The sequence below is a fragment of the Rhinichthys klamathensis genome, unplaced genomic scaffold (genome assembly GCF_029890125.1).
Source record: "Rhinichthys klamathensis goyatoka isolate OS25496 unplaced genomic scaffold, OSU_Roscu_1.1 h1tg000192l_1, whole genome shotgun sequence".
In the NCBI taxonomy this organism is placed as follows: domain Eukaryota; kingdom Metazoa; phylum Chordata; class Actinopteri; order Cypriniformes; family Leuciscidae; genus Rhinichthys; species Rhinichthys klamathensis.
The window spans coordinates 3,442,684-3,512,227 of NW_026606718.1; the positions used below are offsets into that span (position 1 = coordinate 3,442,684).

Below are 69,544 nucleotides of genomic sequence, written 5' to 3' on the forward strand. Positions count from 1 at the left end.
CAAAGATCTAAATACCATATTTAACATAGTTTTGTTCATGGTTTTGGAGGTCACAACCTGTCTGTGTAGAAATCTTGACTAAACCTTCTACCAAGTGGAATGTAAAACGTGTCAAAACACCACAGAATTATTTTTCTTTTCTTCCTAACTGTATTCTAACGTGATTATGTGGCTATTTTGTAGCTGTTTTGCATTTGATTTGGTTGGCAGACAGTTGAGAACCACTGGTATAGTGCGTAGCTGTGTAGATAGACACAGATATGCAGTCTCTTGGTCTGTTTGCTTATGTCTGCTGAAATGGTTGGCTCAGCTCAGCCAAATCTGTGTTCGGTTAGTAATGTCTGAGCAGGCTGCATAGCTGCAGTGTTGCAATGCAGCACTCCATCCATGAGCCATGAATCTGCGCACGTCATGCATTCTCTCTTGATCTGAAGGGCCATGGCAGGGAAAACTAAAGGGAAATGTCTGATTTATATCTTAAAAAGAGCATAATCATCCAAACAGGCCAAAATATTATGTGCTATCAAAAGTGTATACATTTTACTTACTCAAAATGCATGTCACATACTTACAGCTACTACTTTAAGGTAAATATCTACAGCTGCACTTTCAGGCAGGCTGCTTGATCTGGGTTGAAAGAAAATATGGGATTTGGAATATAAAATGTGCTTTATGTGCAAGTTGTTTCTCTGTATTTTGCAGGGAGAATTTGTTCTACATACGTGGGTTGTCCAAAACCACTTGCACTCTTTTAAAATTCTTGTACTTATATTCATTTGAGAGTTTGGCTCTCTTCGATTTGATCCTATACGGGAGCAGATTGCCATTTTGTAAAGTTGACATACAAAATAATGGATTTCCAAGAGAAACAAAAACTGGATTTCACTGCCTGGGTGACTCTCTCTCACTGCCAAGCCAAGAGAGTGTGAGGACTGCTATGTGCTCCAACACATTCCAAGACACTCTGTCTCCCTCTAGTGGATTTTAAGACTTCCAACATTTTTAAATGATTCAATGATTCCAGTCACACTGGCTATGTTTGGAATGGCAAATAAGCAGTGTTGGGGGTAAAGCATTACAAGTAACGCGAGTTAGGTAATCAGATTACTTTTTCAAGTAACTAGTAAAGTAACGCATTACTTTTAAATTTTAAACCAAAATATTGTGTTACTTTTTCAAATAACTAACACAGGCTTATTCATTTCACTTTTGGTGTGAAAGGGCCTTTACAGTTGCCCAAAAAAAGTTTTTAAAAAAGTTTTTAAAAAACAAACAAGCAAGCCTATAGCCCAGCTGAGAAAAAGTGCTGTAAAAGTAACGTAACGTAACATTTCTATGAAAAGTAACTAAGAAATGCAATTAGTTACTTTTCAAGAGAGTAACGCAATATTGTAATGCATTACCTTTTAAAAAACTTACCCCAACACTGCTAATAAGTTTACTGCTTACTGCATACTGCACAGTATACATTGGATACTGTACACTTTTTTTTAAAATAGTATGCAAAACAGTATGCATTATGCTTCACTGTTTTCACATGACGTAAGTCTTAAATTTAATCCAGTTGGAAATAAAACATATTTTCAATTTTTAAATAACATTGTGTAAAAATTAATAGAGATAAATCCAGAAAAGATATTAAAATCAATCCCACTAGTCATGTTGGGTGCATTGCATTGTGGGATACCAATTCTAGTATTATTTATATACTATTACTACATTTATTAATATGTTAAGTTACATTTTATTTTAATATTTTAAATTTCCATTCTGATTTTACTTGTTACTTCATTTTGCCAAGTCAACATTACTGTTTTTAAAGCTATAGTTCTTCATGTAATATTTATATTTACCAAAAAATGATTTTGAATAGTTTTAACAATGACACAAGCATACTGAACACGTAAGCAAATGTGGCAGGAATCACATGCATTTTGAAAACTGCATATTGCATACTGTAAAAAAATAGTACTAGTAGAATGCTAGCATGCTAATCCAAACCTAGCCATTGTATAAGAACATAATTATGTAGAGTTTTAAAGTTTATATTTTACAGATGTGCATAAGTATTCTTTGTGCACTAAATAGACTAGACAAATTTAAGAGATTTTATTCATATATGTAAACCAAGAAAACAGCCTAAAGGATACAACTTTCAAAGCTACTTTAACAAGCCCTGCTGTACCACCCATCAGCACACCCAGGAGAACGTTCCTTTCATTTTACTTCTCTTCTGTATGTTGTAAAAGGAACTGGCTAAACAAAAAGGTAAAAAGATCCGAATGAATAGCATTGAATAACAGTTTGGTGAAAACCGGCTCTGGCTGAGCACTTTAAACGCTTATAGACACATGTCATGTACTCAGAAAAAAAGATAACATTTTAAAGAAGTATATGTATGTACAGCTTTTGTCTTTAAATTTCCCTTTGTACAAACATGTCATATTCCCTTATCATAACTATGCACCGCAGTAGATTTCTCTGGATTGTAAAGAATAAACTAATAAATATATCACTATGAGAAATAAAGGTTTGCAAAAAAAAAATATTACTTGTGTGTTGTGTTTGATTGGATAATCACATTTGTTTTGTTGGGTGAGTCATTGACGAAACCAAAGTTCCTTTAAGGCAAGTCATTTCACTCGGCGGCCATCTTTGAAACGCCTCTCGGGCAAATATTTCAGTCATGCAAGTACAGCTCCTATCTCTTTGAATGAGGAAACAAAATTCTTCAAAGCTGTTGACCACACTTCACTTTATTATTCTAAATTCAACATTTTACAAACATAAAACTGTACAATATTTACAAAGAAATATCCTTTACTTTCACAAGTAGGGTGAATTGAGGTAAAACACGCTACATTTGACACTGAGATGACTCTCAACAAAGTCCTAATTACATGAGTCCACCCTAAATAAAAAAAATACCAACATTCATAAGTTAACAGTACATGAAATCATGTTTGAATTACATAATTTTAGCTTTGCGTGCAGTTTAAACAAACACATTTTTCTGAACACATATCAAAAATCAAATGAGTCTTACAACTCAAGAATCGAATACTACCCCACAAAGGGAAATATGTGACGACCACATAATCCTGGTCTGTACAAAAATAGTTGGCCTCTATAACTGATGCCATAACTTGTCCATTAAGATTTGTTAAACATTGTAAAAGCACCCATAGTATTTTGGCTGAGTAAATGAGCACTGGCATTAATTCAAGATTATAACATGGCACCTAGTATAAAAGTCCTCAGACCTCACAAAAGTAAAAGTACAGACATCTTGAGATGAGAAGAAAAAAAAAGAAAGAACCCTCTTGTGGCTGCTGTCTCAAAGTGCATTTTAGGTCACTTTGAATTAAAGGGACAGCTCATCTAAAAATAAAATGTCACCCTCATGATGAGAGGCTGTTCACTGCAAAGCCAATGGGTGGAGCATGATTTCAATCTCCCACTCCCCTGGATGTAATCTGGGAGTAATGGGTGGAGCTAGAAGATCTAACCATATCCCTCCACCTGTTAGATCCACAGAGGTCAAGATCCACCCATGACGTCCAGAGAGGGGGAGCTGGACCTCATTTGGCACTTGCTCATGACTTTATGATGTTCCTTCTTCAGCAGAACACAAATGGGAAGAAATATAGCAGAATGTCCAAGTTGCTCTTCTCCATACAATGAAAGTGAACGAAAAGAGTTTTAATTTAAATTCTTTTTTGCATCTTGATTGACCCTGCAATCTTAAAAGGTTCTTTATTGGCATCTATATTTCCATGAAAAACCTTTAACAGCCATATAAACTTTCCAGTGCACAGAAAAAGTTCTTTAATAATTTAAAGAACCATGTTCCTTTCTAAAGTGTTCACACAAAGAAAAAGAAAAAAAGGTTCATCTAAGAACTGTTCAGTGAAAGGTTCTTTCGGGAACCCAAAATAATAATTATATGGAATTGCTGTGAAAACCCCCTTTTGTAACCTATATTTCTAAGAGTTTGTGCATAGTATGTAGGAGAGAAGCGTGAACATTCTTCAAAATGTCTCCTTTTGCACTCCACAAAAGATAAAGTACTACAGGTTTGGAATGACATGAGGGTGAGTAAATGATGACTGAATTGTAATTTTGGACTGAACTGTTTAAGATTTAAGAAACCTTTAAGATTGCATTGGTGCGTCCCAAAAGTGGTAGTTCCACAAAAGACGACATTCACTTGTCTCCTCATTATTCATACAATATATAAGTGTGCAAAATCTTTCTCGTGGCACCTTTAAGTCCCTGAGTATGCTGACCAACAACTCCCACAGCGATTCCTCCGCACATTTGTGTAAATCAATATATCTTTAGTACCATATCTCCTTTTTGTGCATTGAGGACTTTGTGAATTCGTACTATGGGTTTTGCTGGTGTCTTCTCCATCCCAGACTCACGGAAACTCCTGAGGATGACAAACAACCATGAGTATTCCAATATTACTAGGTGTACACAAACACAGCAATTCCTGAACAATATGCTCATACCTGCATAACTGAATGGACCCAGTCAAGCATCTGGTCCATATTGGTGTAGACACCAGGACGACCTACTCTGGCACAACCCACACCCCAGCTCACTACACCCACCAACATCCAGCGGTCAGATACATACACCAAAGGACCACCGCTATCACCCTTAGAGAGAGAAAAAACAAACGGTTATTCTAATAACATTATCACACTCTATGAACTAATGGTACACAGAAAAGCAGAAAACGTACCTGGCACGCATCTACTCCTCCCTTCAGATAACCTGCGCAGATCATCCTAGGAGTGATGGAAGAGCCGTACACCGTGGGACTTTGGCACGCGGCTCTGTCTATCAAAGGGATCTGAGCCTTTTGTAACTTTGGAGACAAATTCCCTGCAGGAAAAACAGCCAGGTAATGTTAAATACTGAGAGAGGGCTTCGATGGCAAGTCAATTTGAATCTGTCAGGGAGGAAAAAAATAAATGGAGGATTAAAATAAAAAGACAGGAACCTTTTTCCGTCATATGGCCCCAGCCGGTCACAACCAGATTGTCGTCTCCTTTAAGGCCAAGATCTTGAGGTGGCAGACACACCGGCCTACGGGATTCTGAACGGGATGAAAATAATGATATTAGTACCAATGTTCATGGTCGAAAGATAACACAAAACAATGACCTTGAAGGATTGACAGAGCATGGTGGAGAAGGGATGCACTGATATTAGAATTATGGGCAATGCTGATAAGCTGATTATAAAATTCTGTTGTATCTAAACTAAATTATTCCATTTTATCTGAATTAAAATCAAAAGTGGAGTTTTTCAAAAACATTGTAATATACAGTATAAAGTGACAAATTTATATTAACCCCTCTGGTGTCGGTCAAAAATTACAGATTTTTTTTATTTCAATGAAAAGAATGTACTATATTTTAGTTAGGTGTTTTTTATGTAATATTTTTAGGGGATTTTGTGGTACTAAATGATATTGATGCAATAGTCATCCATTTATTCACTTTTTGAGCATAGACCTGAAAATGAAATTTCCAACTTAAACTGTCATACATCATGAATGCTTGGAGCACAGACTTAAGTTTGGTCTCTTTTTAAAGAAGACAATTGGCAGATTATTGCTGAAGTGAAAACAGAGTAAGTTGTGTTCCAAATTTGAGGTTGATATCTCAAAAAAAAAAAGTGCTTTCAGTAAGATTTTGTTTTGGCGCAGTATCACTAGATGAAATTTGTTTCCCCATTTATTTCCAATGTGGTCATTTTTGAAAAAAGGTTTGACTATTTTTGTTTTTCAGGAACATTTAACCTTTTCTAATCATCTCCAGAATTTTTTTTTTCACATATCAAGTGACAAAACCTAAGTTTTGTACCATTTCGAATCTCCAGGCTTAACTCTTCATATTTAGGCATCCTGAATTTTTTGGTGAGTTTGTGTGTGCGCTTGTCTGATTTACCTCCCACAGTGATGGGAGACTGGAGTTTTATCATGGCAATGTCATAGTCGTTCCGTCCTGAGCTGTAATCTCTGTTGACGATGATCTTGTCCACAGAATAAGCTCCAGAAGATCCCATATATGTGATTCCAGAGACTACATTCCATCTGGCCAGTGCCTTCTTACCATCCCTGATAAAACAGAAGAACAATGTGACCATCAATCATTGTCCTTTTAGCGTACACCCTGTATTAGTTCTATTTACAAAGCTTCCATTTATGCTTCAGGTAAGATGTGTGAACAATTCACAGTTGTGTTTCTTTTTTGCATGTTGAATGAAAAATGACGTACAGCATAGTTTCTGAACCAGATGGACTTGAATGATTTTCAGAAATGAATGGTGTTTATAAAGAAATCTTTGAAGTAAGTGATAAAAACATGTCCACTTCCGTGACTCATGTTTTCCCCATGTAACAGACAGACGTAATTAGTAGACGTTACTACACGCACTTACTATAATAACATTAAGATATGCATAGATACAAGTATCTAACCCTAACTCTATAGGAAGTACATGTAGTTAATTAATATTACTTATTACTTTTAACTATGTCACCTTCAAATAAAGTGTAACCCAAAGCACTTATTGTGTACACATACATGCATGCAATTACAGCTGTATTACATCTATAATTAATTACACCATCTTCACACCCTTAAACCTACCCATACCACCAAACCTGTTCTTAACCTTACCTAGATCCTCCTTCATGTTGTATTGCAAAACACTTTTTCTGCTCTTGAACACAATAAGTCTACCGTACCGGTAACACTTTATAATAAGTATATAGTAATAAAGTACTTACAAATCATTTGCAAACTATTAGTTTATAGTTAATTCATAGTTGCATTGTTAATATATTAATAGCTTATATACAAATAATGATTTATTCATTCATTCTCACTGTAAGTTACAAATTATTGTTGTTGCTCATGTGAAGAGTTAATGTTTTTTCATGCTTTGTATCCTAAACCTAACCCTACCTGATGCATTTTAAAACCGTGATTTACATGCATAACATTTACATAACATTTGCGTAGACACAAAAAACATTGACAGCATTATTTAATGTGAAGAGAAGACTAGAGTATATAAACTAACTATAGTTTGCAAATGATTTGTATGTACTACATTATACTTCTTAAAGTGTACAGTATACACTTATTTTAATGTAAGTACATATAAGTTAAAGACTCCTAAAATAAAGTGTGACTGGTTGTGCTAACTAACTGAATGTATACGACCGATTCATAGTTTTCTATGACGAAACAAGGCTTTCCTCCATTTCCCGCCAGTCATTTTTACCAGGTTTGTACTATGTACCAATGTATTCAGACTGATATTAAGACCAAATTCAATATACACCTTATTGATGATGAAACCAGAATATAAATGTCTTAAGTGTTTTTCCATAGGAAACCATTATAAAGAAAACGCTTAACCATTTAGATTCTGGGTTCATTTGCTCGACTATAGTATGCATCATCAATAAAGTGTATACTGAATTTGATCCTTTTTCAGCCCACTAAGTGTTTTTCATGTTTTTAGTGACTAAAATAATGCAGAAGGTGAGTATGTGGATCACAGGTTCTCAAAACTTGCATTTTGTTCACTAATTTTTGTTTTTCATCTTTTGAGAGGAGATCAAAAATTGACAGGTCTGTGCTGCAGTTTCATGGATGTTTTGATGATGTATTTGTGCCAGTCAAATGACTTAGAACTATGAATAGAGACTCTGTTGATGAACCAGGCTTTGATAGAATTGAGCTACAAATACAATCCAAAAGTGGGAACCTGCAATTGTTACTTTAAAGAGCTATTTCTACCTGATTTAAAGGGATAGTTCACCCTGCCGGAAGCTAGTTATTTTAGTCGATAAAGACTTAAATATGGATATTTTTCATACACAAACACATCGCTTCACTTCAGAAGACCTTTATTAACCTCGCAGATCCATGTCGAGTGCTGACTTTAATCATGAATAGATGCACTTTAATGGACTTCCAAAGTTATACAGCCATTCACTCCCATTTTCAAGCTTGGAAGAGCCAGGACATTTTTTAATATAACTCCGATTGTATTCGTCTGAAAGAAGAATGTCACATACACTTAGGATGGCTTCAGGGTGAGTAAATAATGGGCGAATTTTCATTTTTGGGTGAACTATCCCTTAACTCATATAATGTATTGTTGGATGGTATAAATTAATGTATTTAGGTTGATTCAGTGATAGTACTTAATGTTTTTGACTTGAATAAAATCTTAATTCAGTTTACCAAAATAGATTGATTAAAATATGCACAATTAACAATTGATTATTGATCTTAAATGCAAAAGTCATACATCACAACTGATTATTTATTGTAATTTATATTTAAAAAAAAGTTACATCTCAGGGGCTACTTAGAGTAGAAATATTATTACAAAGTAAACTTAAAAAAATTAACTGTTTTGTATTTGAATATATTTTAAAATGTAATTTAGTCCTGTGATGCAAAGGTGAATTTAACACAATTACACAGTGTCACTTGATCCTTTAGAAATCATTCTAATACTTAACAACACTTTAGAAATCACAGGAGAATAAACTAACGCAAACACATAATACTGACAACATGGAACAATGAACAGAGGAAACTAAGGGTTTAAATACACGGAGTAATAAGGAAACAAATAACTGACAAGAAAATTAAATTAGTAACCAAGGGAACGAGCTGGCTCATGCTAGGAAATTAGGTCAACTTACAATGACGGGGAACACAGGCAAACAGGAACAGGCTTAGAACCAAAACACAATCATCTCATTTATAAAATGCGAGTACGCCGTACGCACAGATTTGAATCCACGCCAACGTTTACATTTATAAAAAGTGCTTAGTTCCACAGCAGGGTCTAAGCAGACGTACGCACTTTTCCTTGTGGTAGAGAGTCGGAGATTTGGAAATCTAAGCAATTCTTGCCGCTCACCATTCTCAAGTAGAGGATTTGGACATTGACTGGTGCTCTTTTATATGTTAATGACATTAATTAGGCAGCATATACAAGTCGGAGATCTGAAACCATTCAGCTGTGCACAATTTCACAATCATTTGTGATTTATACATTTCAATTTTGGAAGAGAGGCGTACGAATGTGTTTTCGTTCTCTGAATCACATGTACACGCATATGAGAAATGACACGCATGTGAGAAATGAATAGGACGTGGGACGGTTTCTAAATGAGGCCCAAACCAAACCAAACCGAAACGGAGAATACACATTACAATTAGTTTACATAGTTCCTAATTTACGCACCTGTTATGTTTTCCATTGATTACTCAGTCTGTGCATTTAAGCCTTCGGTTCATTTAGTTCTTTGTTTCGTCTAGTTTACATTGTTACCTGTCTATTCTGTTTATTTGTTATTAAAGATTGTTTATGGTGCGCTTCGTTGCAAGCCACTCACCAGTTACAGTATCACTGTTTCCACAAAACTGTTAAGCAGCAAAACCTTTTCAACATTGACAATAATAATAGTTTCTTGAGCAGCAAATCAGAATATGAGAATGATTTCTGATGGATCATGTGACACTGAAGACTGGAGTAATGATGCTTAAAAGTTAGCTTTGACATCACACGAATAAATTACATTTTTAAATGTATTGAAATAGAAAACGATTATCTTAAATTGTAGTAATATTTCCCCAAATTACTCTTTTACTGTATTTGATTAAATAAATCAGCCTTGAGCAAAAACATAAAAATAAAATGCATTTTGTATTATAATGTTTATACACCTACCCATTGAAGCAGTGGGCCGCAGTGACCACCCAGTTTGGAGACACCAGTGACCCTCCACAGGTGTGCTGGCCGCTGTTCTGCAAGCTGACTTGCCAGGGCCAGTTCTCAATGATAGCGTCCTGTCCACCAACAATCCGGTCCTGGCTTCTGGACTTACCACAGTCTGCTACAAAATAAAACAGCCAATAATAAAAATTCAAAACATAAATCAAAATAAAAAGACAAAACAATGTGTTTCTTATCATAACAAAAAATATATTATGCAAGTATGTTTTATGTATGTTTTATGTTCTATAAATATAAGTTGTCTGTATTTTAAACATTGAAGGGATATATAAAGCTGCATGTCTGCAGTTCTCTTCCTGTTTTCTCTCTTTAAAACATGCTTTAGCATGTTGAATTGCCCAGTCCAGATGACTGACTCTGTCAGTGAACACACCTCTGAATTATCTGATGTTGTATCATTAGAGCTGTTCTTGTTTAAAGTCTACTAAAGTTGTGGAAGAACACTGCAGCCAGAGCGACTTCTCTAGGTTTAAGTAGGCTATATGATGCGTCACATAGGTACCATAATGTGTAGTTCTATGTCTGTTTAGTTGCACTGTGTTTTGGTTCTGTTTTTTCCTGTTCCTTTTTTGCCTGTGTTCCTGATCATTATTAGTGCCCCTGGTGGTTAATTAGTTGCTGCACCTGTTCTGTTTTACCATGATTACTCCCCTGTGCATTTAAGCTCTCAGTTTCCTTTGTCCCTTATATCATCTTTGTTTTATGTGGTTGTGCTAGATTACTTCTGCAGTCTCCTCTATGTTCCTTTGTGGATATAACAAAAAAGTGTGTTTGAATTTTCCTGTGTTGTGCGATTACTACAGCCACTACTCGTGACAGGTACTGGGCTACTCTGCAGCGGTTATCGTCCCACTCGGTTTAAAATAGTCTGAATATAAACATAGGCGTACCGTAGCGATTCAGGATAAGACAAAAATGTGGTTTGGAAGATGGATTCATGATGTACCCGCTCATATACATTTTGTAAATTTAAAAAAAAAAAAAAAAAAAAAAAAAAAGGTTACATGGTGTACCTATAAATTAACAGTTTGGTTATTGACTAAAGCCCTAATTGGTTGTTGGATTAGGACTTCATAGTTACCTGAGCATGTTAACGTGACGACTGCTCCCGTATTGCATACCTTACTGAGAAAGAGGAAGAAAACATGAGAGAGTGAGAAAATGTTTACAACCAAAAATTTAATATGAATTACGTTTGAGGTTGCTGTATATATAAAATCGTTTAAAAGCAGACATTTCAAACTTTCTATAGATATATTTCTAATGTATGTGAGGCAAGTAGCCTATGCTCCGAAACTCATCGTTTCGGTTCATTTATGTGACGCACTGTTGTTCAGGGAGACCGAGACGTTTTCTTTATTTTACAAAAGCACAACGTTTTGTTGTTTTTGTGAGTGTTAATAAATAAAATGTGAAAATTAGGAATGATGTATTACTCTTATCTGTATGACAAAAAAAACGACAGCGTATTTTAAACTGAAAAAAAGCAAGTGATTGCGCCGGCGGCTCCAGTAAAGCGCGCTATCCTTTTGCTGCCTTCCCTCCACACTCAGCACGAACACTTGGATATGCGCCTTATAATAGTGCACATTTTATCTAGGTTAATGTTAGTTGCTACTTACATGTATCAAATGATAAGCCATATTTGAGGTCGATGAATAATAGGCGAACGTTTGGACTTCCTGACTTTTTTTCTGCAACTAACCGACTAATAAAATCTTTTTTCTAGCTTCTAGTTTAACATTTCGTCGACTATTAGGGGGCACCCTTACTTAAAACCACTTTTTTTCTGAAATGCTTCGTTTACAAATTATGTGTGTGCATATTTCTTTCAAATAGGTGACACTTGGTTTGATCATCTAATGCAATGACAAGTGTAGAAGTGTATATACCCGAGTATATATACTAACCGATTCGTTACGGTGGACTGGAAAGTCTGGGGTTTCGATGAGCCCACCACACAGAAATCCATCTTCAGATCAGAGGACAAAAGACCCACTTGAACTGTGCTGAAAGACGGATTACTGCGAACACAAAATACAAGACAAAGAAATTGAAACAATGCAGAATAAATGATGAGCTATATTCTATTATACATTTATTTAGCACTGAAGTCATTAATCCAAGACTTGTTATTCTGATAATAATTGTAGTTTTGCAAACTTTCAGTATTGATGTATTTCCAGTTCCTGATTTTTTACAGTTTTCTCTTGTTGTAAAAGAGTTAGTTTACTCAAATTTAAACAATTGTTATTAATTACTCATCCTCAAGACTTTCGTTCATCTTCCAAACACAAATGAAGATATTTTAAATTAAATCTGACCTCCATTGACAGCCACGCAACTACCACTTTGATACTTCATAAAGAGATAAAACTAATCCATATGAATAGAGCGGATTAGCCCACATTTTCTGTAGAGACTAGATCGCTATATATGATGAACAAATTGAATTTAGGCTTTTAATTCACATAGAACCATTGATCAGCGAACATAAACAGAAGTTTGACGTTCGAGAACAAACGTTACTGGTTCTTGAGGAACAAACGTTATTGGTTCTTGAGAAAGCTCAAATGTGCGGCGTAACATGAACCTCATTGATTCTCACACGTTAACCATGCTTGAGCTTCCATTTACCATATCTGATGTGTGAGTTGATGAATGTTTATACGTGAATAAAAGCCTAAATTAAATCTGCTCAGCATAAAGCGTATCAGTTTACGGTCTCTTTATGAACTTTTTGAAACGTCAAAAAGGTAGTGGCTGTCAACGGAGGGACAGAAATCTCTCAAATTTCATTTAAAATACCTTCATTTGCGTTTCAAAGATAAACGCAAGTCTTTCGGATTCGGAACGACTTGAGGGTTAGTAAGTAATGATTTTTTTTTGTTGTTTTTTTGTGAACTAAACCTTTAAGAGTGTAATGACACCATGATCTGTGGACCAATACTCACAATGAGTACCCCAGCTTTTGGCACGCAGTCTCTGCATGTTGTTGGGTGAAACTTTCTTCACATACACTTTTCCATTTATTCTCAACGGAGCTGAATACCTGAAGCACATTACGGGTTGAGATCAGCCGTACTGTGCAGAAAGAAAAAACGGTTTTAAAATTCAGACATTATAAAAGATTTATATTCATTATATGGTGGATATATTTGAAATATAAATCTAGCTCAGTCGTGAAATTCTAGATGGCGCAGATTGATAGGTGTTTTACATGCCATCTGCAAGCAATCACACCATTACCACATGACACAAGCTGATTGGCCTCTGCTGATTCTGTAGCCAATGAGATTGCTTGACCTCAACATTTAAATAGTCCAGTTCAGGGTTCACTAGGCTAGACCAATGTCAGATATACACCTCCCCCAGCACCACCTACCCAGATCTGCTATGGGATTTATGCATGTCTATTAATGCAGCAGCAGCATATCTTACATGACCAAATCTATCCATCCTCCAAGACCATATACATTATTATACCATATTCATTAACACGCCTATATATATATATACATAAATAATATTGGCATCTAGGAAATACCAGACAGAGAAAGAGGGTGAGGTTGGGAGATTTGGCTTGTTTGTCTTGAAACCAGACACACGGGTTATATCTGTGCTGACTGCACGTATGTCTGTGAGCAGGTAAGTGGGCGTTGGTGAGTGTGTGTGTGTACACAGGTGACTTACGGGGGAAGGTGGAGTTGGCTCCAAACGGCATTACACAGGCTGACTCATCCTCAGCTCCACTGCAGTCCTCCTTCCCATCACAGGCCTTCTCCAGCGGAATGAACTTAACCGACTTTGAGCAAAAATAATACTTGCTGTCGATCAACTGCTTGACTACGTCATGAGGAAGAGGAATGAAAACAGCATTTGTTAATAAAGCAGTTAAATTAATCGGTGTTTATGTTTCTTGAGTCACAAAAGGGAAAGGAGTGACTAAATAACTGTTGTTGATGAGAAAAAAATATTGTGACTCAAAAAGTGAATGTGTGGAAGGTTATGACCAGAACAAAAAAAATTGGTAATTTTCCCTGGCCCACATTAAAAACACTGGGAAGAAAACAAACATTAAATGTAGAGGAGAGCGGGGCTAGTTGTCACACAGGGGTGTGTGTCAGAGGGCTTTATCCGAGTTGATCGGTGTTCTCAGGACAAGGGTATTTTGGGCAAGTTGTCACTTTAAATATTATAAATGTTATACAACATTATAGAATGTTATAGGATATATTAATGTCATAGAATATATGTATTCATTAAAAGTTAATGCATTTAATATAACAATACATTCTGTATTAATACATGTATGCAATGTATTACAGTTTTCACATTTTAAATATTATACATTTATATGTAATGTCACGTGTATTAAATGTCATAGATTTAAACAATTTATGATGCATTTATTAAAAATGTCATGTTTTGAATGATATAAATGTATAAAATGTACAAATTAAAGCATATGATTCATTTATACAATGTATTAATTTAAAACATGTTTTAATTGTTATAAATTTATACAATGTATTCACTGCATTTTTCACATTTTGAATGATATAAAGTTATGCTGTGTAATGTATTATAGGTTTCATTTTAAATATTATACGTTTATATGCTGCATTAACTGAATTAAGCGTTTGAAATGTTACTATTGTTATAAATGTTATTAATTTGTACATTTATTTTATATATATATATATATATATATATATATATATATATGGTTCAATATTTATGCATGTTAGCTGCTGTTACAGAAATTGTTTTGCATTTCATAATTGTTTAATTTTGATCAATTGTAATAGGCCGTTCCAGTGACCAGCTTTACATGCTTGTTTAATGAACTTTATCTTTCAGTAACAGAGGAGCTGTCCAATAACTTTAAAGTAGCCAAGAATTTAGAGTCCGTTTTTGACTTTCAGACATACAGTATTCACTGGAGTGAAAGCATGACAACTAGGCCCTGTATCATAATCACATGAGCTTAGAGATGGGGTGGAAATAACCTAGAACTTACTGAAGTAAGCGGCCACTGCCAGAATGGCCAGTATAACCAACACGATCAAGACTGAAATGATGATCTTTTTCGTTTTTGGTCTTCTCGTGTTTGGAGTCGTCATGAGTTTTCTGTGTCTTCCAGGCTGAGCAACTAGAAGATATGAAAATGTTGAAAATCAATGCAATCTTTCTTTCTCGTAACCCACTTGAATCATGAGTATTACAAAGGAGGGTTTTGATAAATCAGGCAATAGATTACTGTACCTGGATGAGGTGGGTTTAAGGGTCTAGTATTCTCTTCAGGAACCTGAGCTTTAGTCTGAGATTGAGGAAAAGAAAAGGGAGAAAGTCAGAGATCATTTTGTTATTTCTTTGACACATACCCCTGAAGCTTTATGACTCAGTTTTGGATATCACTTTCAATGTGTCACAAGGGATTTTTTCAGACTTTCTTGAAATCTCAAACACTTCCTTGTAAACCATCCTACTCAGCTTGAACATGTAGGCCGCAATTTATCTGCAGCAAGTAAGAAACAGTTATCTGCATTTATCCGATCTCTGAGACCACAAAGAAGAAAGTGTGGTAGATACGGTACATCGAACATTTACATTTTTCACTGAAACCTTGACTTTGAAAAAAAAAAAAAAAGTATTCAGTAGTTATAAAACTTTGCTGGCACGTTGGTTACATAAAATTTCACATCTCATCTTCAATTTTTCACCTGTTAATCTTGTTTGGTTATTTCAGTTACTGATATGGAAAATTACATTGTTGGTGTGCTTAGAGACCAATACTCTCATGGCAAAGGAGGAACACTTCCCTTGTACTTATGAAAATTTAATTTTGAATGTATCAGATATGACTCCTGACATCACTAACAAAGCTGGATGTAGACCTAACTAAATAGATAGACCTATTGAGCTGCTGTTTCAATTCTAAGAGCATTTTTACCTCTTACGTCAAAATAATTTCTCTTTTGAGCTGTATATTAATATAATCAGTCGACTGTTTTTAAAAAGGGGACATTTGCATCCACCACAAGCGAGAAAAATCATTGTAATTACTAAAATAGTGTTACATTTATGTCTCCTTAAATAGCTTTTCCTAATTTTTATGAGTATTCTATCAAAGTAAAATACACCAGACGGAATGGAAATTATTTTGTAATTATTAATTAAATAATGGAAATGAATGTTTATATCCTAACATATAGAACAGCATAGTTTACTATTGAGATTTCACTGTATGCATCAAAACTAAAAGTTGAGAACATTTTAGAATATCAGAAACGATATTTAATATTTAAGACAGTTTTATTACAATTGTGGATAAGTGTAAATGTTTACTAAAAGCTTTCGAACTAAAAAAGCTTTCCCAAATTCAAGTTAAGATATTCTACTTGTACAATTTACTTTCCAAGTTGTACCCATAATTCGTGAACAACATTGCAGTAAAACAACAAATGACTCAGACTTTCTTTTTCATCATCATACAATGTACAAACTTCTTGAATTTCAGCATATCTAGAAACCAAGGAGTTGACAGGATAGATATGAATGTATAGATATGTCAAATCTTAAGTTGGGACAAGCAACTAAGCTGTCTTCCACATAGTTTTGGCAAAACCAGAATTCCAAATAATATTTGTTCATATTTGTTGAATTTTTATGTAGTGAGAAAAATAATGGACTATGATTTTTCAAATCTAAAATTATTTGAATGGTGATTTGGAAATAATGGATCAATTTGGCAGAAACTGAATTATTAAAATGATACGAATTCCATTTTATGACACTAATGACTCTGTAATGAGCCTCTAATCGAGTTTCAAACTGATAAGCCAGCCACAGGTCAGTTTCACTATTTAACTGCCACTTTGAACGGAGCTTTGAACTATCAAGAATGTGGTGTGGCATGTTCTGAATTTGTCTTGTGGTCCTTGTATCGGTGCATTGTGTATTAAGCTGCATGACTGACTTCTCAAAAGATGGAAGTGGTCCAAACACAAAGCAATGCAGCATCCCCAGTGTTTTAAATAAGGATTTAGTTTTGGGGTGTGTTCTTATTATTTTATGAACCACAATGAGGGAACACACCTTAAACATTTATTTGTCTTCTTAAATCAAAAGAGATTTGATAATGGCTTTTTTTCCACAAAGCATTTTCAAACAATATCCTCAAAACACTCCTTTGATTTATATAAATAATAATAATACCACATAAGAAAGAAAAAAAGTTGTAAAAAGTATATTAACTATGGAATACAACATACTAACCGTTCACCATATTGAGACACCACATATGTCAATTGCAATTGTTTAATATATAATTAGTTGTATTAGAACAGAAAATGACCTCTGCATTGGTTTCACGGTAAAATTCAGAATACATCTTTGTATTGTAAACAAATACTGTTAAATAGTGTAAAATATTGGTGATATTTACAGTGCAAATAAAGTTCAAATTGAAAGGTTCACACAGTAGAGCTTGAATCCCCCTTTCAACAAATACTGAAACCACAGAAAGTTCTTTGAGAGACAGAGACTGAAAGTGGAACTTCATCTAAATGGGTCATATCACATGAGGAGATCTGGACAGAGAGAACCCATCATGCAAATGGTGAGGATAGTTTGAAAAGAGGTGTTTACTAATAAAGTTAACAGTCAAATGTACAACTAAATTGTGTTGATGCACAGAACTAAATATCTAATAAGAAATCTTGTAAAACAGTAAGAGTGGCAGTTGACAAGAAACTAAGAAATTACAACAAAATAGCCTTGCTGTGATAGTCTGTATTACACAGTGTTCAGTCGTACACTCGCAGCAACATTTTGATTTTTTTTATAGTAATAAAAATCATTTATTTCAGTTAAAGAGCAGATACTAAAATTAAAAACATAATGATACCGGTATTACAGTGTTGTCACATGTCGATTAACTGGTGGGAAAATATAACAAACAAAGCACAATGTCAGGTAAGAATGTGATTGATAGCATAAATGTTTTGTTCTTAATTATTTTCCACCCTATTCAGTATATATAAACAAAGAAAACAAAAGTTTGGTGTGGTTACTTTGAGAAAGAGATCAAGTCAAACATTAGGGTAACTCAACCATTATTGACACCCATTCCAAGTGTTGTTGATCTATATTCTGGTAAAATTATTTATTATATATATATATATATATATATATATATATATATATATATAAAATGATCAGCTTTCAGGCCCCTTGAGGACTAGAAGACCAAATCTGACAGGAACAAATTGGAAGAGATTTCTCAGGTCAGAAGTATCAAAGCGGACTCCTGCCAAAGCGGATTAGTTACACATGCCAACCCAACAGCTCCTTTCAAACGGCACCCAATTATTTGTCGTTAATGTCTCAGTTTTTGCATTTAAACCTTCAGGCATACTGAGCTCACATAGGCCTAAACATTTTATCAGGAACCAGACCTATTCAAATGACTGAAATGTAAAGTAGGATTTGAAAAATGCACACAAGGATCATGTTTCTACAACATATATTATAGCAATAGTCTATCACACACACTTTTTTCTGTGCCACGGATTCAGAATCTATCATTGCACAAGCCTCCTTTACTAATGCGAACACATCCTTGTTAGAACTAGAACGAATGAATGACATACGTTATTGGGAGTAATACGGTACGCAGCACGATTGTATGATATAACATTGCTTTCATTTAACAGTTGAATAAACAAGAACTTAAGTAACTTACATTTAGACACAACCAGTAAATTAGCTCCAAATAGTTGAAAATAGTTCCAAACAAAGACAAAGCAGAATCTAAACACTGTAGTGCGTTCCGTTCCTGAATGATTCTGTGTTTTTGAATATAATGGTTGAGTAAATAAATTATTCAATGACTCGCTCATAGACACTTGTTTTCGTTCCAGCATAATTCATTTTTCAATTAATCATTTGAAGTAATTATTCGATGACTCACTTCGAATAAAGACTTTCACGTGTTTCATTTCTGAATGAATCGGTGTTGATTAACGAATAGATTAAATTAATAAATAAGACAGTCACTTGCCAGCACTTACTGGCCTAAAAAGAAATGTAACCTGTAACGAGATACTGAAAAATCCCACCACTAATGCACAGAATGACAGTCTGCATCCAAATATGCATATTCCCCTAGGTGAAAAGTAGTAGCCTACATATTGAAAAGAGTAGTATTGTCTGAAATCACAGTATTCATAAAGGTGAAAAGTACCTAGAAGATAGGCTACTTCTAGCGAGATTCTGAAGTGTGCATCCATTTACACTAGTTTAGTCCCATGAGGCCAACGGAGGATTTGGGAAGGACACGCAACTGACAATGACAACTTGAGAAATGTAGTCCATATTACATTTATTTAGCCAGATTTACATTGCTTTTTACACAGGGCTTGCGATTGTTCCCGACGCCCCCTCCGCGCGTTGGTCTGGTTTCACACTCAACTTGATTCTATCGAACCCTGGACTGCCGGTGCGTTTACGTGCATATTACGTGATCGCAAACGTGCACGGCGCATGATAGAAAACAGGACGCGGGTCAATATATTGTGTTTGGTGCTACTATGCGCAGCTGAGTGAACACAGGTTTACTGTGTGTGCGTCGATCGCATAAGGTGTCCTTCTGCTGCTTCTTTGGCAAATGGACTCTTTTGAGGAGACAGTGGATTTCCATTCATTTGTTGCCCTGATTCCACGCGCAATGCACGAATACACTGCAGGCTCACTCTGGCTCATATCAAAGGTAAATCATCAACACTATCATCCATTACATGCGTTTTAATTAATTAAATACATCACAATAAGCTAAAACGCATGCGCAGGCCACTTTATTTCCTGAACAAGTGCGCACCCGAGGCACGGTTCGAGTGCAACCGAACTCAGACCACCTCCTCCAGATAGTCTCGGTTTCGGTACCCCAGTGCATGCATACCCGGGTCCGCATGACAGCGTTCACATTAGCGAGTTTCCATGCGAACCGTGCCCCGTTCCGAACTAAACTGCCAGTGTGAAAACACCCTTAGCGTAGGCTACGCTATCAACTGCACAGTGAAACTTGCTTCTTTGAGTAGAAAGAATCAGTTTAAACTCACTCACCCTCATGGTTCTGCCACTTCTGTGGGGTTTCTGCAATCTGCCGGCCGTACAGAACACAGCAGAAGACACGGCAGTGGAGACCGCAGAAGCCACCTCTATACCAGCAAAAATACCTCTTTTCTACAATCCTCCTTTTCTTAGTGCACTATAGCTACTTCTCTTTTTCTTAAATTCTTCCTGGTCTTGCCTTTCAACAGTTACTGCTGATCTGCCCAAATGCTGTTTCAAACTCGCTGTGCTGCAAGTCTTTTGAACGTTTCCACCCTCTGTCCTCCTGTGCAGATTTGTTTGGAATTGGAGTTTCCCTGCCCCCGACCAAAACCCTTAGCCTTACCTATGTAACACAACACCTCCTCCACCCATCTCACCTATGTCGATCGCTCCTCCTCGCTGCATTCAATCACTTCCTCGTTGGGACGAGGCCAAATCCTGTGCGTGGTTGATGATTGTCTGAACTCAGCTGTGCTGTCTGCACGGTTTATAAGCTGTTTTATGATCAGGAACTGGCTCTCAATTTCCTGGATCTTTATTCAAACAGGTTTTAGTTGCTATGACTGTTAGTTTATCATCATGATTATGATCTATTTGAAAGTCTTTTAATGATGACTTCTCATCAGTTATTCATGAGGATCAGGAATCTGCCGGTTGTCACACTGAAATAACTGACTGAATCATTCATGTTGCTGCTGTAGCCTATCATTGCTCATGCGAGAAAGAATATTCACTATTCGACTGATCTTTCTATTCTCTACTTAAAAATATATATTTTAAATTTTACATTCATAAATTCATTTTCGTTCATGTTAGGCTTGTGGAGTGACTGAGTGGAGTTTGTTTTAACTGTTTTCTACGGTGGCCGAGAGAGCTCAACTGCGCTGCAACTGAAGAAAACACATGCAAATAGAAAAACACCCGCAAATTAAGAAAACATCTTCATCAGTTTCACAACACACGTGCTCCAAATACTCACAACACAACCAAATACAGAAACGCCCTGCACAGAACACAACGGAAACGTTTCCAGGTGACCCCAATAAGACGAACCCGGCTGGGACGTGCTTATTGCTCGTGAGCATCCCTACTCCCTTCTAAGGGCAGACGACCATTGAAGTGGGGGCTTTGGATTGAGCAGGGCACTTGTGTACCATTATGTAGCCGTTTGGAACGCACTTGGTGAAGGGAGCGTAATTTCCTCATTATTTTCACCTGGGATGCCATGACAATCCATCAGCTGAATAGCTGTTCTTACTAGAAATATCTTATTATTGCTGTTACCATAACTGCAATTTAATAATATACAAATAAATATACATTTATACAGAAAAAGTTTTTAAAAGATGCATTATTTATCTGTGTGTGAGTGTCTCAACTTTAAAACTTCCCATCTCATCTTTGGACTGTGCATTACCTAACATTTCTTATGAAACTTATTTAAACATAACATGGCAACATTTGAACAATGTAACTAATGTACCTTTCGCCTTTCTTCGCCTTTGTCGTCATGGCTTTTAGCTTGCTTAGTTGGGGACATGAAATATTATATTTAACAATATTATTACAACATTATGTTGTTATCTCTGTAAAGCTGCTTTGAAACAATCTGTATTGTAAAAAGCGCTATATAAATAAAGGTGACTTAACATGTATTATTTATTTATTTATTTTAGTTTTCATTTGTATTCTGATGACATTGAACATATTGTTAACATTTTGTATATTGTATACAAAGTTGTATGTCATAAACATGTCATCTCTGTATGTTTTGCCAAAAAAAAAAAAAAAAAGAGTAGACTGAGCTGTTAGCAAGTTCATCACTAAATGGGGTCACCTGCACCTTGGTTGTGTTGTGAACTTTTGCAGCGCGTTTCTGTATTTGGTTGTGTTGTGAGTATTTGGAGCAGATGTGTTGTGAAATTGATGAAGATGTTTTCTTAATTTGCGGGTGATTTTCATTTATTCATTCATTTTCTTCAGTTGCAGCGCAGTTGAGCTCTCTCGGCCACCGTATTGGTTCTCTTCACTATATTTTCCTGAAGTAAAAAAAAAACACTACCTGTCTAAAAGTGATTACCTGTCTACTTGATTCAAGTTTATTAGTGTGCAAATATATTCACATTTGATTTGATTCAATTACAATTGAAATGGCTTTGATTTGATTAATTTCACTTTACTTAAATGATACCTGACAGAGTAAAGTTTATGAGTGTGAAACCAGATACACATTTAATTTGGTTTGATTCAAATTAATTTGGTTTAGTTTTGATTGGATTCAGATTCGATTTACTTCACTTGCATGCCTTTTATCATTGCTGGCAACAATACAGATAATGTAATCCTGTTAGGGCTGGTGGAACCATTATTTCCATTTAGAAGAAAAATTACTTAATAAGGCTAGCCAAAGCCCAAAGGATAAGCATTATATTGATATTTTACCTCAATATGCAACTCACATCATGTGCATATTTAACTTTCTCTTTTACAGCATCTCTAAATAGAAAAATCGCTCACCTCCTTTTCTAAACTCAGTGATCAAATCACTAAACTTTGCTATAGTTCAAAGGTAAACAAACACACCATTTATATAACCCTTGTGCTCTGTTATCACTGTTATTTATTTGTTTAAAGAGGGAGAGGAGTCTAAACTTTAAGTGACATGTAGAGAAAAGGTTCTCTGTGAAAGTTCTCAGTGGGAAAGTGATCATGTTTCTATTAAGGGTCAGGTCAGTGTGACCTCTCCTTGTCCATTGTGACCCCACGATACTGTGCATCTCAGTCTTGTATTAGGAAACTGTGTGTAATGAATGCCATTGACACAGCCTTTGTTTAACACAAACTGGCTCTCCACAGAGCCATGGTCTGATATGTTTACTTTGTTAAACATGTTGTTGACACTGCCATCATTACAAAGCAAGTTGCTCTGCCACTATTGTGATGTAGTGATACTAGAGTCGCATGTGACTCAATGACTCAATCTGTTTTGGTATTTCAAATTATTCTTCAAAATTGAGCATGAATGTGAAAAACAAAGTCAGTGAGAACGTGAATAAGAATGTGGCTCAGACGCTTGAACATAAAATAGGAATTACAACGGAGCACTGTTTGGAAAACTGACACCAAACAGCAGTGTTAGCCCAAGCTTAAAACAATGTAAACACTGTTTACTGTATACGGGATTGAAAATGGATCCTTAATATTTAGCAATCAAGTTGAAATTTTAATTAGAGCTCTTAGCTCATATCCTGATATCTGATAAAGGAAAATGTGCTCATTTTCCTTTATGTGCAATAAAGGAAATTGTACTTAATGTCAGTGAGGAAGTGAATGTCTATGTGTTGCATCATTTGTAAAAAACAAATTAAAATAGGTTGTGAATCTCTACGTATTTTCACATAATTAATCATACAGAAGGGCACATCTGAGTGTTGGGATACATGTTTCATACTGGATAGGTTATGAGGTAATCATTCATTGTGACTGATAATATGCTACTTAATATATATATATACAGCCATGACAGGCAATGAATACACTCATTGACAACAATTATTCTCTATTTGAAGTCTTTTAAGGATGACAGCTCATAAAAACAGTTTTTAATGTAGATCAGGAATCTACCAGTTGTCACACTGAAATAACTGACTGAATCATTCATGTTGCTGCTGTATCATTGCTCATGTTAGAATACGTATTCACTTTTCGACTGATGTGACCTCTTTCTCTTAAAAATATTAAAAAATTTACATTCAGAAATTAATTTTCATTCATGTCAATGTTAAGCTTATGAAAACACTACCTGACGGAGTGGAGTTTATGACTGGTCATTGGAGATAAAATAAAGAAAATATAGAGGAAGAGGATATGTGTTCAAAATATCATGCAGCAGAACAAAATGACATCACATAATGCTGGTGTCACAGCTTAGTTGCTGCAATAATAACTCGACGAATAATTACTCAAAAAGGAAATAATATATAATATAATAATTAAACTCAGACAAGCACTGAAGATGACAGGAGAATAAAACAACCAACTAAAGACATCGCAGAACGAAGAACAGAATGAACTGAGGGCGTATATACACACTGGGATCGTTAACTGTAACGAGGTTCAGTTGTTATGGGAAGATGGAGGCAGGAACCGGTGAACATTCAACAAGTTTAATAAATAAATAAATACAAAAATGAAAGTATAAGCCAGCAGCCCCTCGCGGACGACTGCTGGCTACACAAAACAGAAACAAAACAAAATCAGGCCTGTTCCTCTCTCGATCTCCACTGTCGTCGCTCCTCCTTTTATGCTTCCGCTCCTCCGTGAGAGATACGAGACCGGTGCGTCGCGCAGGTGTCGCTCATCAGTAATCACGCCACCGGCCTGAGGCGGAGCCGGGGGGGACATAGGACGAAGGTGAAGCCGAAGGTGCAAGCAGAACGACGTCTGACCAAGGCGGAGCCGGTGGGATGAGGGAGCTCGGTGGAACCATAAGGACAATGGTTTCTGGTGGAGCTGAGGGAGGGAGGAGCCAAGGCGAAGCCGATAGGTCGACAGGCCGCGGTGGAGTGATGGGTTCGTAGGCTGGAAGTGAGCCAGGGGAATCTCCTTAGGGTGGAGCTGGTGAAACAGGAGACTCTGGGCGGGGCGCGGGTTGTGGGAGAGACTGGGAAATATCTTCCTCAAACACCTCCAAATCACTTCCATTCAATCCATATCCACGACGGCGGGGTTGTGTGCAGGGCTTGCCGCCATGCCCTTGAACTCCACAATAACTCCCTCAGCGACGCACAGTGTTGCCAGGTCACAAACCTGGTCAGACTCTCCGTGTGGCTCAGGGGACAAGGTCTCTTCCCGTCCTCCTATAAGGCTTGGGCTCCACAACCTGGTGTCCTCTTGTAAATCCTCCTCCTGCATCTCGCATGGAAGGGCTGGCTAAACTCTGGGTCTGGAGTGGGGCTAGTGTGGTCCTCAGCCAGGCCCACGGTCAGTGCCGAATTGTTGTTCACCAGCACCCACTCCACAAAAGTGGAGAAATCCTCCTTTAGACCATCCACATTTTTTCAAAATATATAAAAAAATAAAAAAAATAAAACAAAAAGATTACCCAGATTCCCTCTACAGGGCCCTAATAACACAAAGAATAATATATGTTCAGCTGCTCGTATTATCACCCGTACCCCCTCTATTCATCACATCACTCCTATCTCAGCTCCATTGGCTACCTATCATTTACCGTATCAACTATAAAATACTTCATTCATAATCTCGCCCCTTCATATCTTTCTGATCTTCTCCATATACCCACACCCGCTCGCACTCTTAGATCCTCTTCTTCCATCCATTTCACTGTTCCCCGTGTCCGGCTTGTTGGGGATCAGAGCTTTCAGCTGCTCTGCCCCTCAGCTTTGAAACTCGCTTCCACCGGACCTCCGTAATATTGATTCCCTCTCACATTTTAAATCAAAACTTAAAACCCATCTTTTTAGAATAGCTTACTCCCTCTGATCACAACTGGATTGTATTTTAATTGTATTGTATCACATAGTTTCTTAATTAAATATTGTTATTGTTTTGTTGATAATGTATGGTGACCTTGAGTGTCAAGAAAGGCACCTAAAAAAAAATGTATAATAATAATAATGTTAATTGGGCCCGTGGAGGATGGGCCCCCTGGGAATCTGGGTAATCTTTTGTTTTGTTTTTTTATACTGCAAAATTATATTTTTATACTTGCTGTTCGGTTTAGCACAGGCAAAGCAGAACATTCTCCTGCCTAAAGCAAATACACACACTTACTAAAGGAAATCTGAATTAAACACGTACCCTAATTCACTTGAATTATTCTGGTGCTATTAATTATAACCCATAGTACGGAAGCGTATTGCATTCACTTGAAGAAAAAAAATCTACTCTGTTTTTCTGGATTAACGAGTTAATTATCTCAGAATTACGAGATAATTTTTCATGAAAAAAAAGTTGTTGCTCTGTTTTTCTGAATTAACGAGTTAATTATCTCAGAATTTTTCATGGAAAAAAAGTTTTTGCTCTGTTTTTCTGAATTAACGAGTTAATTATCTCAGAATTATGAGATACATTTTTCTTGAAAAACATTTGTTTCACTCTGTTTTTTATGAATTAATGAGTTACTCACAATTTTTAGATAATTAAGTCATTAATTCAGAAAAACAGAGCAAAAACTTTTTTTCCATGAAAAATTATCTCGTAATTCTGAGATAATTAGCTCGTTAATTCAGAAAAACAGAGTAGATTTTTTTCCTCAAGTGATTGCAATACGCTTCCGTACCATAGAACAATAGTTCCTCCAATTAGATTTATAATTATGTTCCCTTAAAGATCTTGCAACTTTGGAGATATCAGCTCTTATAAAAGATCACATTTAATATAAATGAACAAAAATCAGCCAGAAAAAAATAAGCAGAACTTACTGTGGCTGTATTCCTAAAGGATCTGATGTCGATAAAGACTGGCAGGTTGTGTTAAATCCTATTTTCTGCTCTTTCTCACGTCCTCACTGGTTATGGAAATTAGTCTTCACGAGGCAAACCAGTATCAGAACGAACATATTTTAGAATCAAGCCTCTTTATAACAACCCTTGCTGCCCTTTCCCTTTCCACCGAACTGCTTTGTCCATATATTCTTGTCATCTTTTTTGTTGTAGTATGTCTTATTCTATATGGAATGGGGAATAAGGAAGTGCTCGTGTTCATTTTCTCTATTGTTATCTTGCAAATTAGAGCTCTCAACACATCCCGATATTTGATATACAGGAAAATATGCTCAGATTACTTCATTACCAGAATATGTGTGGACGGAAGTAAATGTCTATAGATGTCCTGCATCATTACAGTAAATCCAAAGTAAAATAGGTCGTGAGTTTTTACTCCAACATAATTAGGACACATTGAGTGTTGGAATAAATGTTTCAATCAAATAAGGTATACATTGTCAGTGGTAATCATATGATAGTAGTTCTTATTATATTCATATACAAAGACGTTAGACACAATAAATGAAAAAAAAAATCATTATAGTGTTTACATCTTCGTATCATGTGGATATTTCAGATATGAATTTATTCTAATATTTAGCTTGTGCACTGTTTGTACAATAGTAGACATCTGTTTAAAGTGTTTACTTTATGCCTCCTATATACCAAGGCTTCGAAAGCCCTCATTTTAAACCACAAACGTGTTATTATTGTAATATTGCATCCTGCGAGCTGCACGTGACAGGTTGTGGTATTTGACTTGATCTCAGTGTTCAAAACATTCTGAGAACTCTGCAGTGAGCGCTGCATCCATCTGCCTTTCTTCTGCATGTTCTTCTGAGCTCTGCACCTGTTTGTGTGCAGGGCAGCGGCACTATTTGCATGAAATTCACAATTTTGAAATAAAGATAAAGAGGTAGGTGCAAAAGGGGAAACCCCCTCAGCAGAACATAATTTTCCTCTTAAAGGGTTAGTTCACCCAAAAATGAAAATTCTGTCAGTAATTACTCACCCTCATGTTGTTCCAACCCCGTAAGTCTTTCGTTCATCTTCGGAACACAAATTAAGATATTTTTGATTAAATCTGAGAGCTGGATCACTCCTCCATAGGCTTCTTAAGGGATCGAAACTGACCGGCCCAAAAGTTATGAAAGACATTGTTAAAATAGTCCGAGTGACTACAGTGGCTCAACCTTAAGTTTATCAAGTGACGAGAATACTTTTTGTGCACAAAAAAAACAAACAAAAATAACGACTTTATTTCAATTATTCATTTCCTTCTCTGTTCGGCCGTGATATTTCACGTAGTGATATTGCGCAAAGTTTCTAGGTTGCACGTCACACGCAGGCTCACTATTGGCCGACGCTGGTCATGTGTGTGATGCGTGACGTACAACCTAGAAGCTTTACAACCAAATATCACGGCCGTACAGAGAAGGAAATGATTAGTTGAATAAAGTCGTTATTTTTGTTTGTTTTTTTGCGCACAAAAAGTATTCTCGTTGCTTGATAAACTTAAGGTTGAGCCACTGTAGTCACTTGGACTATTTTAACGATGTCTTTCATAACTTTTGGGCCGGCCAGTTTCGATCCCTTAAGAAGCCTATGGAGGAGTGATCCAGCTCTCAGATTTAATCAAAAATATCTTAATTTGTGTTCCGAAGATGAACGAAAGACTTACGGGGTTGGAACAACATGAGGGTGAGTAATTACTGACAGAATTTTCATTTTTGGGTGAACTAACCCTTTAAAATGAAAATTTGTACTTTGATCCTCCACCTCACATTACATGTATCTGTTACAGACATATAAAAAAAAAACTTTCCACAAGGCCCTCACTCTTTACATACTGTTTATGTGGTTAAGATATGCTCACTTGCTGCTGAGGGTAAAAGGAAGGGTGGTTTTGAATTTTGATGAGACATTAAAGCATCAACATGTGCGATAGCTGTGAGATAACAAAACAAAAAAAGGAAAATCAGTCAATTCCTGCAAATGCAAGCTTCTGACATTGTCAGGGCATTATTCAAATATGAAAAGTTTCATTATTTACTCATATGACTTTCTTTCTTCTGTGGAACACAAAATTAAACACTTTGAATAATATTGTGCTCTTTCCATGCAATAACAACGAACAGAAATTGGAGTTTTCACATTTCAAAAAATGTGCTAAAGCTCTATAAAGTATCAATTCATGTATTCATTTTTCTTGTCCTATGAATGCAATGTAAATTGTTATTCAATGATGATCTGTTGACCATTGTGACCAGATCATTGAGTCACTGAGTTGAACTCAAGAAGCGAATCAATCAGATTTGTGAACTAATCATGCAAACTGTGAATTGCACCAACCAATTAATCGAAGAGACATCAGAGACTCATGATGGTGTCACAGAGAGCTACTTTAGTATGTTCCTCACAAACAAGCTACAGAAGACACGGCTTGTTTTTGCATGCTTTTATAAATGCCTCTCCGAGCTGATACGCAATCGGAAAAGGGAGAAGAATGAGTTCGGAAAAAAACAAACAGATTAGAACTCGGGTTGGTCGCGTGACAAGTTAACGTCACCCGCCTTACTCCATGCCAAAAGCATTTATTATCAAAAGGGTTTCTTTTGTAATTGTGTCTGGCTTAATCAGACAATACTGGGCGGAGTTAATGTAAATAGCATCTGCCAACAAAACGGGCTGTTTGCACTTGGTCTCTAAATAGACAAAGTAGGCTAATACCAGTTTGAAACAACATGAAAGTGAGTAAATTATGACAGAATTATCTTTTGAGGTGCATTATACCCTTGAGGTACAACAAAAAGCTGGAACAGTATTATTTCTAGAAATTAATAATATATGTTATTAATAAATATTTAATAATAATATATTAAACTAATATAATTACATGTTCCATTTTTTTATATATATACTAAGAGATAGCATATATAATTAATTGTCAACATTCATTACCAACAAATGGGATTTCACAAACGGGGGGGTGCGATAAGTGCATGACTGTGTTTAACTCTTTCTCATTTACAAGGCTGAACTTTATCTTTCTGGTTTTGTATGTCTTCTCTCATGTTTCCTGTTCTGTCTTATGCAAGCTACTTTTTAATTAAAGGGATTTTTTTTTTCATTCTGAGAGAGAAAAGCCATGAAGGGAGTCTTTTTTGTGCTAAAGTTACATCACTCCACTGAATTAGAAAATCACACATGTGGTCAAGCTAGCCACCAGCCTGCTGCATTTCATTTAGTGCACAACAGAGGGCAGCACGTACCACATGCACGTGTACCTAAACCGCTCCACCCCCACAAAGTGTGCACTGTAATGAATGAGAAAGCAGAAAATCTTTCCATCTGATTCATAACCAGACAGGTGACATTAAACTAGGTGACAAACGTAGGTGTATATAAGAAAATGGCGTGATGACATTCTGTGACATAGGCCTACTACACATTTACCAGAACAGAACGTTTACTTCAAATAAAAACATTCTAGCATGCCACATTTGTCCTTAAATCATGAAAATGATTATAACTCATGAAAATGAAAATGGAAACAGAGCCTCAATCTTGGTGTGACTGAAAGAGATGTCGTCAGTGATAAACTAAACTATGTAGCCAGTAAGCTAAAGAAGCAATCAGAGCAAGCGATCATAGTCAGGTGAAAATGAAGAACCAATGTGAAAGGCTGGGCCAGACAATGTTAAAAAAGAGAATGAAGACAGACCAGTTCATAAAACATCAGCTTTTCTCAGTCTACAGACGCACGCACAAAGCCAGTTAGCAACATAGCAAGTTAGCACTGTATTAGAAAAATATATGTTTATCTAAGATAAAAGGAGCATCTTACTTCAACTCTTTTTCAGGGACACATCATAACAAAAGTACATCTATTCTCAAGAAAAAGGCATCATGGGTAAGAAACTCAATACTGCTGTTCATAAAAAAGCTCCTCTAACCAGAAGACATCACATTTCTTAGGTTTAATTTAAAAGCGCTTTGTTAGTCTTATGACAAATTTCTTGTGAAGTTGCTTTGGATAAAAGCATCTGCTGAATGAATAAATGGAAATGAATTAAAGTAAACGTGTTTTTGTTTTCAACATATTTTCACAATTAATAGGCTAAGTTTATTCTGATCAGGGGCTGGTAGTGCATTCGTTCGACTTTTTAAATAGCACAGGTCTATCACACGTTATAGGCTAAGCTAATAGGCCTTTGCTTTTAGCGGTTAGCACTTAGCATTCAGAACAAGCAATTGTTGTGATTTAAGTGTATTGCAACTATGTTTGTGTCCATGTTTGTGCTGTGTGTTTGTGTTTTTTGTCAAACTATTAGTCACAAGTTGGAAAACTATTATGCTAAATTAATTTTTATAAGGTGTTTGCACACAGATGTGTGTCTACAGTGTGTGTAAACAACCAGCCTAAAATTATTAAAAATCCACCCAATACTTTTTTTATAATCCCCATAATTAATTAACAATCTCTGGTTTCAGATTTCCCCCTACTCTTAAGAGTAAGCCCCGCCCATGACTGGTGACGATCTGCCCTATTAGCATAGATATTTTGTGTGATGTACAATAAACTTCATAAAACTCATCAGTACATTTTTGGCCATCATTTGGATGGGGTCTGCTACAACAAGCCTGTACTAATAGTGGATAAAAGCAAGATGACATGATAAGTTATGACTAGAATTAAACTAAACTATACCTGTTGTAGCTCTGGGTCTGTAGGCTGAACACTGCAGACAGTTTCAATGTGTGAGATTGTCCTATTTTGTGGCCATAGAGCTCTTAAAGCTGCTGTCTTCTAGAAAGGGGGCGGAGAGCAGCAGTTCATTTGCATTTAAAGGGATACACAAAAACGGCGCGTTTTTGCTCACCCCCAAAAAGTGGGAATTTTAAAGGGTTAGTTCACCCAAAAATGAAAACGCTGTCAGTAATTACTCACCCTCATGTTGTTCCAACCCCGTAAGACTTTCGTTCATCTTCTGAACACAAATTAAGATATTTTTGATTAAATCTGAGAGCTGGATCACTCCTCCATAGGCTTCTTAAGGGATCGAAACTGGCCGGCCCAAAAGTTATGAAAGACATCGTTAAAATAGTCAGAGTGACTACAGTGGCTCAATCTTAAGTTTATCAAGCGACGAGAATACTTTTTGTGCGCAAAAAAACAAACAAAAATAACGACTTTATTCAACTATTAATTTCCTTCTCTGTACGGCCGTGATATTTCACGTAGTGATATTGCGCAAAGCTTCTAGGTTGCACGTCACACGTAGGCTCACTATTGGCCGACGCTGGTCATGTGTGATGCGTGACGTACAACCTAGAAGCTTTGCGTAGTTTCACTAATATGGTTTTATCAGTTGTTTTATCAAAAATATGGTTAAATGTTGTGCCTGGGGCATTTGTAACACAGATACGCGTTTCCCAGAGAAGTTGGAGGGGGGTGTCCGTTTTTTTCCCTTCCCAAACCGAAGTGTCGTCTAGCACACGCTGCTAATAAATACAACGTTATACTCGCGTAGTCCGTTTGCTTTGTAATAACGATTATAGAAGTGAATAGAGACCTACCCAGCTTTGCATGAACAGTGTTGCTCCTTGATATTGTTAGTCCCAGCCTCCGTCTCGATTAGTAGGATATGCGGCGGTTCATTTTTTGACTCTGACCGGTATGCTTTTGCCTCTATTTGGATGCCTTGTTGTTCCTTGCGTTTCACCTGTATGTCGTGAATATAGCCTTCGAACGTATATTGCAGCCCCTTTTGCCTACTTCTATCAGACACTTTATTTGCTGCTTTATAAAAGTTTGATAAAATTTCAGCAGGAAGAGCTGTCACAGCATAAGCCATGTTGATACCAGAGCCCAGATGAAGTTTGTTTGTCGGACGTAGCAACAGTAACTAAGGGGGGCGGGGCTTAGCCAAAGGCGAATTGTGTGCTGTAGTTTTGATACCATTGTTTTTTGAGTTATGTGAAGTGTTGTTTAACATTAAATGTTCAGAAAACTGCCTGTATGTATTTTAAAATTAAAAAGGAGGACAGATATATTAGTTAATGGTGAAAAATTACAAATTGTGCCAGAATTTAAATATCTTGGAGTTATCTTAGACAGTTATCATATATTTTTATATGCTTTGAAAAGTATATCAAAAAATTGTCTGCGCAGTGATACCTCTGAAGAAACCTTAGAAATTTTTAATTTATACGGAGTCAACTTTAAATAGAAGCTGCAAGAATGTATTTGCATTCTTTGATTTGTTTTTTAATTTTTCTTAATGTATTCATGATCACAAGCAGGAAAATCTACTCTTAGACCTTTATATAGCCTACCTTATATAAATGTGCTTTAAAAGTATTTGACAAGAATAGATAGATATCATCATTGTTTTATAATTCAAAAGCCATTTGAACAAAATTAAATAATAATTTAAATAAAAAATAATTATTGTTTAAAGCTGCAGTCCACAGTTTTTCCTCTTTGTCGCCATCTCTGTTCGAAATCTGCAATTGCAGTTATTATCAACTTTACGTGAGTTGTACTTCAACACCCTCAACACGGCACAGCTCGGATGAACACAACAATGTCTGAGGAGTGTGTGCAGCTCTCAGTCACCGCGCCGGTGTGGATATTGTCATTCAGAACCACAGATTATTCTTTTTGGAAGTATGACCAACATAATAATTTTCACCGGAAAATGTCATTTGAACAAGTAAGAAACATCCACTTTTGTTCTGGTTCTGACATTGCAGTAAATCACGCTGATTAAATCTAACAATCGCTTATAAGTTATGATATCGCGCAAAATATACTTTGTTCTCAAATTGTTAATGTTAACAACGTCAGCGTCACCTTCCGATATCCTTGTTTTCGCATGGGTCTGGTTGCAGTCTCTTTTTTTATGTAGGTTAGCCACTCCGAAGTCCGAACGAAGTCTTTTGCATTTTACAGCGGGTGAATCTGTTGTCACTGGTGATTGTCGTTTGAACCTTTCTGGATCCGCCATCAAATTGATAAGTTTAATTATATCAAGTGCTGTGAGAAAAGGCTATAAATCTCCACCTCCAACATCCTCAGACGCAACATAGCCTACTAGCCGAGACTCTTCTTTATGTGTACAGATGTGACGTAATGACTCAATATAGATATAGCCTACTAGCCGAGACTCTTCTTTATGTGTACAGATGTGACGTGATGACTCAATATAGCCTACTAGCCGAGACTCTTCTTTATGTGTACATATGTGACGTGATGACTCAATATAGCCTACTAGCCGAGACTCTTCTTTATGTGTACAGATGTGACGTAATGACTCAATATAGATAGCCTACTAGCCGAGACTCTTCTTTATGTGTACAGATGTGACGTAATGACTCAATATAGCCTACTAGCCGAGACTCTTCTTTATGTGTACAGATGTGACGTAATGACTCAATATAGCCTACTAGCCGAGACTCTTCTTTATGTGTACAGATGTGACGTAATGACTCAATATAGCCTACTAGCCGAGACTCTTCTTTATGTGTACAGATGTGACGTAATGACTCAATATAGCCTACTAGCCGAGACTCTTCTTTATGTGTACAGATGTGACGTGATGACTCAATATAGCCTACTAGCCGAGACTCTTCTTTATGTGTACAGATGTGACGTAATGACGCAAAGACATGCTCGAATCTCCCGCGGAAATCCACCAGTACCACTGGAATTAAAAACATTATTACAAGCTTACCGCTTTGAATCGAGCTACGGCAAGCAGATAGTTTTGAACACTGGCTGGTTATGTATTTTCTCAAATATGTTTTTTGGATAATTTTTAACCCAAAAAAAGCTACGGACTGCAGCTTTAATGTACAAAATTGTTAATTATCTTGCACCCTCATCCTTAAAAGCATTTGTTTTTTCGCGTACATAAAATTTAAGACAAACAAGAGCTTCGTCAAGAGGTGACTGTGAAGCACATTTTAGAGTAACTGAGTTTGGTCATCAGCTTTTTAAGAGCTGTTAATAATATGTATATTGGGGGATGTACGGTAGTAATTTGGATTGCAGTTTTTATTGTTATGTGATGGATTATATGTCGTATATATTTTTCATTTGTGGGGGGATTTTATCATATGTAATGATCTTATGATCTTTTGGTATGTAATGTACTTTACTGCCCAGGCACAGCAGATGAAATTTAGCTTTGTCCATTGTCCCTGTCAAATAAAGAATTAAATAAATAAAAAAATCTTCCAGATAGCTCCACGTCGATTGGTATAGCCGTGGCGTTTGGCATCTTGGGATTGTTCCTGCTGATATGTTTGATGCAGATATTCTGCAAGAAAATCAAACGCTGCAAGCGCAAAAGTAAGCAGCATCCTCATTACTGTCTAAAAATAATAATAATTAATCAATGTCCCTGACCAAACTGTGAGATAACAATTATGATATTTGCTTCCATTTTTTTCCTTAACAGACCAGTCGGTGAAAGACAAAATTTTAAAGTAAGTGAACTGACTAATATTTGTTTGTTTATGTGTGTGTGTGTGGGTGTGTGGTTCAGGTAAACCAATGGGGACAACTTTTGTTCCCCATGAGGAAATCACCTTAAATCATATATGTTTTTTGAAAATGTAAAAGTGGAGAAAGTTCTTTGAAGGTTTAGGGGCATGGTTAGGGGGTCGAATATTCGGTTTGTACAGTATAAAAATCATTGTCGATAGAAAGTCCCAATAATACATGAAAACCCAACGTCTGTGTGTGTGTTAATGGTATTCTGTTTAACAGAATAAATGTGGAATGATTGGTTGCTCATTTTTAACTTTAAATTGTGTGTATCTCTACAGGAAAGTCGGGATGAAAAATTTGCCTCCGTTTTCAATCAGCAGAATCGTTGACAAGAAATAACGCCCATCACTGCTGTCATTCTCTCAATGCCTGTAAATAGTGCACATGAATCCTGAAAGAATCTAATTTAGTCCATGTTTTCTTTCTTTACAGCACTTGTAAACTGTCATTTTTTCCATGTTATGATGTGCTAACATCTGTCAATTTTTTTATTTTTTTTTTCTGTGAAAAGTGTGAATCACGCTTCTGAAGTGAAGGTGTCAGTGATGGATGGGGATGATTCATAACTAGTTATGATCGCTTTCCCACAGCTAGGGAAAAGCAGCACAACTTGTTTTATTGAGAACGTTTCTCTTATTGTTTTTCTCATTCTCTGACTCAAAATTTGTCTCCATATCTTGCTTTTCAGTCTCACCACAAAAACATAGCGAAGCCTTTTTCTCAAGCTGAACCATTTCCACATAAAAATGACTTCAAAGGTCAACATATACACGGATGAAATATCAGTCTTCGGTTTCAGTAGAACGATAACATCATCCTCATTGTGATTGTAATGAAGTCCTCACGAGTGATATATTTCCTGTTAAGCAATATAATGTGTGTGATGTGATTTGGATCTGTATTCCTATACATCGTATCTGATGTCAAGGAAAATGTGGTCATGTTTGTATATTTTTCAGTTTAATGTATATGTGTGTGTGTGTGTGTGTGTGTGTGTGTGTGTGTGTGTGTGTGTGTGTGTGTGCGCGCGCGCGTCGAAATCTGCTAAGGGGTAAATAAATGTATGAAATCATGTTAAAATGTATCGTCTTTTATTGGGAAATTAAACATTTGATCAAACTTTGAATTGCCTTAATATTTTAAACAAATCAGAAGATAGTATTCAAAGAAGGCTACATATTATTTTTTTTTAAATCACCTGTCAAGTTTATTATATTTCATCAGCATATGAGAGTAGGGACTCATCTCCAGATCACTCATTTAACAGTTCACCTATTGCCAAAATGATGGGGGGGGAAAAGATCAGTCAAGAATAGAAAAGTATTGAAAATATTCAAACAAGGAATCAGTTATTAAATAAAAAATGTTCGTCAAAAAGAACACATTAAACATATTCACTAATGGATTGGCGTTTATTCTCTTTAGCGTGCAGTGTGAAGTATTTCACTATTCCCGGATCATTCCGATTCAATTTCAGCAATTGACGAACAAATTTATACTCACGAGCGTTATGTATTATGCGGGTTATTGTCTCTAACAGACAGCATGTCTCTAAGCCGCTCAGGCCCCATTTTCTCCCTCTTCTTGGAAAGCGATGACGTAGCAAAACATCCGTTTGTGGGGGTTTTGAATGGATGTACTCGCTGGAACTCTGCTTCTCAAAAATACTGTATTGTGCACGTTATATTTTGACAGAGATCGATGTTGTGATATTCAAAAGATGTGGATTTGAAAACAGATGGATTGTAAGGTAACATTTATTTGTGTCTTAGCCGGCAGGTATTCAGGGAAGTGATTGTTGTCCATGAGTGTGTTATGTTGATGTTTTTAGTTAGCCTACACTGTAAAAAAAAAACCGTTAAATTTACAGGAAAACCCTGGCAGCTGTGGTTACCAGGTTACCAGAGTTTTCCTGTTAAAAATACGGTAGCAACGTTTTAGGTTTTACAACTTTTAACCGTATATAATTTTACAGCAATAAACCGTATTTCATTATCTCATATAATGTTAATATACTGACCTTTTGAAGTATTAATATCTGTTTTTTTTCCATTGTAATACAATGACAGCCAACAATCACAGCAGTGATGAGTCATGTAGTCAACCAAAGCTCATCATAAGCAGGTCTTCCACAAGAAAGTTAATACTAATATATAGAAGCTGCACAGTGTCATTCACACAAACATTAAACACCATCATGGTAACTTGTTGAAATTTAAAAAATGCAATAAGCATTAATTTAAGAACATTAAATGTAACATAAAACCCTATTGTACATAACTGATTAGAAAAAAGCTAAGAAAATTATGAAGAAACAGTTATTTAAAAACAAAATACATCAAATGTGAAGTGTCACGCAGGGAATTGTGGGATTGTCAATTTACATTTTTTCACTGTAAATTATACAATGACTTGTTCTTTTTCACTTCCAAAAACTGTAAATTTAACGGTATTTTACAGTAGAATTAAATTAAATGTACCATTATATATATCACAGTTATTTACCGTATATAGTAAGGAAACTTTCTGTTAACCAATTAACAGTTTTTCACTGTAGCATTTTTACAGTGTTTTACCGTTAAAATCACGATCATTTTTTACAGTGTAACCGACAGTGTTGCCAGATTGGAAATGTCCAAGTACCGCACCAGAAGCTCAAAATTATCGTATTTGGAAGAAAATTATCGTTCACGAGTTAAACGTACAGAATACAGCTATTTATCTAGACCAACAACTTTTTGACACGACCTGGAAATTACTTTATTGCTAAACTATCGGCCTTAGATTGGAAACAACTGATCTAAGCCCCGCGGCAGGAACGTTAACTTTTCCTCGTCAGAGTCATTCTCCACGATGATTGGCCGACAAAACGTAACGTGAGATGTAAGACATGCGTAACACCACGTTTACGTTTTCCTCACAATCATGACGGTAGACGTAGGATCCACAGCTATAATGAGTATAGAATCCCTATTATTACAAATGACTTTCATTATCGTACATTACTGGATTTTTTTCATTATTGATCGTACATCGTACAAATAAAATGTAATACATGTTTTTAAATTCAACTCAAATTATTTTGTTCATAATATACAAATATATTACATTTGCATTTTGCAAAATACTGTAGAAGCATTTTTACTAGTGGTTTCTGACTTCTGGACCACGTCTATTGTGGTTGTTTCCTCTTTAACAACATTTCCTCTTTAATCTCTGGTGATAATCGTTATGTTTTTCATTTGATTCCGGTCTTGACAGCATTTGACCGCAGCTCACTAAACTGCAAGCCAGACAAAACTTCATTAGTTGTTCAACTGACGCAGTTCATGCGAACATTTGGGCCAGTTGTTTCCTGAGTTGGCATGCAGCAAGCGAGGTGCATGGTCGTGGTCTGTAGGAGGTGGTCTGTAGGAAGTGAGAAACAGCAGTTAACATCTATGGTTCAGCAGTCTCTCGATAACTTTTGTGACACCATGCCTGTTTAAAACAGTTGGTGCAGTGCAACTTACACACCCACGGGATGATAAAAACTCTGTCTCAAAACTTCAGACACTGGCACATGGTGGCTTGATTACTTATAGGAATGGTACATGTAAAAATAAAAAATATTTTTGATTCTTTATCCACTATAATGACATTCAAAACCCACATGCTGTTATTTTTCACTGGAACACAACAGAAGACGTTTTTTAAGAATCTTGGATGTTTTCCTTACAGTGACATATTCACTAATTATATATATTAAGTAAAACAAAAATGAAAAATGTCCCATAGCATGGAGCGAGCAAAGCAGAGCTAAGGTTTTCAATGAATTCCTATAAAGGTTGAGCATCACTCGCGCGCTGTGAATTGTTGGATTGACAGCGGGTCAGAGAAAGCATTGAGAGCGGCTGAGAGCATCCAAAAGTTGAGAGAAAAAGTAAAATATATATATATAAAAAAATTATTTAAACCTTACTCCCCTGGCCTCAAGAAGCGTGCTGGAGGCTGCGCTCTTTAGCGTCCTTGTTATCGCAATCGCCTCGAAAGCCCGGTTTGAATCCCGCTTCAAGCGGTCTAGGTAGAACCGGAGGATACAAGGATACAATTTATTAACTGGTCAGGTTTTATACCCTCAGATAAAGCCTCACAGGCGCCCCTGGCAACCAGCTTATGGATTTATTTCACAGAGGACAGCCTAATTCATGAGTTTGCCTGCCCATCCAGTCTTAATAATTAATGGTAAACACACTTGGCATGCTGTCTTCAAGAGGAACTTATGTTTGGAACTTCATTATATCTTCTAGTGAAATGTGAGAATGCTTTTGTGAACTGCAATTATTCTTACACGGGCAGTTGCCTTCACTGCACCAGTCAACTTCAATGCATTCAATTGAACCTTTTTTTTTTTTTTTAGCAGTCTGAGATCTACAGAGCTACTGAGAAACTACAGCTAAAGAAAACCACATTCCTCATCGGGTCTTCCTACTCACTTCCGTTCTGGCACTCAGCACAAGCTGTGCATCAGGCCATGTATGTGTCAGAACATTTAGACTTTTTGAATGTCGCATGATCTTACACAATGAAGTTGCATGTCATTCCATGGTTGTCTACTTTGTTGACTCATTAAAAGTTGATAACAGCATGGAAGTAGTAGGTGGTTATCTTTTATATACATATCTACATTTTTGGGTGGGGCAAACCCTGATATATTTTTTATGCGCAAAATTTCGGTCATGTGTGGGATACTATCTGAAAGGGCGGCGAGGACGCTGAGAAACTGCTGTCATGACTAAGCTGAATATTCGCATACTGGGGGAGGGTGATGTCAACTTAACCCACAAAAACTCCATGATTGTCCCATTTTCTTCTAACCTGTAGGTATCCTTCCTTTAAAGCGTGACACAGATAAACAAAGGCAGTCTGTCAAGGTCACTAGATGAGAAGATTAGTATTTCTTCTATAGTAGAATTTCCAGTGAGTGGGTTTTGAGATCTAGGTTTTTTTTTTTTTTTTTGTTATTCTCCGATTTGGGTAGTTGGCGTTTCATGTCAAGTAACGGCTGTGTGAACTGCAGAACTGTGATCTGTAAAACTGATTGGCTGATGGAAGTCCTGAGATCAGAAAACAAAGACAGATGACAGGAAGTAGCCTATAGTTTGCTTTTTAAATACTTGCTTTTTTTAAAGAATTGGGAACTTGTAAAACATCTACTATACTTAAAGGTGAAAATTCTGTAATTAATTACTCACCCTCATGTCGTTCCAAGCCTAAGACTTTCGTTCATCTTCCGAGCACAAATGAAGATCTTCATTTTTGATGAAATCAGAGTTTTCTCTCCCTCCATTGACAGCTATCCAACTACTACTTTCACACTTCAAAAAGTTCATAAAGAGATCGTAACTAAATAATCCATATGAATTGAGCTGTTTAGTCCAAATTTTCTGAGACACGATCGCTTTATCATTTTTTTTACCAAAAAACTACCCACAAAATCTCTTACAATACAACTTTAATATAGAAGGATGTCCTGTTACTTTATCCACTACAGTAAAAGACCTGGGTGTTAGACCGCAACTTGTCTTTCGAAAATCATATTTCATATGTTACAAGAACTGCCTTTTTCCACCTTAGAAACATTGCTAAATTACGTAACATGCTATCTGTTTCTGATGCAGAAAAGTTAGTTCATGCATTCATGACCTCGAGACTAGATTATTGTAATGCTTTATTAGCTGGTTGTCCTGCATCCTCAATAAACAAGCTACAGTTAGTGCAAAATGCAGCCGCTAGAGTTCTTACTATAGGTCAAGAAAATATGATCATATAACACCAATTGTATCATCTCTACACTGGTTACCTATCAAGTTCAGTATCAATTACAAAGTATTACTACTGACCTATGAAGCCCTAAATGGTTTAGCTCCTGTGTATTTAATGGATCTTCTATCGCCCTACAATCCATCGCGTTCTTTAAGATCCCTAAATTCGAGGCTTCTGGTCATTCCTAGGATATCTAAGTCCACTAAAGGAGGGAGGGCGTTCTCACATTTAGCTCCTAAACTCTGGAATAGCCTTCCTGATACTGTTCGTTGCTCAGACTCGCTCTCCCAGTTCAAAACTAGACTACAGACGCATCTCTTCAGCCAAGCATTCACATAATGCTTACCTTTTATACCACTGTTGAATCAGATCGAATGCATTAATTTTATGAACAGCAGCTACGCTAATTATTTCCCATCTGCTTTTCTGCTGTTATCTCGGGACGCTAGTCCCGAGGTAAATAGCGTTCGTCAGCTCCAGTTTGTATCCAGCCTCTCACGGAGACTTCAGATGCCCCAACACCTGCGATGAGACGACTCGACGCCTGTGAAGAGACGACTCAACGCACGCCGGCGATATGTTATGCCCTAAATTAAGCTGCTTTGAAACTATATTATGTTTTGTGAAAAGCGCCCCTTACGCAACAAAAATATATTTCTCAATATATTATGTGACAATATATTTCATGTGTCTCCATATATTGTGAAATTTACATTGTAATATATCATATGATATATTATATAATAATATATTATATATATGCAATAATATATTGCAATATATGGGACAATACTGCAATTATTGCCGTTTTCATATATTGAATAAATACATATTATTATACGATTTAATATATTGTTAGGTATATTGAAATATGTCCCATATTATATGAAATTATATATTGGAAGAGGCATTGTATATATGTGAAAATATATATGTAAAATTATATGAGCTAATATACCTCAATGTACCAGAAAATATAATCAGATATATATGCAAACATGTCTTAAATATGTTGAAAAATATATTGATTTATATTACATAATATATTATATATAATTATCATATTATATATTTTATACAATAATTTACCATGTGGGGGAATAAAAAGTGGACTAAAAAATGTTGTAATTGTTGCTGTTAATGATAATTTAATTTATACTCTCATCTACATTTTACAATATATGAATCAATACATAGTGTAGCATGCCCCCCGAACAAGGATGAGACTTTTACTGGTGGTTTTATGATGTTTAATCCTTTATAATCCTTAGTCCATTCACCATATTACCAACGTAAGAGCTGAAATGTATACAAAACATGTAACTGATCAGCTAACATTGTTCACATTCACATGCTGTCTTACATTTGTGCAAGAATGAACATATTAACAGACAAAATGCTCATGTCTCAACTAATTGCATACCTTTGGCCTCTTCAGAGGGGCTGCAAGTATAAATTTAACGTTTAAACACAGCTCCGCGTCGAAGCTATTGCCGTATTTGAGATGGCAAGCTATGCTATACACTGCGCTAGCCAGGGCGCGCGCGCTTCCAAAAAGAAAACAAAAGCGCGCAGTTGAAGACCGGAAGTCAACCATCTCAGTACAAAATTTTCAAAATAAAAGACAAAAACCTTCTCTGTAACAAAATATACTTATGGTTATTTACACATAGCCATATATGGTCCATCCATATGGCTATATAATGTAAAATATAATGAATGTCATGCAAAAATTTGATTTGGACTATTGTTAATCAACCTTTCTGTAAACCTATGCATGAGCTTACTTAACTCATAAAAAAAATACTTTGTTTCAATAAACATTTTTTTTTTTTTTTTTTTTTTTTTTTTTTTTATTTACCAGGACAATGCATATTAACAACAGTACACCTGTAACATGCCAGAGTTAGCCAAGGGCTAATTTTCATCTGTAGTCCTGTTTGCCAGTTGTACAAAGCAATAATGTAATACAGTTTTGTTTCTATATCAATGTATTTTAATATATGAATCAATATATAGCAATAGGATGTCCATCCATATATTGTTATATATTTTCAAATATATGAGGCAGTTTCTGATATATTGAAATATATTTTCTAATGTATTGCAATATAAATTCTAGTATATTGCAATATATTTTTGTTTCGTAAGGGGCTATACAAATAAATTTGAATTGAACTGAATTGAATTATGATGAACAGATTGAATTTATGCTTTTTCCTCATTGTTTTATTGTATTTTCCATTTTTAATTACTGTTAATGGACAAATATATATAGTTCTGTCATGAAACTATACATTTCGCAGGCTGGTAGGTCCTTTCATGCAATCTGCAAGCAATCACATCTCCACTTCATGGAACAAGTTGATTGGTTGCTGCTGATTCTGCAGCCAACGAGATTGCTTGCTCAACATTAACTAGTCTGGTTCAGTATTCGTTTTTTGGCTATTCCTGCAGCCCACTATCAGAGTTCTTCTGAAACCCTCCACCTCCCCCAGTACCACATGCATATCTGCTAGCTACAGGATTAATGTTTGTCTATTCATGCAACAGCAGCATACATGTACATGCTCACAGCAGAGTGTCTGTGTATGTAATGGTAGTATCAAGTCCACTTGCTCTACAACAGATGATTGAAATAGAATTACTCAATACTTTGACAGCCCCTGTTTTTAGCGAGAAGTAGTTTGTTCTCTCTAAAACTGCTTTGGAGTGATATTTATTATAGTGTTGTCAAAAGTGTACCAAAGTATTTATTATAGTGTTGTCGAAATTTTTACAATGTGACAATACCAGCATTTCCCTCTAGCATTTTGAGCGCTGTTGAGCGGATTCTTAAACACCTCTGATTGGCTATTGTGTTCACACGCTCAACATATATGTCTGTGATTGGCTATGCACCCCTGGACAAAATTGTTCCGTGTAACTAAAGAAATCGTGGCTCATCTGAGCAGCAGCAAATCTTGCAGCATATGCCATATTTGGTCCGGTCATCTGTCACGGGTGGTTGCAGGTAAACAGACGAAGATGAAGAATAAGGTTCCAATATGAGTTTAATAGGCTATCAATAATTGTCAGAACAGGCAAACAGACGGGAGCAGTGAAGGGGTGAAGACAGAACTTTAATAGTGATTCAAAGATGATTAATAGAACAGAGCTGAACCAAACGAACTCATAATGGCGGTGGCCATGGAAACAAAGGAGTGGCGTGAAAATCAAACAAAGGAATGTGAATGAAGAATGAATGAAAACAAACTTAAACTCGATGGTAGCAAAGACAAACTGAACATAACTGTGACATGAAAAGCTCTATACAAATTAATTTAAAGTGAACTAACAATGCCTCAGGGTTATGCATCTAATAGTGGTTAGAGGAAAAAAAGTTTATGTTTAGAAAATGTTTTCTTTATTACAATATTATTTTTTTCTAATAATATAAAGCTACCTTTATATTTTAGAAAAGGGATTCATCATATTTTGGGGCCATTTTCTGCAAAAATGTTTGAAAACGCCTGGTAACAGTTAGATGAACAGGAGTGCTAAAGGATGGCTTTCTCCAGATATGCCCATTTTTTACTTTTCTATACAAAATTAAATATTATTTACTGCCCATTTACTGATTTCAGTGCACTAGTCTGTAATACAGGAAGAGAACCGTTTTCACTATGCATCCGCCTGACACTTTCAGAATTGAACGTGCGAGATTTAATGATGGAGCGTTAGGAGGGTATAAATGTTGTTGTGTTTTGTATCAGATGAAGTTGTGTGGTTTCTTTGAGTGACCGATTTGCTATTGAGATGAGAAGCAAAGGTACCTTCTGTTCTACAAATGACTGTTAACACAAGACCTTTCAGAGAAAGAAAATACTCAAATCAATCCTCATGTTGTATTTGAGTCCATATCAGAATCATCACTTTCCTTTATCTATAAATGATCCGATAATTATTACAGTGACAAGAACTATTTCTAAAGATGCACTTCTCCATAAAGATTTTCTTTTTTTTCCATATTGTGGAATCTCCACGAGAGTTTTTAATGTTCTCTTTTATTGTGAATGGAGCCTTAAGCTTTGGGTGACAGCATGTTGAATCTGAGACTGAGATGTTGATGTGGGTAAAATACTTTTTGTTTCCTTCCCTATCTGAAGATGGAGGTCATTGATTGCGGCAGAGCTTCGCTCTCTCATTCAGTTGCTGTGTTTCGTCACAGCGCAGTGACGGTATGGAAATACTGAGTAATGGGTTTGCACAAGATCTGTGAGTTTTTGCTACGGAAGATGTGTTTATATGCAGGGCTTTACTGGGATAAGGGTTTGGGTTAGCTTATCTTTATTCAAAATTTAATTGGGTTTTTCTTTTTAGAAGTGACTGTGGTTGTCATATATGCTGATGTGCTGTTAGAGGAAATCATGTGCAAACAGTCACAGGTTTTCGTGGGTTTCCACTAGAGGAAGTGCTGGGTTTTCCTGTGTCATTAGTATTTACATATATCTCATTAAATTGGAATTTCACAAAGGATATTTTTGCCTCATAATTTGCATATGTTCTTGTTGGTAAAATGCAGATTCAACGGTTTCACATTTGGATCTTCTAAAGACTTTTGGAAAAAAATCATTTTAAATTCTTTGTATCCTGTTTGACTGACTAAAACGACACTAAAGTGAACGAAAATGAAAGATATTTTTTAAAGTAAAAAACTCACTACAGGTGGTGGCGAAGACTCTTTTAACTTGGGCCATTAAACAACATGCTCAAACACAGCAATGAAAGGAGGGTGTGGATGGAAAATTTGGGAATGGGAAAGCACCACTTATTTTCATAAAATGTAAAAATCTAGATATTTATTATTAGTATTATCATCAACAACTTCACCTTTACCATCATTCCATCACATTCAAAACCCCAGCCAACATTTCATGGTTAGACTAATATAAGCTAATTCAGATAGGGCCGACATGGACCCAAAGACCAAACCCATGTAGGGCCCATAACTCAATCCCATATCGTGCAAACATTGGTCCCAATATGAAATGTTGTCTGGAAAAATTCAAAATTCAGCATATCAAAAATGTCAGTAGATACATAAAATGTAAATACGTACAATTCATGTGCAAAACTGCAATAGATGAACACATGTATGTAACAATAAATGAACTACATCAGTGGTGGGTGGGATGTGCGACATTGGACGTCAAGAACTGGTAACAGCTCATCGTCATCATATTCTGATGCTAGTTCAGTCTTGATCACTCAATTTGTCTTCTCTCTGGTCAACATTTAGGCAAAATGATGAGACAGTGCTTGCAGGAAGTCACACTTCTGAGGGACAGCTCCTATTCGGAGGGCTTAGTACTAGCAACACAGCCATATTTAGCATCTCTCTGCTCAAAAAAATGGAGCAAACGGCAGGAGGAGAAGCAGATACGCTTTGTTCGGCCCATATTTGCTTACGCATTCATGAAAAAGTCTTATATCTCACGTGAATGTCAGTTCTATGTCTCCTAATGTAAGAGGCAAAGTGTCAAGTTGGCAGGGCTCTTGTAGAAGTAGTGGACAAGTAATGAATAGTGACAACTCACTTGAGTTCTCATCTGACTGGGAGGACAAATCTCCCAGTCCTAGGGCATTCACAGTCTGTACAGGTGATTTTTTCAAATAGCTTGGTCTGTCATTGTCGTTATCGGTAGTACTGAGTTTCTCATGAGACAATGAACCACTGTCTGTTAGGAGCTTCCTGGTTTTGCACCAAATGCAAGTCTCAAAGTCAGAACACGAGCAGGTCACGTGACCAGAGCGATAACCACTGCTAGGGCTGGCCATTTTAGTGTCTACGTCATATGGAACGGTCGCCTTACTTTCAGCATCAGCAGAAGGGCTCTGACTACGATATCCATCCCCACCAACTACTATCTCAGACAGGTCACCATCCGCCCCTTGGAGATTGTCGGAATCATCCTTGTTTACCATTCCCAAGCCACTGTCATCTTTTCTTTTACTGTTGCTGCTATTTACTCCACCGTCCAGGAAAGGGAGCTCTTCCAGGCTTCTTCTTCTTCCACCGCTGAGACCGCTGTCATCGGTTCCTGTCAGACTTCCACAGCCGCTGTCCTCATCTCCCGTATGTCCGTCTGTGCCTCTGTTCTTAAGCGAGTTCTGCTGGCCCACACTTACGCCACTGTCCGTACTCTCTCTTCTCTCTTTGTCATCCTCAGAAAGCTCCTCGTCCTCATAAAACGCTTTACTCTTTTCCGCCATTGTGTTCACCACCCATCCCTTGTCAGTGACGGTTTCCACTTGGATCAATCCTACATGCATAGGGTGCCATCCATTCACAGCGGATTTCTGATGGACAATAATATATGATCAAATAATGGTTAACGCTTAATAGTAAATCTCACAAAACAACAAAAAATAATATTTAAAAAAAAGAAATATTATTAATCAGCAGGGATACATTAAAGTCAAATGTGAAAGTAAAGACATTTATAAATGTTACAAAAGATGTCTATTTAAAATAAATGCTGTATCAGCATATTAGAATGATTTTTACGGAAGAGGATTAGGGCCAAGCAATAATAAAAAAATAAAACCATCTCGAGATTTAAGTCATTATAATGCGAAATTAAACTCGTTAAATTTCGAGAAAAAAGTCGAAATACAATCTTGAGAATAAACTCATTAAATATCGAGAATAAAGTCGTTGTGTTTCGAGAAAAAATTCGAAATACAATTTTGAGAATAAACTGATTAAATAGCGAGAATAAAGTCGTTGTGTTTCGAGAAAAAAACTCGTTAAATTTCGAGAAAAAAGTCGAAATACAACATTGAGAATAAACTCATTAAATATCGAGGATAAAGTCATTGTGTTTCGAGAAAAAAGTCGTTAAATTTCGAGAAAAAAAGTCGAAATACAATCTTGAGAATAAACTCATTAAATATCGAGAATAAAGTCGTTGTGTTTCGAGAAAAAAATCGAAATACAATTTTGAGAATAAACTCATTAAATAGCGAGAATAAAGTCGTTGTGTTTCGAGAAAAAAACTCGTTAAATTTCGAGAAAAAAGTCGAAATACAATCGTGAGAATAAACTCGTTAAATTTGAGAAAAAAGTCGAAATACAATCTTGAGAATAAACTCATTAAATTTCGAGAATAAAGTCGTTGTGTTTCGAGAGAAAAACTCGTTCAATTTCGAGAAAAAAGTCGAAATACAACATTGAGAATAAACTCAGTCGTTGTGTTTCGAGAAAAAACTCGTTAAATTTAGAGAGAAAAAAGTCGAAATACAATCGTGAGAATAAACTCATTAAATTTCGAGAATAAAGTCGTTGTGTTTCGAGAAAAAAAGTCTAAATGTAGAGAATAACGCATTCGATCAGTGTTCATTGCATAGCCTACTGATAGAGGACATGGCAGATTTGGATCACTTAGTCAAGCTATATTTTAGACTTTATTTCAGTAACAAAGAAATACTATACACTTTAGCAGTAATGTATTGTATTGTATTGTATTATAATGTATTAAAAGTGTCACTGAATTTGCCCGTGCAGAACTTTACTGATAAAAGACGTTTGAGCCGTCACTTGAACAACTGCCGCATGAACAACGAACAGCGCTGGCCCAAATGCACTTTGGCATATGGACAGCTATTATAAATTAAAACCAACACCGTATGTACGGCATTGCCATTTATGGCTGTATAGATGGTTACAGTCGTTACATTCTGTGGATGGAGGCGTACACAACCAATAACGATCCTAAAGTAATAGCCAGTTAGCTACTTCATAAAAACAGTTACTAGCATAGGAGGGTGTCCCGAGAGCTCCACGCGGACATGGGGACAGAAAATGGTAGTGTGGCAGCAATGCAAAGGTTTTTACAAAGTATCCATGGAGACAGTTTCTCGAAACACAACGACTTTATTCTCGAAATGTAATGAGTTTATTCTCAAGATTGTATTTCGACTTTTTTTCTCGAAATTTAAGGAGTTTTTTCTCGAAACACAACGACTTTATTCTCGATATTTAATGAGTTTATTCTCAAAATTGTATTACGACCTTTTTTCTCGAAATTTAACGAGTTTAATCTGGCATTATAATGACTTTAATCTCAAGATGGTTTTATTTTTTTATTATTGCTTGGCCCTAATCCTCTTCCGTAGATTTTTGAAGGATCATGTGACGCTAAAGACTGGAGAAATGGCTGCTGAAAATTCAGCTTTGCATCACAAGAATAACTTACATTTTGAAATACAAATAGAAAACATTTATTTTAAATTGTACAAATATTTCACAATTATTACATTTTATTTTTCAATGGGTTTTTTTTCAGCCTGGGTGAGCACAAGAAAATTATTTCAAAAATATTATCGACCCCTAACTTTTGTACAAAAGTGTACACACATACACAAGTGTTGTATTTGAGTTGATATGACAATCAGAAATTGCCAAAATAGTTTCATTCTGAATGGTATTGTGTTATCATGGACCAAACCAAACATCAATGAGATCATGTACGTAAATCATACGTAAATCCCCAGCACTTCCATTTCTGCTACTGTTCCTCGAAAGGAGAACTGACACTATACTGAGCCTCTCTTCTTTAGATTTCATTCCCCTTTTAAGAGCCTGAAACTGGCTTGCTCTAACACTTTTGGTTTTGATGAAACTACATTTATTATTTAAATATCACCAAGTTGACTCACCAGAACAGCCGGCATTTTACCGGGACGCCTTAAGAAGAAACAGACTACAAAGATGAAGAAGGTCATAACTCCAACAACACCAATAACTGCCATGTAGATCACCATAGACATATCTGACAAACAAGAGGAATCAACATTAAGCCTCAGTGGTTGAAATATTCCCAAAGAATTAATAACAACCAAAACGCAAAGAATAAGGTCTTGTATCAGTATCACCCTGAATGGGTTTATTTTGTGCAACATACTAGTTACTAAATAAATCAATACAACAGTGAAATATACATTTTAGAATATTTGTGTAAAAATAGAAGACTTTTATTTATTCAAATGCGTACCTGCTGATGGATATATGCACCGTGGTAATGAGGTGTTGCTCACATCACTAGATATCATCTCCACTTTTACATGGACACAATACTCCTGCCATAATGGTAATGAAGTGAACTCCACCTCACCATCTTCGTCATCATCATCGCTTACTGTTATAGCCTGCATCCGAGACAATACAGGTTTAGAGATTCCAACACCATGCAATATAACAAGCAAGTTCATTTATTGTAAAGGTGGGGTAGACTAACTACTAAACTACTAACCTGACTCTCCTGTCCTTTGGGATACAGAATGGCAGAGTAACTTGGTCCATTATTAAAAAGTTCTTGGAGAAATGGCTTTCTGTGAATCTTAACCTTTACCATATTAGCAGTGGAAGACAGGTCAAATTCTGGAGCCAATAATTTACCTAAAACATGGAAAGAACATGGATGTTAAAGGTTTTTTATGTAACCATTGATGCCAATAAACAAACCTTATTTTTGTAAACAGTAAAACCTGATGTTCTTTATACTTAAAAGATTGAGTATTAGCTTAATTTAGTGCTGTTTTATTCAGTTAGTGTATTTAATTTTGGGGGTAAACCGTTGTTTTCCTATAGTAACACAACGAAAAAGGCCTGGAAATACTTACTCAGATATAAACGTATTCTTCTAACCGCAGACCAGGAAAAGTTGCCATTTCCTTGCAATTCAACCTTTATTTTCATTTCGGGTTTAAATAATAAGTTCCCAAGTTCACATCTAGTTTCTGTAGTCATGTTACACTCTGGCACAATGTCCCACTTAGAAGAATTATGACCAAAATACCTAAAAGAGAAAAGAACAAATACATTAGTTTTTGGAGTACTGTAAACTTACTTCAAGCAAAAAAGGTGGTCAAAAAGAAAAAACAAAATAATGTTTAGTAAACTGTGAAACTGTATATTAAGACTGCTTACGGTGCTTGCTGTACTTGATAAACCGCATGTATGGGGGCTCCTTCAGGGGGATCCCAGAGCGCAGTTACATTTCCCTCCCATATGTCAAAGTCTAGCACTTTACCTGTAAACAAAATAGAAATATTGTCAGAATTATCTTCAGACTTTCCCAGACTCTTCCCTTCCCAATAAAGAAGTGGTTTATTTGCTCTTGTTCCAGTTAAAGCAGCATTCTCACACTTGATGTACTGTTTGTATTGTCCATCAGCTGTTCTTTCCAGATGGTGGCATAGCATGTTTTTTTATTTTTTTTTATTAAGTCAATTTGCTAATGATGTCTACTTCATCAAGCAAACCTCTACTCAAAATGTTTCAAAAATAACTTACACAATGCCATACAATACAATGTAATAGCGATGCCTGGGTGGTTGGGGGTTGGGTAAAAAAAGAAAATCCAATTACACAAATTTGTGCTTTCTCTATCTGTGTTTTCTTGTATTTTCTATGTTGGTTTGACAAAAACATACCTTTAAAAAACTGATGAATATTTAAATAAATAAATAAAAACATGTAGTCGTAGCTATATATTCATTTGCACCAGTGGTCACAGGGGGACGCCCAAAACGTCATCGCTGTGACAGAAACTGGGGCAACAGTTCAAGTCAAGCGCCCACTTGCACTTTATATTTCTTTCGCATTCTTGTATTTTTTATTTCAGTATTGTGGACATATTTCATTTAAAATGACAAATATAATTTAATATAACAAATGAATTAAAAGTATTTTCTAATATGTAACAGTACAGTATATTGTTATTATTGTCACCTTGCAAAATGAAGAGTGAGCCCAAAAAAAACCCTAATCAATCAAAACTCACTTACTTGCTATGTAAACCGGGAAGTGCATCAATGTGACCAGAAAAGAAATCCATGAGATCCAATCCATGTCTATGTCAGTTGAGAATCATATCCAACAACACATTCCAGGCCAGTTCCATACAAGCACACGCGCAAAATGTTTCTAATAACCCAATAACCGTTCTAACAGAGCCAGCTCAATGTTCAGTTACTCTTCAGTTCCGTCCGCACGTCTCTCTCTCTCTCTCTCTCTCTCATGTGAGTGAGGTTGAGTGGTTGACTGACTCTCTATGTATTTATTCTGTGAACTTCCCCTCTCTGTTTTGCTTCAGTCAGTCTTCCGTGATGGCAGATATTTCCCCCACTCTAAGATAGCAGCATGGTTTCTCTCGCTCTCTCTCTCTCTCTGAAACGTATAGCATTAAGTGTGAAAACTGTTGATAAGCATGTAAACATAGAACATGAATCTATACATGTTAATGATTCCAAATTTAGATGGAAATACCAGTGCAAACATTACATCGGGGGAGTACCAGAGTTAACATATTTCTTTCTTGGTATTTACAAAGGAAATTTTTGTTAGTAATAGCTCATTAAGTTATTACTGTTTTTGATGAACACTTTTTCTAAACTACAAGAACAGTTGCTTCTCAATACTGAGCTACAGGTTTGCATATCAACATGTGAACACATGCACGTGTGTTTGTGTATGCATATCTGTGAATATAATCTTTAATGCAGTGGTTAGTGGTAATACAAGCACAGCGAATGCATATTATTTTGTTACACTTTATTTTTATGGTCCCTTTTACACATGCTGTTGACTAACGTTGCACTTACATGTCTACTAACTCTTATTAGATTGTTAGTAGAGTATTAGTAGAGACTGGAAGGGTTAGAGTTGGATTAAGTTGACATAGTTGCAAAGTTACTTATAGTCAGTATAATGTCTGTTGGGGAGCACCAAAATAAAGTGTTACCCATTATTTTATTTTTTATTTTTTTGGTACAGACAACCAGCTTTAAAATTTGGCTGGGTATGGTTGACGACGACTCACTAAGCTCTTATGCATATTTTTATTTTATTTATGTATTTTTACTCTTATGAAGTTTTGCTGTTTTGTTTATTTTTACATGATCTGCAAAGAACATGAATAAAACTCACAAAAACAAAAAATAATAATGTAAAACAGAGAATGTGAATAAAATAAAAATGTGAAAAACGAAGAAAAAACAAAGATTGTGAATAAAATAAGTAATAAATTTTTTAAATCGCAAAGTGTAAAGTAATTCAATAGTGTATTAAACATATTGTTGCACTAACTTCTATTAATTTACTCTTTTATATAGGCTAATTAACCCTAACCCTATGTTTTTAAATCATAGTATAAAGTCATAAAACATTTATTAAAAAGTAACTTCCAATAATGTATGCTTTTATTTCTTATGCTTTTAAAGTATAAACTAATAAAAAAGTATTAAAAAATCATTGGGGGGCGGGGTGGGGGGGGGGGGGCTTTCTCACGCTTTATAAGAAAACTGAAAAGTGGCTGACATTTGATTTCCTTGGTCTGCATGTTTCACTTTCCCATTTGTTAAAGAACTGAAACATCCTCCCAGTTCACACCGTTTAACCAGGCCTGAAAAGTGCGCTTAAACTGAAACATAATCATCTAGATTCAGTTCCATTTGAAGTTATATTCTTCACTATTTGAAAAGAAAAGGCTGGACCAGATCTGTGTTCTCACCAAAGGATTTTCACACTCCTGATCTGAGGTCAAATCACATGAAACATGACACAAAACTCATTTAACAAGTCTGCTTTGGGTAAAAGCTATTTAGCAGCTAGAAACATGTCAGCCCCGTTTCTAAATGATTTGCCGTGATCTTATTATAGCCATTGTACATTTTTAAACAGGATCATCTCACCAAACAAAACCATAAACAGCAATAGTCATATCTTGCATGCTCAGCTGCAGCCACCATTAATAAAATAATAATGGAGAATTATGGTTTAAAATTTATGTTATGGTCTGATAATGTAAATAGGTCAGACTCAGGGTGAATCACAGACTCAGGATTCACATCTATAAATATCTAGGGCATATCAATATTTAGACTCAATGCATATGCATACTAGATCTAGTACACAAACATGAGAAATGAGCAACGCGCACAGAGACAAAGAAAACTGGCTGATATCAGTGAGTCATGGAAGATCGTCTAGAGTTCAAATACAACTTAGATCATCACATGGCCTCTTTGAGAAGGTTCACTGAATGAGGTTGAAGTTTAACTCTGTTGATAGAACACTGATTTACCCAGAGTAAAATGGTTTGCTTAGACGAGAGTTGCAGACGTTGCCATAAGAAGGTCTCTGACCCCTGACATTCAAAAACAAATCTGTCAGTGAAAACAACACAAAAAGAAAATGGCACGGTGACAAAGTTTCCCACTAGCAAACTAGCAAACCCTTTGCAACTAATATCTGCACTATGATCCTTTTTGAAATATTATCAAAAGCTCTTAAACTTGCCATCTGAACAGTTTTTTGGGACTAAAAAGACATTTGTACCTACGATGTAATCAGAAATGCACTTGTTTCCTTTAATTTCTATTTAATAATGGTGAAATGTAAATGTTTTAAGCATCAATTTGTTTATGCCAAAATTTGGTTGACCAGTGCTGAGTGCTGCTATACACAAGGAAGTGTGTTTTGAAATTTGCCCATCACAGGGTTTCATTATTACATTTGGTATGTACTGGTGTTTTCCGACTAGTTTCATGGTGTTTCCTTTGTTTCACTGCTCCTTTTCAATAAAATAGGGGGCAAGAAATGAAAATAAAAATGGTCAAAAAATTTCAAGCACTATATTCTCTTTTTGTCCAATTGTCATTTTTGAAACATTTTTAATGATTTAAATCGTTTTAAGATTTTATCATCTAGGCTATATTAAAACTTTGTATGATCTTACGTAGCTCAATCATGACAATGATATTGTATTCCTGTTGTTGTTTTTTATTACACAAAATAATATAGGCCTATTGAACATGCTTGCATTATTTTAAATGTGCATTTGGCTTCTTGTCTAGTTCTTCGTGTAATTCGTTCTTGAGATTTGTAAATTACACTGATAGTCTACGCAGTATCCTTACCCATCCACGAAAAAAAAAAAGAAGAAGCAACTTGTTAACTACTCGGGATTTTCTCTGTCATCAAATCATAGTTTTAAGATTTTATCATCTAGGCTACATTAAAACTTTGTATGATCTTACGTAGCTCAATCAATGACAATGATATTGTACACTCTAAAAAAAATGGTTCTTCAGGGGTTCTTTGCGGTGGTCATGGTGCTATATAGCACCACTACCATTTAAAGAACCTGTTAAGCCCAATTTGGTTCTTCAGCGGTTCTCTGGGGTGGTTAAGGTGCTCTATGGCACCTCTCAAGGTTCTACATAGCACCATTTGACAAAGATAAGTGCTATATGGCACTTAAAGTGGTTCCCCTATGATTACAAGCCAATGAACCACTTTTAGTGCTATTTAGCACCATTTTTGTTTAGAGTGTATTTCTGTTGTTGTTTTTTATTACACAAAATAATATAGGCCTATTGAACATGCTTGCATTATTTTAAATGTGCATTTGGCTTCTTGTCTAGTTCTTCGTGTAATTCGTTCTTGAGATTTGTAAATTACACTGATAGTGTCTACGCAGTATTTAATTTCCTTACCCATCCACGAAAAAAAAAAAAGAAGCAACTTGTTCACTACTCGGGATTTTCTCTGTCATCAGATCATTCCACCTGTGTTCCGTTCCGTACCGATGTTTTCACTCATTTATTTTGTCTATGTTAGTCTTTCTGTCTTTTTACCTCACATCTTTTCCATTTCTTCGGCCATGCACTAATTATCCCGTTGTCTCCCCTGGGAAAGCACGATAAAAGTTTGTGCAAGTATCTGCGCTTGCCAAGTTTGGCTCTCGATGTCACCAAACACACTACCAGTATGGCAAGCCGTTTTAACTTTTATTCATTTCCAGGATATGAATACTTGATATCAACAATTCAATTTTCACTAGTTAAAATTATAATTATTGATATCAGGAATAATATTTCTACTAGTAACAATGGCAATTTTTGATATCAGGAATTACATTTTCACTAGTAACAATGCTAATTCTTGACATCAACATTTACATTTTCACTAGTTAAAATGATAATTCTTGATATCAACAATTGAATTGCAACTAGTAAAAACTATAATTCTTGATATCTGTAATTGTATTTTCACTAGTGAAATGTCACCATAGGCTGCCATTCAAAATCAATTCTTGATATCAAGAATTGATTTCTTACTAGTTGAAATTCCAATTTCACATATCAGAAATACAATTCTTACTAGTAAAAACCTTTATTTTTGATATCAAGAATTAAATTGTCACTAGTTGAAATGTCTATTCTTGATATCAACAATTGAATTGCTACTAGTAACAATGTTCATTTTTGATATCAATAATTCAATTTTCACTAGTGACAATGTTAATTTCTGATATCATGAATGTGATTGTTACTAGTAAGAAAGCCATTTTAGATATCTGAAATAATATTGATATCAGAAATACATTTTCAGATATCAAAAATGAAAATTTTTACTAGTAGCAATTCAGTTGTTGATATCAAGAATAGACATTTAGACTAGTGATAATTTAATTATTGATATCAGGAATTCGCATTTTTACTAGTAACAATGTAATTATTGATATCAAAAATTATATTTCTACTAGTAAGAAATCAATTCTTGATATCAACAATTGATTTTGAATGGCAGTCTATGGTGACATTTCACTAGTGAAAATACAATTGTTGATATCAAGAATTACATTTTTGATATCAATAATTCAATTGTTGATATCAAGAATTCAATTGTTGATATCAACAATTGAATTGTTGATATCAAAAATGTAATTGTTGATATCAAAAAATGTAATTGTTGATATCAAAAATGTAATTGTTGATATCAACAATTCATATCCTGGAAATGAATAAAAGTTAAAACGGCTTGCCATACTACCAGGACTAAAAAAACAACAACCCGTAGCAACACAGTAAAAGTAGCGCGGACAATGGCAACACTGAATACGCTGGTTACTGTCTATGGCTACAAGCCCATCTACTGGAGGCAGCAAATAAGCGTGATGATTGCAGGAAAACACAGCGGCTCACGTCATTTCAACGTCGTAAAATAGCTACATTGAGGGGAAGTGACCCACCATTTAATAACATTTTTATATTGAAAACTATTATGAGAAGAGTCTTGATCGTATGCGAGTGCACAAAATTCAGATAATTCCTCACAGAAACACACACACACACACACACACACATTTATTGTAACCAACTAAGTTACTGAATAAAAGTCACCATGGAAGCTCTTTGTCCAAAGCAAATAATGACGCTCAAAGCCCAGACAACCTAAAACAGGTCAAATGTTGCCCTCTTCTGGTAAGATATATTGTTAACACCACTGACCCAAGCTTGTTTCATTTACATTAATTGTACTTAGCAGGCTTTTAACTAACAGCATAAAGTCAAGGCCATATTGGTGCTTATTATGGCCGTTAGAAAAGACAATATGAGAGTGACAATGTAAAGCAACCAATATCACATTTATTTTTGCTTACATCTCATTTAGGGGTGAGAGATTATCTGCAAATAGATTCTACCACCGGTAAATACACCACAATACCTTAAAACTAAAGTCATATTGACGGCTTACAGGTCAGCAATGTGTGTTTTACAGAAAAAGTGTTCCAGGACTAACTTAACTTCCTCTTTGTCCTTCCTCAAATGGCTTCCTTTTGACAACATAACACTTTCCCGTGTGTTTCCCCCTGATAAAGGTCATTTTGCTACCATGTCCCTTGCTACCAAGAGTATAGTCAGTCAGTCATTTTTATTAGGTTAAACAGTGATTTGAATTTGATAACGTTTAAATTTAAGGCCCACCCAAAATTGGTCTGGCCCATCCAAAACTGGAATCCTGGCGCCGTGCCTGATGCATTCTAATGCTACCGTAACCTGATACTGAAATCGATTTAGAAAATGTAATATGAGTACAGGAATTTGTCTTAAATTATTTAATTCATATTATTATATATATATATATATATATAATTCGAGAATAAAAGAAAACCAAACCGTTGAGCCCGATTGCCAAACAATCTGTTTCTATGGCAACCATGGATGGCGCGTCACGGCCGCTGCTGCCTCTCTGGCGCGTCATCATGTTTGATTACGTCACAGACAGCACAGATTATAAAGACTCACGCTCTAGTCCTTGCAGTTCACCGTTATTCCCGAACAGAAGCGATTTTGAGCGAAATATCGATTGCATTATAGCAGAGAACTTTAGTAAAACGACATCGTCATTCTATACAGACAGAGTCTATACTCATCGTAGGCAGCTATACTCACAGTTTATAGACTCAAACTGTACAGAGTCACACGCAGTGTGGTTGATTGTCGTATACAGTTTGACAACTGTACATCTTTGATTTGTCAGCATTAGATACACAACGCGCAATGTCTTCAAACTACATTGAGGTGTGTATGGAGATCTACGTTGACGGCAAGTTCTACACCTCTGAAACTTGCTGGGTGCCAGAAGAGGAAGATGCGCAGGTGGAGTTTAGGGTCAGCGAGGCGCTCTACGACCTTTTCGGTCCCTCGGCAATGATCAATGCGAAGCTGGAGGTCGATACAACTGAGGACATGTCAGTCAGTTGCAACGTTTTACAGGGGAACGTTGTGGAGTTTGACGTTGATGTGAACAACACACCCTCAGCCTCAGTTTGTGTAGAGAGAGATGAGCACCTGGAGGTCAAGAACGTATTCTCAGTGTTGCTGCCACCAACAGAAGCTCTTGAAACTCCCGAGAACAGCACAACAGGTGAATGTTAAACATGCACAGGTCAACATGCACCACTGATAAATGTTCTATATATTTAGGGGCGCGGGAAGTAGGGGAGCTTTTCACAGGATTGTAAATGCAACACAAAAATCATTTACATGTATTCACTTTTAGCATTTAGTAATTTATTTGCAATACAATTTATTTGCAAGTGGGTTATTTTTTTTAGTGTTATTAAAATGTTGAATTTTGTTTTTTTTTAAACATATATGACGTCCTAGTGTGACCGTTGCAGTGAAAAAAAGAAATAATTTGCCCGCTACGAGTTATTTGAAACTGCGTCTGCCTTTTGAGAATTGTAAAGTGTTACTGTTGTTTTTTCAATGCATATTTTGTATGTAAATTAGTTTATTTCTCAATGAAAAAACTCCTGAGCGCTTAAAAAATGACGACTTCGCGGTGTGCCAGACCGTTGAGGGCGCGTGCACGGCATTTTTTTGTAACTTTTTCCGTGCGTCTCCGCTTCCGAAGATGTACGACTTTGAGGCGAATCTGGCCGAGCATGTCTCATCACACCGGCACCCAGTTTGCTAATTTCTAAATAAGTTGATCACATTTACAAAATGAGCCTACAATAGAATAATAAGACTTTTTAAATGAACAAAGGTCCAAGTTCAATTTCAATGTTCATGAAGCTACTAAATATTCAGTGAAATATATATATTTTTTTTTTAAGAGATCGGTAATTTAGTTGTATGCATGTTCTTCTCATATCCATATATTTTGTTATAATGTCACAAGTTATAATCTCAAGGTTTACTGGGTTTTACACTTAATTTGTTGTGTGGTTTTGGTGAAGTGTACTAAAATAAACAAACAAACAAACAAACAATTACAACAACAATTACTCTAGTCACCACCTGTAGTACAATGGCAAGCGTGTCAAGTAGGCTATAAATTAACAATGAGATGCAAACAGAAATGTCTTTCAAGTCAAACTAATTGTTTATATCTAATCTGTGGTTTGAGATGTTTCTAATAACATATTCTTCTTTTGTTTTTCAGAAAGTACACAAGTTTGGCTGATGAAGAGAATTTGTGGATTCTATCAAATGCTTTTTGCTGTTCCAGAGCCATTGTGTGTCCCAGGCATTCCTGAACCAACACCTGAAAGAGATCTGGTTGATATCGAGCAATCAAGTATCCCAGTTCCAAGTGTTTCTGAGCAGGAAACTGAATTGGATTTGGTTGATCCAGAGGACTCGAGTGTCCCAGGTCCAAACCGTTCTGAGCAAAAACCAGTGCCCTCAGAAGGTCAGGAGGTTCAAGTCAATGATGCCATCTCAGACCTGAAGAGCCTGTCTGATGATCTGACCGACTCAGCAGGGCCTTCAGAGAGCAGAAATGGGATCGATCAGGGTAGCATGGAACCCGAATTGGATTTGGTTGATCCAGAGGACTCGAGTGTCCCAGATCCAAACCGTTCTGAGCAAGAACCAGTGCCCTCAGAAGGTCAGGAGGTTCAAGTCAATGATGCCATCTCAGACCTGAAGAGCCTGTCTGATGATCTGACCGACTCAGCAGGGCCTTCAGAGAGCAGAAATGGGATCGATCAGGGTAGCATGGAACCCGAATTGGATTTGGTTGATCCAGAGGACTCGAGTGTCCCAGATCCAAACCGCTCTGAGCAAGAACCAGTGCCCTCAGAAGGTCAGGAGGTTCAAGTCAATGATGCCATCTCAGACCTGAAGAGCCTGTCTGATGATCTGACCGACTCAGCAGGGCCTTCAGAGAGCAGAAATGGGATCGATCAGGGTAGCATGGAACCCGAATTGGATTTGGTTGATCCAGAGGACTCGAGTGTCCCAGATCCAAACCGTTCTGAGCAAGAACCAGTGCCCTCAGAAGGTCAGGAGGTTCAAGTCAATGATGCCATCTCAGACCTGAAGAGCCTGTCTGATGATCTGACCGACTCAGCAGGGCCTTCAGAGAGCAGAAATGGGATCGATCAGGGTAGCATGGAACCCGAATTGGATTTGGTTGATCCAGAGGACTCGAGTGTCCCAGATCCAAACCGCTCTGAGCAAGAACCAGTGCCCTCAGAAGGTCAGGAGGTTCAAGTCAATGATGCCATCTCAGACCTGAAGAGCCTGTCTGATGATCTGACCGACTCAGCAGGGCCTTCAGGGAGCAGAAGTGGGATCGATCAGGGTAGCATGGAAGCTGAATTGGATCTGGTTGGTTCAGATGAATCATGTATCCCGGTTCCAAGCGTTTCTGAGATGAAGGAAAAAACCTGTTTCACATTGGTGGATCGTGTGAAGGCCTGTACACTGCCTCAGAAACCTGTCACTGAGGTCTGGAACAACATCTTCATTGGAAATGAGTAAGTCTACAACCCATTTAGACTAATATGAACCATGTGATTAATAATGTAATGCAGGAGTATGAACTTGAATCAAACACAATTATATTTCTACATTATAAATCCTCTTTAGCAAAGACTAATCTTGGCTGTTGTGTTCTTGTGCAGAGAGATAGCAAGGGACCGAACGAGACTGAAGGAGCTGGGTATTACTCACATCCTCAATGCTGCTGCCGTGAAGAAGAAGCTGAGGGTCTTTTTGGGAGTCCCACGGGAGAAAGACCTGAGAGAAACAGTTAATACAGGGGCGAGTTACTACAGAGGCATGAACATCACTTATTGTGGCTTGCCTACAACGCGCTGTTTGAAAATCAACAAATACCTCTTGCCAGCTGCCAAATTCATCCACAAGGCCCTGAAAAACCCAGAAAGTAAGATCTTTTATCAAGTGTTCTGGAGTGACAAACTGTTTGGACTTTTTCTGACTGTCTTTCTATTTTTATTTCCACAGATAAGGTATTCATTCACTGCACTGAGGGTGTCAGCTACGCCCCCACTCTTTTTCTGGCATACCTCATAATCCACCATCACTGGAGAGTGGAGGATGCCATTGATTATCTCATAAAGGTTAGATACATCAAGCCTGACATAGACTTGCTGAAGCAGCTGGCAATCCTGGATGAGGAACTTCTGCACAATAGATCTACAAAATATAGAGGAGAAAACAAAAGCTCGATATACAGGGAGCCAAAGATTAAGACCTGTACACATTTTAAGAAAGATTATGCAATTTATAGACGTCGCTCCGAGACCGATATAAATCAATGAAATAAAATTGTAAAAAAAAAAATACAATTTGAGATGCAGTGTTGTCATTGTTCCTGATTTCATAATTCCTTACATCATTCCTTAATCTGCTTGTGGTATGTGTTTGATATGAGACTTATCTTCACACCAGTGTCTTTTTCTAAGAACAAATACCAAACGTTTTAGAAAATAGCAAGTGCTATTCGCCAAAGTTTTTTAAAAGTAGTTTGCTAAGTGTTTACTCTGTGTCAAATTAAAATATATATTTATAAATATATTGTCAAAGAAATGATATTGGTAAATGAGAAAAAGTGAGAAAATTTGTCGGTTGTTGGTGACATCTGGTTTTAATAATGGGAGCCGTTTCCTGGGGGTATTCCAGAAAGCAAGCTTAACTTACTTAGTTACTTACTTGCTTATTAGGCTGCATAGATTAGGCCAGCCGGATCCGGGAACACTTGTGTTATAAGTAAATCTAAGGAACAGAATGTTATCTACGCTAATGTTAGTCTTTCTGTTTATTCCGAGGTTAACTGTAATCAGCCGGACCCGGGCCTTATCCAGTGGACCTGTGTCTAGACACAACCATAACGCATGATGTAGTCAGCTGGATCCGGGCCGTATCCAGTCAGATGGTGGACCTGCGTCTAGACACGACCACAACGCATGATGTAGTCAGCCGGATCCGGGCCGTATCCAGATCAGATGTTGGACCTGCGTCTAGACACGACCACAACGCATCCCTGAAGTGTCAGCAGAGATTGTGTCAACTAGACTCTCCCCTGTGAAGGCCTCATCGACACGACAGCCATCGGCACTGATCCTCAACAAACCCGTCTCCATACGCGCGTGATGACTCCGATCTTCAACCAGATGGAACTGGATAATATTCTGAAAAATCCAATCTGTTTTCTGACCCATAATGCTGCCTGAATCATAATCATACACTGTTCGCTCGTTGGCCAGAGGAGAACTGGGCCCTCCCGACTGAGCCTGGTTTCTCCCAAAATAAAATTCTCCATTCTGCCACCTGATGGAGTTTTGGTTCCTTGCAGCTGTTGCCTTTTTCACCTTTCTTCGCCTTTGTCACCATTGGCTTTTGGCTTGCTTAGTTTCGGGACATTTAATTTAATATTCAACAATATTATTGATCTGCTGGCATTGGCACGATTATATGAGAACTGAACTGAGCTGGACAATGACATCACGGTTTTCTCCAGAGTGGCTATATATATATAAATGGACTAAATTAATTTATTTATTTTTCATCACTGAGCTTACTTAAACTGGACTGTGACGCTATTTCTTCTGGAAACAAACTTTGTTGCATTATTTTAATGTGTATTATAAAAAGCTCTTTATAAATAAAGGTGACTTGACTACCGTAACACAACAATAGTTTCTTGATCTGATTGATATTTGGCGTGTAACTCGCATTAAAAAAAAAACAGTTTACACGGGGTCCTTTTCAGGGCGCATTCAACATTCAAATCTTATTTCTTCCTCATTTGACTGTAATATTTCTCTTTCAGTTTCAAAGAATCACAGTGCCATAATCACTCTCTCAGCCCACCGTCTACCAGAACTCATGTTTAACAATAATGTGTTAAAATGTTCTGTTTTGTTAATGACTAACAATGTTAAAACTATGACTGAATTAACTTTAATTGGCAAATTGGAATGGGTTAAATTTAGCATTAAAATATTGGCAATTAAACGAATTGTAAACCGTAAAGTAACAATGTCTTTCTGAAATAGTGAACGTACTTATATTGTTTTTATAGGTAGAAGCACTATAACCTGACTCCGCCAGATGGATTTGCTCCGCATATCCATCTGGAAACCTTCCGTTGAAGTAGTTTTGGTAAGGAGCGAAAATACTGGTTAGCTGATTGGCCTATGTTGGTGATAGACGGGCCAAATCAACCAATCAGATCAACGAAGCATATGACGTACTAACAGAGCGTATCTTTTCCTCTGAGAAAAGCCTCCAGAGCAGTGTTTTGCTCTTCTTTCAGTGAAGAAATACTCTGTAATTCCGATAAAACTTGCTCGATAGCCACGCTGATGCTAGTTTCATCCGCTGAAGCCGACATGTTCTTTAGACTGAACTGACGCGCTTCTCGTTGCGTCACACCTCAACCCGCCTCAAAGCCAACGCTGATTGGACGTTCGTTTGGTGAACTGCTCCCAAATTTTCTTTAACGGAAAGTATCCAGACTGATCTGCGAGTGAAACCTTGAAAGCTCGCGAGATCAGGATGGTCTCACGAGGCTAGAAGCACTAGACTCTAGAGCAATAGAGTATTGACCAAACTCAGAGAGACTGGAAGTAAAGATTGAGTTCCTCTCAATAAAGCAAGAGCACCTGATGGGATTGAGCCCATAATGGCAATTATTATTTGTGAGAAACAGGAAATTGAAAATGATCTAGAAATTTGTTATACGAAAACAACAACCCTTGAGAATTGATTAATTGACTGACTAACAAGATATTTTTATCAAACTAATTCAGAAAAAAAATATAGCCTAGGTCCTATAGGTCAACAGTGTTTACATTTATTTCATGTTCTACTGACATCAATTTCTTCCTGTTTTATTAGAACGTTTACAAAAATGTATTCAGTTATTTTGCCAACTTAGACTTGAGAATGAGTCATATGGACAGTTTTTGTTAGAAAATGACATATTTGTTTAGGTAACGATGCCCATCTAATCACACAAAATGGTTGATTTTGTATAAAGACCAAAGGAGAGTTTCTGCCATTCTTCATTTAGCCAACAGGAGGCAGTGTAGAGTGAAGGCGCACTTTATAAACTGAGTTGTCTGGCTTATACCTGCTGTGATCATGAAGCTGTTGTCCTCACCTGTATTACATAATCAGTCTCTAAATATATGTCCCCTATGTTTGCTTTAGTGTTGAATGTTAAACCTGAGCCTTTTGAGGTGCCTTTTGCATCATAGTCAAACTCATAATACATTGCTATTTGTTGTTTGTTGTTTGAATACATTACTGAATGCGGGGTCTTTAACATTGTGCCTTGTGATAGCATTTTACACTATGGAATCATATGTTATATTCATGTAAATAAATATCTGTATTTTATATGGTAAATAACTAAAAAGTAATTTAATATTTTAAAAAAATGTGTAATGAGTGTTAATGCAATGGGGAGTATCTGTGACGTCACTCATTGATTACTGTAAATAACAGAACAGTCGTGTTGTCAGTCAAATCACGTGGATCAGTTTCAAGGTGGCTTTTGTTACTTTTCTCTTTTGTTGATACAATAAATTGCTGCACATGAATACATTCTGTGCCTCATGCTCTGTTACAGCACAAATCTGAATGAAGTGATGTAACCTGACTATTACTTTATTATATTCTGCTCTCTTTCTTTTTCAAATGTCCACTGTATGGTTGGGGGGGGGGGGGGGGGGGGGGGGGGGGGGGTCAATAAATCAAGGTTGTCTCATGTCTGTGCTTTTGTCATGAATAGAAATTTCACGAGTTCACACTTACAAATAAGTCAGATAGAATAAATGGTATGCATATTTGGCGTGCTGTCCGAGGAGAGGGCTCCGGGCTCGGTATTTGGCCCGAACCCAGAGTACTCCCCCCGTATTCCTGGCTGTGGAAGGAACAAGCCGAGAGTGAGGTGTCGGGGTGGTGGAGCCGGGATGCTGAAAACCTGTCAAGGAATGTAGGTGAGTCGACTGAATGCCTGTATATGCTTCCTCTCATGCTGATGGGAAAGTCCTGATGATTGTTGATGACAAGTTAATTGGATTGATTATTTGAATGTGCTCCTCCCAAACTTTGTTTAGTTAAACATCATGTGTTAACAAAGAGTATTCATGGACAGATAAACCAAGATATTAATAGAAGGAAGGTAAAAGAAAGTTATTGTTCCCAGCAGTATCTGCAAGTTCAAAAACTATCCTTGAGGTGTATATTCACAAAATGAAAAGAAGCTCATGTTGTTGAAGGACTGCACATTCTGCCTTTGGCAAAGAGAGATTGAAATACAGCTGTCTTTGTACCTCGTCATTCTCTCTTTGTGAATTGTCATTTGAGAATTTCCCGTTCACTGTGGTGACTCAGCTGCCACTGCTGTGATGATGATGATGAACAATGTTTTCCATTTGACCACTGCAGTGCTTGAAAAATGTTGTCGTGCTTCAGTGATCCTGAAAAAAAACTGAATAGGCCTACCAAAGATTACAAAATTGCAAAGATCTAATTCATAATCAAAATATTAAATTGGTCCAGTTTCATTTCACTGGTGTTTAAATAACATTCATACATTAAAGGGCCCCTATTATGGATTTTTAAAAATGACCTTTCATGTGTGTAACATAACTCTGTGAAAGAAAACATCCTGCAAAGTTTTAAATCTGAAAGGGCACCGTATATAACGTTATTGTCTTTCAAAAGTAAGAGTCGACTCTGAGTCAATGAAAGAATTGTTTTTCAAACGATTCCTCAGCCGTATCGTTGTGACGTCAAGACGAAACATTAGCATATTGCCCGCCCACTTATTGCGCGTGACACCAGGGAAAACTTGAACCTCAAACCGGCAGCTGATTCCTGTGTGGATACTGGACAGCATCATGTCGAGAAGACCCTGTGCTCTACAATGTGAAGGTCAAGCCAGTTTTTTTACTGCCCAAGGACGAGCATGTGAAGAATCAGTGGTTAATTGTGCAGGATTCGCAAACCGCTTGCTCTTGAAAGATGGTGTTCAAAATACTTAGTTTTGATTTTTATATTGTGTAGGTCTCCTGCTAACTGGCTAACTCATGTTATCACTGTCTTACTGAAATACTTCTGTTAATCAGCTGTCGGCCACTATCACCTATAACTGTCTATTAAGATTGTCTGTCGTTCTTACTACTTTGAGGAAAGATTTGTTTTACCAACGTTTATGTTGTTACATCAGTCATTCACTATAGCTCGGCTAATGTACATTTATTGATACAGTTTCCACGTGTTCACCGCAATATATTAGAAAAATACTCTGTAAATAAATGAGTACAAGTAAAATAATCGGTTTGCTTATGGACATGCACTTGTTAATGCTGATGGTGAGGAATTACGGTTGCAACATCTTATAATGTACCGTCAAAGTAGTGTATCACTGAGAAACGTTCTGCTCGAGTCGTCCTTGCGATGGATCAAGATCAAGATCAAGATTCATTTTATTGTCATTCCACAGTACACTGTAGTACGAAATTACGTGCAAAGGTCACAGCTTAAAAATACAGCACAAAAACAATTTAAAGAACACCGTAGAAAACGAGATATTAGCTACATATACAAATAAAAATAAATAAAAAAATGCTTATATGGGTATGCAGAGCATGTAGAGTGATACAAATAAATATACAACGTCTAAAACCGGTAAGTATCAATATATACATTTGGGAGCATAAATATCCTCATTTAAAATTTAAAATAGTGCAGTTGAGAATAAGGTGCAGTCAGAACAGATACATGTAGTATTCACATTGATTGGTATGTTTTAGTGGGTTTTTCTGTTCATAGTCTAACGGCAGTGGGGAAGAAGCTGTTTTTGAACCTTGCAGTCCTTGTTCTCAAACTGCGGTACCTCCTGCCAGAGGGGAGGTGGGAAAATAATTTGTGGCCAGGGTGAGTGGGGTCCTTGATGATTCCCATTGCTCTTGATAGGCATCTTTTCTGGGCCAGCTCCTCAATGATCGACAGAGTTAGTCCCAATAGTCCGCTCAGCTATCCTCACCACTCTGCTCAGCGCTTTTCTCTCTGTAGATTTACAGTTCTCAAACCAGAGAGAAATGTTGCTGGTCAGAACACTTTCAATGGTGCCCCTAGAAAGTGGTCAGGATGGATGGACTAAAGTGGGCCCTCTTCAACCGCCGCAGGAAGTACAGGCGCTGGTGTGCCTTTTTGATGAGGGAGGAGGTGTGCCGGTCCCAGGACAGGTTGTTGGCCACTTGAACCCCCAGGAACTTTGTGTTTTTTACGATCTCCACAGCAGTCCCATTGAGGTGGATCGGGGCATACACAGGCTGATTTCTACTGAAGTCAATCACCATCTCCTTGGTTTTCTCGACGTTCAGGGCTAAGTTGTTTGTCCAGCACCAGTCTGCAAAGAGTCTCACCTCCTCCCTATATGCCCTCTCATCTCCGTCCTGGATAAGACCCACCACTGTCGTGTCGTCCGCGTACTTTATGATGTGATTGGTGCTTGACTTTGCGCAAAAGTCATGAGTCATCAGTGTGAAGAGAAGAGGGCTGAGAACACTTCCCTGCGGGGAGCCAGTGCTCAGTGAGATGATGGTGGATGTGTTGTTGCCTACTCGCACAAACTGAGGCCTGTCTGTGAGAAAATCCAATATCCAGTTACACAGAGGAGAACTTATGCCCAGTTCGTCTGAGCCCAGTTTGTTGACCAGATGCTGGGGGATTATAGTGCTAAATGCCGAGCTGAAATCAACAAACAGCATCCGCACAAGAGAGTTCTTGTTCTCCAGGTGTTCCAGGCTAAAGTGCAGTGTGGTGGATATGGCATCCCCAGTAGAGCGGTTTGGACGGTAGGCAAACTGAAATGGGTCCAGTGAAGGGGGGAGGGCAGACAAGATGTGGTCCTTTACTAGTCTCTCAAAGCACTTCATTATTATAGAAGTGAGTGCTACGGGCCGGTAGTCATTCAGACTATTGATGGTGTGTTTTTTTGGAACAGGGATGATGGCTGAGGTATCATGTCTGGACCAGCGGCTTTCCGTGGGTCAATTTTCTTCAGCACCCGGTGGACATCCGCTGGATCCAGTGTGAGCACCTGATCTCCTTCCTGTGGTGTGGTTTTCCTCGCTGGTGTGGTATTCTGTGCTTCAAACCTACCGAAGTAATTATTGAGGTTGTTGAGGAAATCCATGCTGTCGTCACAGGACTGGGGAACAGTCCTATAGTCCGTGACAGCCTGGATTCCCTGCCACAGTTTCCTGGTGTCTCTATGGTCGTTAAAGTGACCTTGGATTTTTTGTCCATGTGCTCTCTTTGCCATTCTGATTGATTTGTTCAGATTGGCTCTTGCAGACCTGAGAGCAGTGACATCCCCAGATTTGAAGGCAGAGTTCCGGGCTTTGAGCAGGGCTCGGACCTCTGTCGTCATCCATGGTTTCTGGTTCGCCCGGACTGTAATGTTTTTTGTGACACAGACATCATCCATGCACTTGAGTATGTATCCTGATACGACTTACTCAGCATACTCCTCGATGTCTGTGGTATGGCCTTTGGTGGCAGCATCTCTAAAAATAGACCAGTCGGTGCATTCAAAGCAGTCCTGCAGAGCTGACATGGCTCCCTCCGGCCAGACTCTCACCTGCTTTACGGAGGGCTATGCTCTGACGAGTAGGGGTCTGTATGCTGGAGTTAGCATGACCGAGATGTGGTCAGATGAGCCAAGGTGGGGGCGGGGTGATGCCTTAAATGCTCCCTTAATGTTTGTGTAAACATGATCCAGTGTGTTGGTTCCCCTTGTTGCAAAGTCCACATGTTGGTAAAAGTGAGGGAGGACTTTTTTCATGTTTGCCTGATTGAAGTCCCCAGCAACTATGAGTACTCCCTCTGGATGTATAGTTTGCAGCTTGTTTATGGAACGATACAAAGTTTTTAGGGCTGTTTTAGTATCTGTATGTAGACACCAGTGATGATTATGGCAGAGAACTCCCTTGGAAGATAGAAGGGGCAACATTTAACTGTCAGAAGCTCAATGTCCGGGGAGCAATGAGAGTGGATCCCATCTATGTTTGTGCACCATCTG

The 69,544-nt window shown here is 36.9% G+C and overlaps 2 protein-coding genes and 1 long non-coding RNA gene across 4 annotated transcripts; 1 reads left to right on the forward strand and 2 right to left on the reverse strand.

Annotated features, from left to right (window-relative positions):
- Nucleotides 1-4,145: 4,145 nt before the first annotated feature.
- tmprss4a (transmembrane serine protease 4a) lies at nucleotides 4,146-26,539 on the reverse strand. 2 transcript variants are annotated; one of them, XM_056262475.1, is made up of 13 exons: nucleotides 19,981-20,075; nucleotides 15,121-15,175; nucleotides 14,876-15,007; nucleotides 13,546-13,698; nucleotides 12,807-12,936; nucleotides 11,763-11,876; nucleotides 10,934-10,977; nucleotides 9,787-9,952; nucleotides 5,967-6,136; nucleotides 5,015-5,110; nucleotides 4,754-4,896; nucleotides 4,518-4,667; nucleotides 4,146-4,435 (listed from the first exon to the last, which is right to left on the reverse strand). In XM_056262475.1, the coding sequence occupies exons 1-13, from the start codon at nucleotides 19,984-19,986 to the stop codon at nucleotides 4,424-4,426; spliced, it is 1,371 nt and encodes a 456-aa protein (XP_056118450.1). In that variant the 5' UTR covers nucleotides 19,987-20,075; the 3' UTR covers nucleotides 4,146-4,423. The 2 variants fall into 2 exon arrangements, with proteins under 2 accessions (XP_056118450.1, XP_056118451.1); XM_056262476.1 differs by lacking the exon at nucleotides 19,981-20,075 and adding an exon at nucleotides 26,418-26,539 and having other exon boundaries at nucleotides 4,147-4,435.
- A 3,539-nt stretch (nucleotides 26,540-30,078) lies between these two features.
- LOC130095724 (uncharacterized) lies at nucleotides 30,079-35,388 on the forward strand. Its single transcript, XR_008808153.1, has 4 exons — nucleotides 30,079-30,393; nucleotides 34,729-34,839; nucleotides 34,949-34,976; nucleotides 35,319-35,388. It is a non-coding gene; the product is annotated as an uncharacterized LOC130095724 (long non-coding RNA).
- Nucleotides 35,389-46,230: 10,842 nt separating this feature from the next.
- Nucleotides 46,231-51,918, reverse strand: il10ra (interleukin 10 receptor, alpha). The gene is made up of 7 exons (XM_056262485.1): nucleotides 51,679-51,918; nucleotides 50,819-50,921; nucleotides 50,512-50,687; nucleotides 50,142-50,287; nucleotides 49,884-50,037; nucleotides 49,549-49,661; nucleotides 46,231-47,187 (listed from the first exon to the last, which is right to left on the reverse strand). Exons 1-7 carry the CDS (start codon nucleotides 51,740-51,742, stop codon nucleotides 46,321-46,323), a joined length of 1,623 nt encoding a protein of 540 aa, XP_056118460.1. The 5' UTR covers nucleotides 51,743-51,918; the 3' UTR covers nucleotides 46,231-46,320.
- Between the last annotated feature and the right edge of the window lie 17,626 nt (nucleotides 51,919-69,544).

Bases quoted from the DNA above. Each gene is read 5' to 3' on its own strand.
- tmprss4a (XM_056262475.1), bottom strand. The intron at 13,699-14,875 runs GTAAGTTCTAGG...CTCATGACGTAG, and splicing joins GGCAGTGGCCGCTTACTTCA to TCAAGCAGTTGATCGACAGC. The intron at 5,111-5,966 runs GTAAATCAGACA...CATCCCGTTCAG, and splicing joins GTCTCCCATCACTGTGGGAG to AATCCCGTAGGCCGGTGTGT.
- il10ra (XM_056262485.1), bottom strand. From the start codon at position 51,742: ATGGATTGGATCTCATGGATTTCTTTTCTGGTCACATTGATGCACTTC. The intron at 50,688-50,818 runs GTAAGCAGTCTT...TTTCTCTTTTAG, and splicing joins TATCAAGTACAGCAAGCACC to GTATTTTGGTCATAATTCTT. The intron at 47,188-49,548 runs GTGAGTCAACTT...ATTGTCCATCAG, and splicing joins GTAAAATGCCGGCTGTTCTG to AAATCCGCTGTGAATGGATG.